The sequence below is a fragment of the Centrocercus urophasianus genome, unplaced genomic scaffold, assembly GCF_019232065.1.
Source record: "Centrocercus urophasianus isolate 14NV4802_14NV808 unplaced genomic scaffold, USGS_Curo_1.0 seq_19, whole genome shotgun sequence".
NCBI lineage: Eukaryota > Metazoa > Chordata > Aves > Galliformes > Phasianidae > Centrocercus > Centrocercus urophasianus.
This window is the reverse complement of record NW_024884744.1, coordinates 7,795,949-7,867,453: the sequence shown is the minus strand read 5'-3', so window position 1 is coordinate 7,867,453 and position 71,505 is coordinate 7,795,949. Positions and strand designations below refer to the sequence as shown.

The 71,505-nt window shown below is 47.2% G+C and overlaps 1 protein-coding gene across 6 annotated transcripts; it reads right to left on the bottom strand.

Annotated features, from left to right (window-relative positions):
- Positions 1-28,837: 28,837 nt before the first annotated feature.
- SENP5 (SUMO specific peptidase 5) lies at positions 28,838-54,852 on the bottom strand. Of its 6 annotated transcripts, XM_042820414.1 has the most exons (12): positions 47,043-47,624; positions 46,334-46,482; positions 45,756-45,929; positions 41,373-42,948; positions 38,248-38,353; positions 37,948-38,095; positions 37,279-37,326; positions 35,369-35,446; positions 32,748-32,885; positions 31,147-31,230; positions 29,736-29,786; positions 28,838-29,649 (listed from the first exon to the last, which is right to left on the bottom strand). In XM_042820414.1, exons 4-12 carry the CDS (start codon positions 42,328-42,330, stop codon positions 29,539-29,541), a joined length of 1,722 nt encoding a protein of 573 aa, XP_042676348.1. In that variant the 5' UTR covers positions 42,331-42,948; positions 45,756-45,929; positions 46,334-46,482; positions 47,043-47,624; the 3' UTR covers positions 28,838-29,538. The 6 variants fall into 6 exon arrangements, with proteins under 6 accessions (XP_042676348.1, XP_042676346.1, XP_042676347.1 ...); XM_042820412.1 differs by lacking the exons at positions 46,334-46,482; positions 47,043-47,624 and adding an exon at positions 47,911-47,969; XM_042820413.1 differs by lacking the exon at positions 47,043-47,624 and having other exon boundaries at positions 46,334-46,961.
- Positions 54,853-71,505: the final 16,653 nt, after the last annotated feature.

The following is a 71,505-nucleotide window of genomic DNA, read 5'->3' as shown; positions in this document are numbered from 1 at the left end:
CAGGAGCTGGGGGTCCTCACGGGTGAAGGCACTGAGGACACAGGTTAACATGGACCCACATGCCAGGTGGGGGGAGGGCCAGGCCAGAGCAATGCTGTGGGCACAGCCCTTCCCAAGCATCCATCCCTACGCCCAAGCACACACAGAGCCCTGACCCCATCCTCCTGCTGCTTACCAGCACTTGTGGTGTGTCTGCTACTGACATCCATCACCTTCAGCCTCCCCAGGAGATCTGCAGGGAAGGAACACTCGTTCTCGAGTTGAATGTTTATTGACAGGGCTGCAGTGCACAGCTGGAAGCTAAGCATCCAAAACTGGAAGTCTCTGCTCAAGAATCTCCATGCAGGCAGCTGAGCAGCACTGAGACTGAAAGCTGCTAGCACAAAAAGCTCAGACCCCATATTGCTCCTCCATTTCACACTACCACTGGGGAAAGCTAACCTGCCCAGCCCTGAGCCTTAAAAAGGCACAGCTGGGGCTGGGTGGGGAGACACAGATGTGGGCTGCAGGGCCCATCACGTGGGGCTGCCTGTTAGAAAGTGAGTTTTGCACTGAGTGGGAGCAGTTTGCTCCATCCTGATTCAGCAAAAAGCTCCACCTGTGGGAGCACTTTGGGGGTTCGTTATGAAGATGCTCTCCTCTCCTTGCTCATTTAAAAAAATAAACCAATCAGCAAAGGAAACCCATGGAGTTTTGCTTTCCGGACCCAATTTGGGACCTCTGGGCACCGCCCTGTGTCCTCTGTGGGCAGCCCCTGCTGCAACTCGCAGAGCACGGGCAAGGGAAGTGACCCAGGCAGCAACCTCAGGGAGCGAGGGAAGGGGTCCAGGGAGGGCTTTCTGCAGCACAATCCAAGAATTAAAAAAGACTTTATATATTAAGGCTAGAACACTTGAGTGAAATATTAAAGCCCACTGACTGAAGAGGCTGCGGATGTTACACTGGGAAGTTTGCCCTTCCACGATGCTAGGCTCAGAAGGGCTACGGGAGCACCCCGGTGTGCTGGTGGAATGTTGGTGATGTTGACGTGGCATCGCCCAACCCGTCCCCTCCCACTGCTTCCTTTCTGCAAGTGACCCTGAGGGAAGTCGGAGGAATTAGGGATTAACAGAGAAAAATACGTTGCCTAATTAAAAAGCGATATAATCAGGTGTGAGCCCAGGAACTGATGGGTTTTAAATCCTTGCATTGAGCTGCTGGCTGAGGGAAGCAGTTCCTGCTGGGAACTCAACCCCACGGTGCTCCCTGACTGCAGTTCTCTCACCTCCCAGCAGAGCTCCCAGCCCCCAGACTGGCCGTCTTCATTGGGATGAACTGGAAAACCCCAGCCCCCGTCCCCTGTGCTGCAGTGAGGTGTGTGCCACGGGGCCCTGCTCACGCTGCAGTGACATCTCCCGTGGTTTCCAAGTTACCACCATCTGAAATTGTGTTTAGATGAGAATAGCGGCTTTCATTAATGTGTAACATGTCCCCCGTGTGCCTAGAAAGCTCAGAAAGCGGCAGAAAAATTAAAAGTCATAATGTATTTTTTATTCTTATTGATTTTTAAGCCTATCTCATTTTAGGGACCTGGCTCGTAATTTCTGAGCGCTTGTGGGATGGCGTAAAGTTCCCGAGGCCTCATGATAGGATTTTACAAAGGCTTTTCCGCGTGTTTTATTTTTCAGTAACCTTGATAGCTAAACCCAGCCTCGTGGAGAAACGATTTTAATATTCAGGCCGACAAAAATAATTACTTCCCAGCGTCGTGGGGCAAACCATCCGCACTGGGCTGCGCAGAGCTCCCCATCGCCGGGGCAGTGGGGCAACTCTCAGCTCAGCTCTCTGCCCAACCCCGGGGCTTTTCCTTTTCCCAGTGCCCCGTCCCCTGTGGAGCATCCCCAGGTGAGGAGGCCCCAGGATGCCGGGCACCTCCAGCAGCGGTGCTGTCTCGGCCATCTGCGTGGGCTCCACGTGCGGCCGTGCTTTAATCAGGGCTTCGGGATCCTTCCTGTGGCCGCCCGGGGCAGGGGATATTTTAACTCTAAACACATTAGCGTGCGAGATTGAAAGGTAACGCGTCCTCCCCGGGCTGCTGAACAATGGAAAGGAACCTGGCTTTCATTTGCACAAAGCACGCAGTGGGAATTTCCCTAATCAAATAAAAAGAAAATGAAAAACTCTCTCTCTCCCTCTCTCCGAAAGTTTAATTCTCTTAATTACATTAATTGGAGAAATGCAGGATCCTCCTTTGTGCGTGGTTCTCTGTTGAGGAGAGAAGGCTGCGGGAAGGGGCTTTTTTGGGGCCACCCCACAGCTACCAGTGGCAGTGCAGAGGCCGGATGGAGTCTGGCGGTGAGGTGCAGCAGTGATGCCCCGTGCTCATCTTTGGAGCCAAAGCACTGCACCTGGGGCTGAACCCATGCCTGGACAATGTGACTGGATGTTCCTACCCCACCGTCTGCTTCAGGTTCCTATCAGGTGTCAGAAGGGAGAAGCAAGAGAAATTCGGGGGTACTTCATGGCTGGGGGTGGCACAAAATTTGGTAAAAGGGATTTGGAAGTCGTACCTATGCTGAACTGAATCTCAATAGCATCCAGCTCACCCTACTGCTCCACTTTGGCTAAGAAAACAACTAATAAAGGAGAAATGCTGATTGCTCTGCACTTGGGAAAGTTGCCTTGCTTGGGAGATTGCAGTCCGTGCTCTGGACAAGATCGCTGGGCAACCAAAGTGTCAGCGCTGGGGAAGCAGAGCAACTCCATCCCCATTCTCATTGTCACCCCCAACCCCATCCCCATCTCCATCCCCACCCGCTGCCCTGCCAGCTCTGTGGCGCTCAGCCAGGAGCCCTCTCCCCAGCCAGGAAAGGTGATGCTCTCTCTACATTTAATATGTAATGGGAAAAATCTGTGTTCGATGTGTACTCTCTAAAAAAAAAAAGGAAAAACATAGAAGAAAATGGACACAGCCAGACCATTTGGCTGAATGCTTTCATTTGGTTAAAAAAAAAAAAAAGAAAGAAAAGGAAAGAGTCACCTTTGCAGGGAGCTCACATCTGGAAAATTCCAGCCCTAATGACATAAGTTACGAAGAATTGAAAATTGGGATCAGAGAGGAACTGAGCACGGAACCCCAGTATCCTGCACAGCATTTGGGTGGAGGTCACAGCTGGGGCTCCTACGGCTTGGGGGCTCTGAATGATGGGTCTAGGGGGCAGGAGAGGGCCAGGGCTTCTTCAAGGCATCCCCTGCTTTGGGAACAGTTGCTAAAAGGAGTCGCGGATTGCATGCAGCATCCTTCACCCCAAGCACCTCCTTTTCTGCTGTCCTGGTTCAGGTAGGGCTGAAGACATGGCTCAGCCTGGGGCTGCATGCAGAGCCGAGCGCACGGATCTCTCTTTGTTTCACTCTGGTTGTGCTCAGCTGGGGCAGCTTTGTGCCAGAAGCCTCCTAAGTGAGTTTACTCCTGGCTTGCAGCAGGCCGGCTGGTGCCAAGAAACGCACAGGTGCAAATTAAATCAATATACCTGGCTCTTGGTGGCGGGGAGGGTCTCGGTGGAAGGGTTTGCACTGCACTCACTGGGTCCGCTTTCATCTAGCTGGGGCCATGCAGCTTCCGCTCCTCCACCAGCACAGCTGTGGCTGCCCCTAATTAGGGCTGGTGGGACTCAGGGCAACGTGGGGTACCCAGCTCTTGGATGGGGTTTTGGGCTTAGGGTGCCCCAACCTGCCTAGGGAGATGCCAAGCAGGAACCAGAGCGCAGACTGGAAGAAAGGAGCCCAGCCTCATCTCTCTCTGATTTGTTTTGTTGCTCTGCACTGTTTACGGGTGCCCAGGCATAGACCTGGTGGCATCAGGATGTGCCCAAAGCATCCTAGTGTCATCTCGGAGCAGACAGAGAAGAGGGCAGCACCAGAAATCCACCCCCACCCCTCCCCACTGGGATGGAAAGCAGGGAGGGATCAGCGGTGTTATTTTACTTAATTTACGACTAAATGCCCCCAGAAGAGTTTAGCCCTTATTACAGAGCTATAATGGCCTATTAAGGGAGCAGCATTCCCTGGAAAGCAGCCCGGTGTCAGTGACTCCTTATGGAGATAAGAGCCCAATAGTCACACGCTGAGCAGTCGGGGCAAGGATGCAGGGATGCTGCCTGCCCACCCCCAAGTGCTCCCAGAGATGGAAGCTCTGTGATGGGGGAGGAATCCCCCACACTCATAAATCCCCAGATCCTCACTACACACTTCGTAATGGCAGCAAGTGGGAAGTGCTGTCAGAAAACCCTCATTTTCTTTTGTGGCAAGTCACATCCAGAACGTGAAGAGAGGAACGACAACAGTAATATTGCTCAATTGCTGCTTAAAAATCCCATTTTGGGTATGGTTGCAGGCTCTTGCACTGCTTGGTCCTTGGAGCAGGGCAGTGCCCTCGAGCCCGGCTGCCTCCCACCGCTGAGATCAATTAATTAATTTCGTATGGTGCTTTCAGAAGAGGGATCCCCCTCCCACCCTCAGCGCATCATTCCTGAGTGCGATCGGCCCTTGGCTCCTGAGTTTGTTATTGAACAGGGAACGTTTTCTCAGCAAAAAGTAAGGCTGAGCGATAAGGGCTGTGCAGGAACTGATAGAGACTTTGCAGATCGAATATGATGTTGTTTATTTGACTATGATGTATATTTAAAGGTCTCAGTTACAACTGGCCCCGGGCAATCTCTAATGAGCTGCAGCTGCCTGGACTCTCATTAGCTTTAATGACATCTTCTCAGTACATTTTTCTTGGGGTAAGACCTTGTCCTTTCTATGGTTGCACACACACTAAAACCAAGAGACATCTCACCCTAAAAGGGCAGCCAACTCAAAACAGTGGAGCAATGATAAATGATGCAAGTGCCCAGAAGAGACAAACCTTTCCTGGAAGAGTCATTGTTTATTTAAGGCAAACGAAATGTAATTTACTTTGGCACGCCTTCGAATTAGTCTGGGAGGTATTTGCGTGGAGGCTCAAGAAATAGGTAACAAAGTCGCCGTGTGTGTTAGGCAAAGATCAATTTGCAATTTCCCTGATTTTCTGCCATTCGTCTCATTCAATGGGCAATCACCCGTGCTCTGCTGGCCTCCGGGCACAGAGGGCACAGGGGGATCTCCGTGGGGAGAGCCAGGATCAGAATGGAGCCCGGAGGCAGGAGCGGCAGCGCGCCCTTGGGGCCGTGCCCCACTGTGCCCAGCGCCCGCCGGGGCCGTGAGGGGCGGATATCCTCTGGTGACGGCCCCTCCTGAAGCAGAGCCCTTATCCTGCCTCCATCTCTACTCTGAGCATCAGGGGAGCAGTCATTAATCATCCGCCCCGTCCCTCCATGGGTGCACAATGGACTTCTTTATCCCGCGCTTCAGCAGCGCTGACATGTACAATAACAGTCAGCCCTGACGTATCTGTACTGCACCAAAGAGCCTCACTCAAAAGGTTCCTTTGCAACATCGCGGGTCAGAGTTAAAATGTATTGGTTTATTGTGAGGCAGAGCGGTGCAGATCATATCGGAGATGCGTGCTGGTTCCTAGGGAGCGGCGTGGCGTCGCCAAAGCATCTTTTGGGCTGCGGGGCAGGAAGGTGATGCCAGCTTAGAGGGGTGGGTTTCCATTGTGACCGCTTTCTCATGGACTCCTTCCAGTGGGGAACTTTGGCTCTTTCTCCCCTTCCAAAAGAAGAGCTGCTGGCAGTGTGCAATGGGCGCCGAGGCACCATCTGAAGGGCACGACAGAAATTGGGTTGAACTCTATCTCCCAGCTGGCGGCTTCCCCCCCCCAGTCCTGCAGCCACACGCAGCCACGGCTTCACCTCTCCCAGCTGCACAGCCCTCCAGCATGAGGGGGCTTTGTGCAGGAGCAGTCGCAGGTGTGCACCAAATGGGAGAGGGAGAGCCCAGGGCAGCATCCCCTGGTGGGAGTGGGGATGGGGGCACCGCATAGCGCATGGGTTTAAAGCTGGGTTAGGAATTTTTAGGCCCTCCTTAAATTCCTGGGCTCCCAAAGGCCACTGAGCCAGCAGAGGTATTTCTGGACAAGTTGCAGGAGCTACCAAATAACTGGGGAATGCTAAAAAAATAAAGCAAGGCAGGGGGTGGGGGAAATAAAAACAGGAAACAGGTGGGCTTTGCTTTTCCTTTTTTTTTTTCCCCCTCATTTCACTGCTTTTTGCAGGGAAAGCTGGCTCCCCAAAGCTCAGATTGAACAGTTCTCAGGGAAATAAAACACAGCTCATTAATGACAGAGCGCTTTGTAGCACACCGCTGTGCCCATGTGCACACTCCTGGCTCTCTGCAAGTTACGTGTCCCCAGGTGGAGGGCAGAAGGGAGCTGGGGCAGAGCCCACCAGCACCATCCTGGAGCTGTGAGCCCCTTCCCTTTGTCCTGTTCCCACCGGTGGGGCCATGTGTGTCCATGTGCCCCTTCTCCAGGTTGTGGGCCCCAGTTCTTTCCTTGGTTCCAAGGTCGTTCACTCTGAAACAGGGCAGAAAGCAGAATTTCATTCCCTAGTTATGTCTTCCAGAGCCACGCTGCTTGCTTTTGCATTTGGATCTGTTTTCCGTGCTGTCCTGAGAGAAGGGAGCAAAGCAATTTTCTATTTACTCCAAAATTCCAAGCGAGCAATTTTGAGGATCTGGAGACTGTCAGGGAGAGGTTACTGCTCTGTGTTCGCGGGGAGGAGGAGAGCAGAAGTGATGGGCGCTGTGCACGGCGCGGGAGCGCCGACGGCTGAGCTGTGCGCTGCCTCCAGAAAGCCTTCCCTGAGCACCCAGACTGGTAACTATTACGGGATGTGTGAGTAATTCCTAGATAATTTTTTAAGCATTTGGACAAAAAACAATGCATAATGAAAACATTACGCTATTGTCGTGATGCTGACACTGTTGGCCAGATCCTCAGCTGCTGTGAATCACGGTCTCTCCTTTGACTGGAGCAGAATTATGCCTCATTTATCCCAGCTGGGGATGAAGCGCAGCGGCCCCGCTTGTATCACCATCACCCAGCGGCTCAGAGCCCTGCCGTGAGCGGCTCCTGTGGGCATGGTGGTGGTAGGAGGCCAACGGTTGGACAAGACCATCATTAAGGTTGGTCTTTTTCAATCTCAATGATCCTACCATCCTACGACCCATGGGGCCAGGCAGCACCTGGTTGACACAGAGGGGTAAACAGCCGGGTGGCTCTTAGTGCTCATTGACTAATTCCTACATACATGTTCTTAAGAACATGGAATAATTCATTGTAATTACTGTTGGCTGAGTTCTGTTTGAAGAAGGCAGTGCCATTTGAAAGGATTTTTGAAAAGCATTGAATAGGGAGGCAATTATTATTATTTTTTTAAATATGTTTAAGGATTATGAAAGTAATTACTGCCCTCAAGCCAGGATGTCTAATTATGTTAAACTGTGGCTTAAGACGGTGCAACTTCCAGCCTCGTCCTCGAGTGGTGCACACATGGCAGGGACAGGGCAGCCCAGCATCCCTTCGATGGAGAAATGATGGCAAAAAGGGAGAAATGGGAAAATCAGGAGGGCAATGGACACAAGGGACCACTGGGTGCCCACTGGGTATCCCCATCCCCGCAGCCATGGGCACGAGCACGCCTGCAGGGAGCAGCTGCTTGGGGAAAAGGGCACACCGACCCCTCAGGGGCCTCTTCCTGCCCTGGTTCTCGCTGTTTTCCTATGGGAGCCCTTCACAAGCAGCGAGAGAGAAGTATGCGTTTATTTTTCGAGCTCGCCTTTTGACTCCGACTCCCCTCTGTTCTTCTGCCAACGTGCGAGAAACAAGTTCAGGTTTTAAAAGGCAACCTGAAATGTGCGTGCACGCACAGAGCTGCTTTATTTTTACAATGCTGTGATTTATGGGCCAGCTTGGGGCGGGGAGGGGGGGTGTGCTTGTGAGTTGGGATCCTTTGAAGGCTGTCCATCGCGGGACAGAGCCACAGCCTCCATGACGGGGTGGGGGCTGTGGGTGTGCTGGAATGGGACAGGAGGAGGAGAGGAGGAGCATCTCCCTGTGCCGGGGGGGTGAGAGGCAGAGCTGCGTGTTGGAGGTGTGCGAGGAGATGTTTAGACACAATGTGGGGCGGAGATGGATGGCAGCCAGGCAGCTGTGCCATGCTCCTATAAGAGATCAGGCTCCATCCTCAGCCCCCTCCCAGCATCAGGGGCTGCAGTGCAGATGTTGGGTTGCTGCACCCCGCGTCCCCTTCTCCCCCAGGCAGGTGGGACTCCTCCTGCACATCTCCACCCAACCTCACCCCAACCAACCCAACCTTCCAACGTTGACACCACACTCCAGCCAAGCTGGAGAGGGCAGGAGCGAGTACAGCAGACTGTTTTTCCAAGCATTTTTAAGCACTTCCAATTGTTTATCGTTATTGTTGCTAGCACAACTCTCATCACTTCTCAGCCCGGCTTCCCGCCGTCTTTGGGCGATTCTCCCATCAGCAGGAGGCCCAGGGGGCTGCTTGGCTTTGTCCCCCAAGGCACACATGGAAGCAGTTCTTGGTGGTTTGGGTCTTTTGTACACTGCGGATTACAACAGGTCTCTCCTGTAAGAAGTCTGGAAAAGGAAGAGCACTAATTGTTATTAACTCTGCCAAAGCCAATAATATCCTCGGGTAATTATCGGTTTACCTAATTTTCCCGCGAGCCTACTGTGTAAACACTCCACTGTGAAGAGGGCATTACTCCCTCCCCGTTCCACCTCGCCGCAGCGCCGGCAGCGCGCTCTGGCTGCTCAGTGCCCATTGCCGTCGGGGCGCCTCCTGGCAGGGGCAATGCCAGCCGTGACCACGAGATCCGCCTGCAGCTCAGCCCTGCCCGCTGCCCCACGCTCCGTGCCCCGTGCTCCACGCTCCGCACGTTGGTCCCGTTGTCTCCAGGACCAACAACGAGTGCTGGCGGTGGAGCCGCGTGGCGCGCAGTCAGGGAGCCCGGCCGCGCTCCTTTCATCGCCGCTCGTTTGTTTGGATTAGAGTCGGCTCTCTCCTGGATCCTTTGTTCACTGTTTGTTATTCCACATGCGCCCGGTGCCGCGCGTTCATCTTTATTAGCTCTAATTGCTTCCCCATTCTAATGGGATCTCGCTATTCACGCACAATTGAAAGGAAATGTATTCATTAAAATAATTCTCTTCTAACTGTTGTTCAGTGTCAGTGCTGTCGGTGTGGCTGCCTCAGCCCCCCGCTCCGTTAGGCCCTTGTTAGGACAGACCGAGCAGCGCTTCATTAAGGTTTTGGGGTTAACATGAACAGCAGGCTGTGGGCTGGGCTGGGTGCAGGTGAGGGCTGTGGCACGGGGGGACTCTTCAGCATCATCGCTGAGGGCAGGGATGGGAAGCTGTCCGTTCTAGAGCTTGCAGAGCACTTTTACTGTTGATGGGTGGTACAGGAGCACCTCCTTCCTATGAGCAGTGCCGATGTCTGGGAGCTGCTCCTGCAGCCGGGGTCCTGCTGGGTCACTGCATGGTGCCAGCACCATGGGGCAGCTTTGTGGTGCAGCAGCTGCACCCCCGGGCTACCCCATGCACACCTCACACATCTCCCAGAGCTGACTCTGGTCTGGGAGCTTCGTTTAAAATGCAAATGACTCAGCTTTGCCTAACAGCGATGGCACTAATGGGATGTGAGTTTGTGCCCACTAATAGCATCCTGCCATACTTCTGAAGAAAGTGTCTGCTTTGTCTCTGCATTTGTCTGTGACAGAAGAACATTACCCAGGCCCGGACTTCTATTCTATTAATACATTTGCTTAATTACGCTGTACAGAGAGTGCCAGGCTGGCAGACAGACTGCAGAACCTCTGCTATCACTGGAAGTGCTCCAGTGAAGAAGACAGCGGTGACATCACAGGCAGTGACATCACCCCATGACATGCTCCCTGTGCTCTGCAGCCCCTCTGACCCTGCCCGGCACTGGCACAGTGCAGATGGGGGCCGCCCCCAGCAAAGGGCGCACGCTCAGACAGCGCGACCCTATGGCACGGCCCTGGCATTCCGCTGCCGAGCGCTCCTCCTGCCCCCACCACGAGTTCTCTGTCTTTCTGCATTTCAGCAGCGCCTATCAGGCCCTGCAGACAGCGCGTCGGGTGGACAGGAACCATCTGCCTCCAGGTCAAGTGGCCGTGACAGCCGTCCGCTGGCCGCCAAGGCTTTGCCACCGTCTTCCCAGAGCCTCCGGCTGATTGCGGGTATCGCTCCCCGCTCCGTCGCTTTTTATTCATCCTTGGGATGTACTTGAGAGCTGTCAGCTCCTGGAGGCCTGCGTGAAACCTGCACTCGGGATCGATGTGCAGTGGGAGCCCTGAGCCGGGCTGGAGTGTTTCTCCCAGCAGAGGCACCTTGCTTGCACATGTGAATGGGGAGCCCAGGGGTACCCAGCAGCAGGGGATGGCTGCAGGCTCTGTGAATTCGTTGTGGGACGCCTTATTCTCTGCCCCAGCTGAGGGGGACGGAGGGCAGGAGAAGCAGGAGGGGATCATTCATGCTTTAAAGAGAGTGAAATGAGATTATTCATTTTCGCCCTGTTCTGCACATAAAGCTAGCACTTCCTTTGAGGCAGCCCTCGAGGCCTTCCAACACCCTGACTTCATCGAATTGGAGAAGACTTGAAAACTGAAGCCATTCCACGAGGGCTGGGCTCCTGAAGCTTATAACTGCCAGAGAGGTGGGAGCAGGGTTGGGGGGAGGGGAACCGGGTTGCTCTGCACCCCACAGTCCTCCCTGCTCCTGCTGCCCATGGAGCATGGCCTCTGTCCTGAGCACAGCACAAAGGCAGCGCCGAGCCTCCTTCCTGCAGTGCCTCTGGGAATGGTGCTGGATCAGTCTTGGTGTGTATTTTTTATTTTAGCTGCTAACACATCTCCCTTCTAAGCCTCACTCCAGCTGAAAAGCTGCGTAGGTTTCTGCCTGTCTTGCTTTACTACACTTTACTAGTTGCCTTTTCTCTTCCCTCCCTTGTCTAGCACCTCTGTTCCCTCCCAGGTTTCCCCCACTGCGTTGCCTTCATTGATCAACACCATCAGCAGTGCTGCCATACCTGCACGTGGGGCTGCAAACAGCTCTGGGGCTGCTGAGCAGGCTCAAGTTTGGTCTCCTGAAATCCATACAGCGATTGAGGGCTGGAGCAGGAAGAGCTTCCAGAAGCCCCGTTACCCAATTACCAATTCTGTTCTCTCCATTGAGCTTGACAATAACATTTGTGGGGAATTTAAGAGAGAGCAATGCTCTTCCCTGCTCACAGGAGGAATGAAAGCCTCACTGCCATTGGCTTCCAGATGTCATTTTATATTTTCTATAAAAGTTTGCAGAGACCTCGGCTGGCCCTGGAGACACTATCTGAGGAGCAAGCAGGCAATGCCACTTGCACTTGCATGAGCTGGTGTGGGGCTGCAGCCAAAGTGATGCCTCTGCCATGTGCTGGGCTGCATGGGGAGGGCAGCTTTCTGGGAGCAGCTTTTTGGGAGCAGATCAGGCTGTGGGGAGCAGTCTGAAGAGGAAGAACTCCCCGAGCCTTCAGTTCTGCTCATGGGTTTTATGCACTTCTCTCCTTGCATCCCACACTCCCAGCATGGCACACCAGGTAGGAGCGGAGCAGGGAGCAGGATGGGCCCTTCTCGCCTTTTGTTTTGTATCTTCAGGAACACAAGTTGCCATAGGAACCACAGCCCGGGCTCCTCATTAGCAGCCCTGGGTCTGGATGTCAGATGAAAGGAGCTGTTCCCTCTCCAACCCCGGTGTCCTCCTGCCCGGCTGGAGGCAGACAAAGCCGTGCCCGGGGTGGCGGCGTATCCCCGGCTGCCCCAGGGACACGGATGGGTGTTACAGTGTGAGCCGAGCTGTAGCAATGTGCCCGCCTTCACATTGCCTGCCTTCAGCAGCGCCTTTGAAAGCACAAAATGCATCCACTGTTGGCAGCACTGCAGAGCGCAGTGCCCACCCGCCTTCTGACCGTCTCTCCAAGGAGGAGCTATTTAAAGCATTGCATCGAACCACTCCGTCTGCCCGGAGAGGCACTTTGAGCACTTCCCATAGTTCCAGGTCTTGCTGCAGGCAGGGAAGGGCTCCTTGTAGGGCACTGGTAAGGGGATGACCCGCACACAGCTGCACATCCAGAATGACATCAGCATATCCACCATTACCTGGCGATGTAATGGCATCAGCTAATCCCCAGTGTCAAGTAATCTGCTGCCACTGGGATGACATGAAGAGAAGCAGAGCTGGACCCATCCCTGCTCATTTGCCCAGCCCTAATCCCAGAGAAGCAGGCTAATAAGGCACGGAGCTCAGTACCTGCTCGCCTTTATTAAATTCCCTGCATCACTCCTACGTTATATCCATCCTTGCCAACTGGATCTGTCCTGCTTCAGAGACAGCAAGAGAGGACACATTTCCAACAAACCCCAGGCTAAAACCTATTTATTTGCTTGCAATATCTGATGAATTTTTATGAATAGTGAAAACGTTTAAAGCAGAAGGAGAACCCAGGGCTGATGCAGCATCGCTCACACCGGCCGTGCTGGGACCAGCTGGCCCCCAGCCCCTCACCCTGCCTGCTCCATCCTGCTTTGTCTCCCACACCCACAGATCCTCCAGGAGCAGGAGCCCTGTGGTACAGAGCTGTTCTGTTCACAACAGAACTCCTCCTTGCTGAGCTGGGGATCCACTGACACAGGAGCACAGCCCCACACAGACCATAAATAAACAGCGACAAGTGTGCGCGCTCCTTTCTTTTGCATGCCTGAAAGCTAGAAATAACGTCTGATGCTCAGAAGAAAGGAAATATTTAGTTAGGAGAAGGGGAGTGCTGTAAGAAGGCAAGGCAAACACTATATATTTATTTTTTATGGTGTAAATGGAAAGCCCAAGCGTTTGGCTTCGCTGCATTATTTCACAGCATATCTCTGGCAGAACTCGAGAGCTCCGCTCGCATCCAGCCCTGCAATTACTGCACCGTGCTGCCAAAATGACATCCTAAGAAGAGGCAGAAAGCTTCGCCCCGTGCATGGGAGGGCCACTTTGAGGTGTCAGCAGGGTTTGCAGCTCGGGTCGGAGCACACTAATAAAGCGGTTGAATCTCCATATGGTATTTTGGCACTGAAATGTCAGCTGCTTTTCAGACACTGTACTTTAATCATTTCAGACAGACCCCTTTTAAATGGTTTGTTTAGTTTGCTTGGAGAATAATATTTGTTATTTGGTTTTCAGAATGACTAATAAATGAACTGTCTTTGCTCGGGGAGAATAATGCCACTTAAGCAAAACCTAGTGCCGCCGTTCAGAGCTATTTAATAAGAAATACCTGTCAGTGTCAGAATATATTTACTCTGCATTAGCTTTGAAGAATTGCAGAATTAGTTTTCCCCTTGCTAAGTTTACTTTATGTAAAATGTAACACATGAACTGTGAATATGTGGACAGCAAACAGACTATATGGATGCATTCATCCTCCTCCGGAAAATGCTGACAGCAGTGAGAGGAACACCTCCGAACAGCAGCGCTGACACCATCAAACACAGGACGTGACAGCTGCCAGGGATCCTCCGCCTGGTTCAGAGGCAAAATCAAACCCAAGGAAACACGCTGTACTCTATTTATCCTCTTGTTTAATCCAGGGGGGAAAGCATCAGCATAATTAGACGCTTTTAACCTTTCGGTTTGAACTCGTGATGGAAGAGAGCGGCGCTGCGCAGGAGCTGAGCCTCACCCTGTGCCTCCATCACAGCCTCACCCCGTGCCTCCATCACTTGCAGAGGGGCTGTGCTGTTGCCATTATCCGTGCAGCTCCGTGTGCATCCCCAACTGGCACAGGCACTGCAGCCATTGGAGAGGCCGGTGGTCGGCTGTGCTAAGAAGTTATTTACTTCCCAGCTGTCTCAGTGGCATCTTGACCATCTGGAAAGAATATGGAAATGAGACTTTTAGCGACTTGGAGTCTCTCTGCTGATAAATTAACCAGGCAGCTCCAGAAGTAGGCACAGCTGATAAAAGCTGGCATTTCTGAGCACGTAGCAGCGTGTACGCACAGATGCAGGTGTGAGCGGATGCAATTCCCCACCTCACCCATGTGTCTGGGTGCCCAGCTCACACTGCTGTGGATTTCCAGGCAAAGACAGCCCAGCATCCAGCCACAAAATTGATGTGCAGCAGAATGAGGGCCACACGGGACTGGGTTATGAAGGGGCCAAGTCCAGCCCTATGGGGAGAGCAGGGCTGGGAGCAGCCCCCACCTCATCCCATCCCAGGCAGGGTTCAAGCTGCCCCCAGCACTGTGCGTTCACTCCTAGGCAGTGGCAGCAAGCAGGAGAGCAACGCGGCAGGGAAACAGAGCATGCAGCCTGGCACAGGCACAGGGACCTCTCAGCTCCCCTGCCAGCCTCTTACCAGTCCAAAGATGCTGCTGGGCTGAAGTAGGGCTGGCTTCCTTCAGCATGACTCACAGAGATTGCTGCCTGCCTGCCTGCCACCAGAGTTCCCAAGAACCAGGGACAGCGGGACAGGAATTGCAGCTGTCTGCCCAGCACTGCAGTTTGAGCCAGGTCTTACCAAAGCCCATCAGGCTGGATGCAGTTTGCTGAGATCAGAGCATGGAGCCCCAAATTCAGCATGGAGAAGAGGAAGTCAGCAAAAGGAATACCCCAGGAGATCAGTGTGTAACAGTGCCAGCGCTCCCCCGCTGCCTCCCTGCGACCCCATGGTTTGACTGACACCCAGCAATTCTGTTATAACCCAAACTTTGTATACAGAAAGCACCAGAGATCTAGAAAAAGTAACAGCCTACCTTGCCAGTTTTCACTCTGGGAGCTAAGTTCCAAAATGATTTGAGCCCCACGCAGTCCTGCTTCTTCCAATGGGTTCATTGCCAGCCAGCTCTCCTCCCCAGCACAGCACAGAACCTTCTTGCCATCACACACAGCCTTTCAACTGGGAATTATGGACACCGTGGAGCTGGAGGTTGGATCTGGTGGAGCCCGCCAACACGGGCAGGGGGCTCTTGTGGTGCATTCCTGCTGTGCCCCAGCAGACACGTGAGGTCAGTTAAGGCTCAGCAAAGGCTGAAGGCCCCTTCACACTGGTGTCAGTGATTTCTGGGTGCCAAGAGAAAGCAGAAGAGCAGCAGCCAAGCACCCGTCTCCTGAGACCATGGTGCAGCCTGGTGAAATTTTAATGCTTTTCTTCCAATTTTGTTTTGCCTCTACCCATAGGAATGCGTTGAGCTCAGATGTGCCCAGATGGCTCAGGGAAACCCGTGGGACCAGAAAGTGGGATTTACTGGCTGCAATATCATGTAAACATTTGTATACCTTCAAACCCATCATTGTTTTCTTTTAATTGACTGAAAAAAGCAAAGCGTGAAAGCATAAAACCTGGGAAATCATCACAGGGTCTCGAGTGCCCATGGTGCCAGCAGTGCTTAATGCAGATGCAGACAGGAGCCAAAGCTCCCTGCTTGTGCTCATGCTAACGCACACAGCAGCCGAACAAGACGTTTGGCTCTCTCCACACTCTCAGCCCTGCAGCAGGAAGCCGCTCTGTGCTCCATGCTGTACCCCACTGCTGACCTGGGGCTGCCTCTCTGCCTCCCAGCACTCGAGTGCTTCCAGCAGCAGGGATGGCTGAGGTGAGACCGTCTCCTTTCCTCCCAGGATCACAGGCAGCAGCACTCACTCGCTGAGGAACGTGGCCCTTTTTTTAGTTTTAACTCCCAAAGCACTTGGAGACTCTGCAAAGGCGGGAATTAACCTGGGTTTCTAGACAGAGAGCAAAGCAGTCGATGCTTTAAAGCGGCATTTTAGAGGCAGAGATGATCTTCAAAATGTTCTGACTTCCAGTTTTAAGAGAAACATTTCTCCTTTGAAATTAGCTTAATGAAAGGATCACAAAATTAATTAAAACTCAAAATGAAACGCAACGCTTCGCATCAGGTCGAATGAAACATTTTAGCGCACTTTAAAAGGAAATCAGAGATGGTTTTCATTTCCATTAAAGAAACCCTGCTCTCTTTCCCCCAGCTCTGGAAAGCATTTGGATTACACTGATCTGGGAAAAAAGAAGCCCAGCCCTCCTCCTCCTTCTCCTCCTCCTCCTCCATTTCTGCCCATCGCAGCTCATGGAGGGGAATGGCTCTGCCTCCCAGCCCCAAAATGTCTCCCTCTTCCCCCACAGAACAATAAAGGCATTCTGGCAGCGCATAGCGGTGTTTATTTTGGTTTGGGTTGTGTTGCTTCACTGACTCCCTTGGCTGCTGGGGCCGGACAGTGGCACTGTTTGTGATGGAACACACCACAGCTCTTTGCCGTGCCAGAGCCGCCCAGGAGCACTTTGCACCCATGGCTTCAGAGGGCTGCAAGTGGCGCCCAGCGCCCGGCCTGCCCTGTGCCCCACAGCCCGGCCTGCAGATGGTTTGCATCACCTCGTTCTTCCCATTGCACTGCACAAAGCAGTGCCTGAAGATCTGCCTTTCTCTTTGGCTGAAATGTGACTCTAATTAGATGATAACAAGGCTCTGACTTTCCCTAATTGTAATCCTATCCGTGCGAGGGGACGTTATTAAAATGATTAAAATTACTGATAAAGGGGAGGAAGGACGTTGGGTCAGAAAACGCAGTATTTGGCCCACGGTGCAGAACAACGCAGCTCCAGATCTGTCCCTGGGGACACCTGAGGATGGGCCTGACCCACACCGGGCAGAGGACACCAGTGGTTTCCCACAGCTTGTGGTGATTGCAGGCTGTGCATCTCACAGGGAGACATCTCCCCACAGAGCCCCCAGGGCTGGGGTTGCTTCAAAACGGGGGGCGAGCTAAAGCAGCACAGGGAATTCACCCCATGCTTGGGTGGCTGCAGGCAGGCTCATGGGGCACACAGGACACAATACCTCCACAGTTGGAGTCTTCACGACAAAGACCTAAAGGAAAGGTGGTTTGGGTGGCAAGAAGTGGATCCAGCCTCCAGGTAGAACAAATGAAGCACAGCTTCATCAGACCTGAGGTTGCTAAGCTGATTGCTGGGCCCAGCTTTTTGCACATCTGCATGTGCTAATGTATGAGTCCCAGTGCAAACATTACCGCTTCACGTGACATGGCTTTTAGACACTCTTTCTGGAAGGTTTTAGTTCCATGAAAGATGGGAAGCAGCATCTGGGGATGAGCAATCAGGCTCTCATCTGCTCAGGTGAAACCAAAGGGAACTGTGCCCCCGTTCATAGGAGGAGCAAGTATTTTATAAGCCAGGCACCTTTCTGTGGGCACAAGCCAGAAACAGAGCAAGTCCTGAAGGCCTCAAGTTTCCACAATGTAATGCTGAAGAGGGCAAGCCTTCATCTTTAGTGCTTCAGAAATCTTGTGAGGCATTGCAGCAGCTATGCTGCATCTCTGGCACAGGAGTAAGCAATGCCCCACAGCCCTGCCGCCAACCCGGCCATCAGGCAGCAACAAGTGAGGACCTACCTGGCAGTTTCTGAGCACCGAGCCCATCACTGCTCCCAGTATTCCCCATGGCATCACTCCTGCTGGACCCCGTGCCTGTGGGACACTGTGGTCTGGAAACCTCAGGCATCTCCCCTACTGTTTCCCAAAACAGCTCCATGGCTCCTCTAATTTCCTACAGCTGCTGCACACCAGCACAGCAGCACCTGCAGTGTCACCAACCCACCCTGAGAGACAGTAGGGATGTCCCTGGCACAGCCCCATGCCACAGCCCAAGGGATGGGGAAAAGGCTCATGTTGTGATGCTGAAAGATGGCTATGCTGACAGAAAGGGGACAGAGAGACACAGGCGGTGAAACCCTCAGTTTGGGGGCCAGCAGTGAGCATGTGCTGGAAGAAAGACACTTGGGGCAGCTCTCCCCAGCGTCCATTTGCACCCAGGAGCTGAGCACCAGCACACAGAGTAAAGACAGCAGTGCTTCCCAAAAAAGTCCTCTTGAGCTCGCAAACCATTTGCAGAGAACAATTTACAGATCCCATTCACACCTTGTTTCTGTTCACAAGCAGATCATAGCCTCCACAAAATTTCTCCTTGATAGAAATTATGCAGCGAATACTTCAGCACACGCATCCCCAGCAAACTGCCTGCTGCCAGCACTGCTCTCCCTTCACAGTTGGAAATCGGAGCTGCTCTGCTAGGACACTCCCTGACACGGAGGCACCACCAGGCACTGCTGCTCAGCTTATAAATAAAAGCTCACAACACAATCAGCCTTACCGAGCAAATATTCATGATCATGAATTTGAAAGTCGCTTCCTATGAATAAGCCGGCACCGTTTGCATTAAAACATGCTGCTTCAGCATCGCTGCTGCCAGTGTACATGTTTGCTGGAGCAGCCACAGAAAAGAAACCCAAAGAGGTCATGGAGGGAAAGCGAGCAAACGTATGGAGAAATTCAGCTGCGGGGGTGGTGGTGGCTCAAGGCAGCGGTGCTGCAGAAACACAGGCGATGCCTCCATCACCCCCAGGGGCAGCAGCATGCAGGCTCCCTGCACAGCACTCACTGTGACACCAATTATTGCCATACCCCCAACTTGCACGTTTTGAAGGTTTTAATTTCTCCTTACAAAAAAAATTTGTCGAAGATTTCATTATTACTTTTTTTTTCCTAGCACAATTCACGGTGGGAACCCAAGGAGGAGTTTTTAAGTCTCCACCTTTGTGTTTTAATAAAAAATATTTTGGAGAGGGTTTTTTTTTTTTGTTGTTGTTTTTTTTTAATGCTGGAAATATCTTCATTACATACAGGAGGAACTAAAGGGCACGTTAATATAATTCACAGACGACACTAAATTGGGATATATTGTACATGGCAGTGCGGACTGCAAAATAATACAAAGGGCCCCAGAGAGATTGGAAACCTGGGTAGAAAATAAATGAGATTCAATTTGGAAAAATGCCGCCGATGCCTCTGGGGAAAATAATTTGAAACACAAGGAAACCTGGGAAGCGGGAACGGCTAACGGGGAGTTTGAAACAATAACAGAGAGAAAATGGGTCTGCAAAGCATTACGGGCCCCTCGAACGCCCGCTGCAGCCCGCGGAGGTTCCTGCTGCGGCAGCCAGGCCCCGAGGTGCCTCCTGTCCTGCTGGTGGCACACGGATGGCCCCAGGATGGCTCTGCGACCCACACAGCGCCGGGCTGCACCTGCATGGTGGGGCAGAGGGTCGGGGAAGGGCATCACTCTGAGAGCACCAAGAGCACGGCTGCACACAGCACTGGCAGAAAGCTGCACCGCAGGCGGGATTCCTGACCCAAGAAGGAGCGGACAGAACTGAAGGCCAAATGCAAACGCTGTGCAAGGCACATAATCACAGAATCACAGAATTGTAGGGGTTGGAAGGGACCTCCAAAGATCATCGAGTCCAACCCCCCTGCCAAAGCAGGTTCCCTACAGCAGGTCGCAGAGGTAGGCATCCAGGCAGGTCTTGAACATCTCCAGAGAAGGAGACTCCACCACCTCCCTGAGGCAGCCCTGAAGCGCTCGGGCACTCTGTGAGATGGACCCCCCCATCTCTCAGGATCACATTTTTGAGAAAACAACACGGGGAGGATGAAGCATGAGCTTTGCCAAGGGAATGGGAGGCTGCCCAGCCTCCAGTTTACAAAGCAGGAAGGCAAAAGCGCTGCTGTCAGGACGAAACAGCGTGTTAGGAGCCAGAGGGAGGCACGGGCAGCCCCTCTGAACTACGCAGGGCTGTGGGCAGGACCTGGCCCCAGGCAGCATCCCACAGCCACAGCACACCTCGTGCTCCTCTGCTACAAGAAGCCATCAAAGCCCATATGTATATATATATCAGATTATAAACTCTACCCAGCAATTTTTCTCCTTTTCATTAGCATTATTCACACCACAAGATCCTAAACCAACAAAAATCAATTTTGGAAGAAAGGAGGAGGAGCAGCCCGAGGATTCCTGCTTCCCACTGCTGCTCCTGCACTTCCAAACGGCATGCTCTTTGTTCAGCAGCCTGAGCATCGCACATGTATTTCAAAAGGCAGCAGTGCAAACACTTGTTACAGCACCCGTCGTTGATTCATGACCTCAGCTCATCAGGCAGCAGCGTTTGTGACACTCTGAAGTCATTTTTTTTCCACCTTTGAAACAGGAATAAAATTCTTTTAACACTTTGTTGAACGAGCTTTGAGAAGCACGGCTTCAGAGACACCTCACCAAAGGCAATGTTTTTGTTTAGCTAAGGTTGGAATTATATAAGAGTACCCAACGACCCAAAAAGCTCTAATGGAAGAGTTACCGTTCCCTCAAAGCGCTCCCAATTAAATGCAATTGTTCTCTTCCCCCAGATGAGAGCTGCGGCACCGGGGCGGCAGTGAGGGCGGTTGGATGGGGCTCCCCAGGGCCCTGCAAGACATTCATCTCAGATCAGAGGGAACTTGTTTACTCTTTTCCAGGACTATTGATTTTTAGACACATCTCTCCAGCAGCTTATATCTAGTGCTCACAAGAGGGGTCCTCAGGAATTAAAGATACGGACATGAGACTCGCTCTTGAAGTCCCTGGGAAACACCAGAGGTTTGAAAAGGCATTTTCCTGCACTCGAGGACTGCCACAACACGCTGACTTTCTAATCAGCATCGAGCTTCAGCCAGCAAATATTTAAGGCAGAAGCAAAGAGACCTCAGGAATTGTGCTATGCACAGCACAACAGCAACGGCTCGCAGGCTTCTCTCGGGTCACCACCAACCAGATAGTTCTTCTACAGAACAAAAGGCTAATGAGCTGATTCCAACCCAACATCCGCATGTCATTTTTTTTAATATAACTTGCTTCTAACTATGAGTGCGACAGAACGCACTGAAGCAAGAACCTAGGTGTAATCTATTACCTACACAAACTGAGATATGCTGCCTTCACTCAGCCTTCACGGTGTCAGGGATGCGGGCTTTTTAATGGGCTGCATAATCAGAAAGCAAGCAAGCATCCTTAACTTTCACATACAGCTTGCAGTCAGCGCCTCTGGACTGGAACAAAGGAAGAACGTATATACTTTAACGGAAGCATCTGCACACTTTGTAATGCAGAAAGCTCATCTCCTTACACCACCACTCCCCATGTACCAAACCAGTAAATGCACACCTTTGGTCTCCCATGAGATCTTTTGGAAACCCCCTTCACAGCTCCGGAGTCCCCGGACAGCCGACAAAGCGTGCCCTGCTGAGAGCAGGACCCGTCACACTCATCACCTCCTCCTCAATCACTTGGAAATGCAGAACACGCTTTGACAAGCTTCATCTCCGTATTTAGACAGATTCAAAAGTATTCTCTGTTTTTTAATTGCATGCCAATCTTCATCCAACTGCCACTCAACAAAATTCAGGTTAAAGAACATCTCAATGCTGCATTCACTTTTTTGAAAGTGAAAGAGCGGAGGTTTTGAATTAAAAAATGGAGCTATGTAATTGTTTAAATGAGCATTCCTTTCCCGTATCATCCTCCCCAGTACGAAGCAGTGCCATATTTAATGCAAGCAGCTATATTTGGTTACAAATCATATTTTAGCAATTATACTACACAGCAAGAATGAACAACTCTGTAGTTTTTAATAAAATACACATGAGAAACAGGATCTTCAATTTACATTTATTTTTATCTTGCTCATTCATGAGAAGTCATGTTCCAAACCTACTTTGTCTCATCTTTCCATCAGAGCAGAGCAGAGCAATATCTGAGCATCAGTATCTCAGGCTGAGAAGCAGCCGGTAAGGCCGGGTGGAAGGAATGGAGCTGGCATCCCCGCCCTGCAGAGGCCATGCTGTCTTCCCTTGTGATGTGTTCTACGGGCAGACCAAGTATTCCTGGTACTAAAATGGGCCCCTGAAGCCAAAATTCCTCTCCTTGCTTTAAAGCCTACCAAAAGCTCCAATTAATTCCCGCTGGCAACAGATAGGCATCTTGAATCCACTGTGCTTCAGCCCTTAATTGACTGATGTATCATTAAGGCAAGGAGGAGGGAGAGAAAGGAGCAGGGAAGGGCTGAAGAATGCAGAACGCCAGGACTACCTGGGAAACAGGCAGCCAACCCAGCAGCCCTGAGCCCAGCTCTCCTGCTGCCCTCGGTTGGCCAAGTGTTGGAAAGGGTCCCCATGCCAACACCTGCCTGAGCACAGCAGGGCTTCCCCTCTCTGCAGCCACCCCACAGCGAGTTCTCTCAGGCTTTGTAGTGAAGAATAACTCAGGAGAACACTAACCTATGTGTTTGGGACCACAGAGCAGAGCTGGCTATGGACAGCAAGGCCAGAGCATGCTGCATCGTCCCAGTGTGCTGCTGAAATCTCCCAAGCCAAAGCCTTCCCCAGACCCAGAACTCCCACAGCTGGGGGGAGGATGCTGCAGACCTCTGTCAACCTGAGAAATCCCACTGGTGAAGGAGATGGGATAAAAAGGATCCAAGGGCAAAGCCGTTGCAGTTCACTTTCTGTCCACTGCGTGGATTAGCATAATTAATGAAGTATTTGGAAACTTTTAGACTAGGAAGCAATGCCACCTAGTGAAGAGGAGCAGGACGGCACGTGCCAGGCAGGGGACATCCCGGAGGGCCACTGACGGTGGGGTGAGGAGTACAGCCAGGTCCCACTGCTGTCCTGGGCTCTGGTGCCAGCACAAACCCTGGCATCCCATCCCAACCCAACACAAGCCATCCAATCTCAACACATCCATGCTCCTACTCTCGTCAGCTGCAGAAACACACATTCAAAGACATTTTTGCTGATAAATAATTTAAAGAAAAATGCGTTTTCTGTAGGCCTTGAATTTAAATTTTCCTTCAGCAGGATCTTTTAAAGCTAGAAACTCTACTGCTCAAAAATGACAGATGGCTTTAAAATTAGAGATCAGATTATACAGGAATTTATAAAGGTATTATAGAGAAAAAGCAGCCCTGAACATTACTAAATTTAGGCTAAAGCCCAAGCAGACACTGGCAATTAAATCAGAACTCCAAAAAATTCATGGCCCGGGGGCTGTCACAGCGTTCAGCAGCGGCCGACAGCCACAGCGCAGCCTCAAGGAGGGCAACTGCTTCCCATTCCTGCTCAGAACCATTTTCCATTAAAAGATCCAAACCGTGAGCAAGTCAGACTCTCCACACAAGATATTTGATGCAGCAGTTTTTGGGGCATTTTTCCCCCCTTTTTCCCCCCTAAACGAATTCCTGGTTTTGTTTAGTTATTTGCAAAACCATGTCAAGTTGCGAGCGTGTGACCACAAATCAGACAGAAGTAGCTACTGATGTGGTTTCTCTCCCCTCTACCACCAGCATTTGCCATGGTAATACAGAGCTATAAAAATAACAGTCATGATCTATAGCAAGGCAGCAGTTTGATCAGACTAAAGACTTCTGGTATGCAAGACTTCTCTACCAAAAAATGTTTCGGTCAATTTGTAAAATTGATGGGACTCCAGAGTAATCGTGCCGGAGCCAAACACTTACATGTTTGATACAGAAGGATTTTCAGCGGATTTGATGGAGGGTGGATGGAAGGGCGGCGTTCGGTTTAACGCACACATTCCTTCTGCGAGTGCGGTGCAGATTTTGCTGGGAAACGTGCGAGAGCACAACCGACGTGGCAGGGGAAACGCGGCCGGGGACACGGCGCTGGGCCGGGGAGCTGGGACGGCGCGTGCGTGACATCTGGCGGCCGCACAGCAGCCGGGGCGAGCAGAGGGCTCAGCCCGCAGCCGGGCACCTCCGGGCTGCAGGAAAAGGCGGCAGCCCCGCCAGGAGCCTCAGCAGGATCCGTGCGCTCTGATGTCAAACGATCTGCTAAAGTAATCAAACGGCGGCTCGGGGAGCTGACGGGGTGCGCTCCCTGCTTTCTAAATAGCGGCGATCCTCTCCAAGTCCGTCCCTCTAGAAATGGAGGCATCCTGTCTAGGGACAACGGGGCGTCTCAAAGAATGCTAGGTGGCCATAAATCCAAGGCGTTGCGTTTCATTAGCCCAGAGCTTTTAAAAAACTTTTTAGCTACATTTAGGCTCTAAAGTGGGAAAAAAACATTCATCTGAAGTGAGATCCAGCAGAGGACAAAACCCCAAACTCTGCCAAAAACGAAGCCCTGAAGCCTGCTCCCTGCCCCTTCATAGCAGCATTTAAAGATTGCCTTCTTATTCTAATTGCGTGAGAAGCAGCAGCATTTGAGCATGCAAAACTGAAAGCAGATCTACAAAGTCAGGGCTCCCGAACAAGACAGGAATATGCTCATTGGAGGTACGCTTTGAAACTTCCCTGCAGCCCAGACTTCTTTGTTTCACAACAAACAAAACAGAAAAGCCAAGGAAGCCAGCAGCTGAAAGGTGAGCTGGAATCAGCACCGTCTGTACGAGCCTGCAGGCAGTGCTGGCAGCGGAGCAGGAGCACGCCTGTCTGCTTCTCAATAGGCTGGAGCTGTCAGAGATGCTGAGGATAAATCGTCAAGCCGCAACCGTCCTGAACAAACGTGATGCTCAGCTGAATGCTGTGCTGGGAGCTTCCTCTTTAGCTGCAGTTGCTGCCTGCATTCTGTTGACCTAAAATGCATGGACTTGAAGCAAGACAACACCCCTGTGTGCGGAGCATGGCAGTGAGCCCTGCAGAAGGCATCTCTTCCCCAGGTTTCTCTCTTGCTAATCCCAAAGGTTTCCATTAACAAGGCAGCTCCTTGTCTGTATCAAGCTCATATACCATAAACATGACCTGACCTACATTATCCAGTTAAACACATCTTATTTAAAGCTCAGTTTCCCTCCTGCCCTTCGCTCCGTGACACGTTTAACACAATGCAGTGCAGGTCCTCGATCCCCTTTCCTCCCAGCCTCTCCCCAAAGCTGCCTGGAAGGAAGCATTAGGTAAGGTTTGGAGCCTCAGCAAAGCACTGTTAGGGAGATGAGTGACCAGCAAAGAGGAAGTCAAACACAACAACTAAGAACCCCTCAGAACGTCAGGCAGGAGCTGCTTCGCACACATTCCGCTTTCTTGCGTGCAGAGAAAACAAATCAGTTTATTTGAAGATATTTTACTCAGCTTGCAACAGATTCAGTTCTATGGTTTGTCACATTACATGCTCTGAAAACTAAATTCAATCCCCAAATCCTTCTAGTTGGTTACTTGTAAAATCCATTAGGTTCAGGCTCAAGCAAACCAGACCCATCTCTTTCCCTCCAGATGCCTATTACACATAAATAGTAGTTATTGTTCCTGGCAAGGTTCTAGCACCTCGTATGATTTTGTACCTTAATGGCCTGATTTCTTAGCACTTTCCAATGAAATAATATATTTAACAAGGATCCATGTTTCCTCCTCCATGATAGGATTTTTAAATTATGAATGCAATAAAGACAATGATGTTGCCAGTCTCCTGATTAATAGCTTAAAGAGTCATTCACCTAGCTTTCATTCCTCCCATTATCACAAATTCACAAGCTGTACGGCTTTGCAAAGTTCAGCAGAGACAAGATTTAACTCTGGTTACACAGCTACATCAACAAGCACTATCAGAAGAACATTAGTTTGGTATGATCTAGTGAAGCAATTTAAGTCCTACCTGTTCTGTTGACAGATCTGTGTTTTTTTAAATGCCACCTTAGTACAAAGTGTCTAACGCAAGATTTCCGCCCTTATTTATGCAATGTGTGACACCTCCAATCTTGTATGCTGTCACGGCTCAAACCACAGTGAGCTCTATCCTGGCAATGCTACGGAACAGAGAGCATCATTAGTGTACAGTTCAGAGGTATTGAACTCATCAGCTGGGGAGGCTTCTCCTAATAACACGGGCTCCAGAACAAGCTGCTACAAACATTCCCTCTGCCATCACATCAGTTGCTTTTAAAATTAAAATGAAACCAAACTGCTGAAAGAAAATAGGGTTTATGGTAAAACTTCGTTTTATTACTTCACAGGAACATGAGCTTCGTTTGATGCAAGAACACACCCACAAAACACTGTTACTGCTCAGTGGAGTTAAATCTACGCCACTTCCCAGGGTTTGAATCTTGGCGTTCACTTGAACAAACGTCACAGCAGATAATGCCAATCAAAACTCTGAGAAAGTAAGGACAGGTGAAACACCACCACACCGCAGAAGCTACCAGCCATCAGCTCCTCACATCAGCCTGGCTCAGCAACCGAAACTCACAGGTATCACCTGCACACCCAGCTCAGAGCAGCGCGATGGCACCACGGAACCAAGGTCCATCCTCACCTCCACTCGGGGCTCAGCAGTGGGTGCTCCTATGCCCTGCAGAACCACTTCTGTTGTTTTTCTTTTTACTTAGATCAGCTGCACAGTCATTCTGAACTACAGATTAAAGCAAACAAAATGGAAACTAATCATTTATTTCCAATTGTGCTGAAGGTTTATCACAACTCCGCTAGCTTGAATTTGTCACACGTGAGTCGGAGGCTTTACCAGTTCTGGGCCTATTTGTATAATTCAGCATGGCGAGACAATCTCTTCAGAACAAGTCATGAAATTTAAGCATCAGCCAAACCTGTTCAGAGTGATTTATGAAATTCTGAATATCACATTAATGGAATTGCTAACAGCCATAACTACAGCCACATAAATGTGCCTCTCATAATAAAAACACTCTACGTAGTCCCAAATGTTTAAGAAATGGTAAAACGACTACAGATTATGGAGTCCATCTCCTTTAAGGCATCAAAGACATTCCCAAGGAGGAGTTAATTAGTCCAGTTTCACAAGATACAACATTACAGAGTCTGAGATTCTGACGGCCTGTGATTAATTTCCACCCTGCACCAACAGACTTTGCTTACATTAGCTCTGTTTTCAATTTCCCCTTCTTTTTTTCAGAGGCCTCTCACTGCTGTACTCACAGTTGGAGACTTGAGTTCAGCTTCTCTGTACTGCCCCATAACCAACTGGAACACTTGTCAGCAAACCTCTAGATGACAAGGAAGCACACAAGAAGTACTTTCCAACATGCATCTTTCCCCACCCTGTTCCCCAGCTCACCAGGCAGCGACTCAGTCGTGAGCCCCCTCCCCTCCCACGATCTGGTGTACATATGCACTTGCTTCAAAGCATCGACGTTGCTGTTATACACAAAGTTCACACAAATACTCTCCTTTTATTGATGCCACCGATAAACAGACCAGGATTCAAGACTCCTGCCAGCCTCTCATACAGAAAAGACAGATTCCTCCCCATCGCTTGTGGGCACCAAAGGGTTGGAAAAGGAAGCTGCGTTTCAGTTCCTGCACAAACACAGCATCTTCCTTCAAAAGTAAGCATCTCCTCTGCTGGTATACCACCACATCTTCCAAGCTTCCTTAGCAACATCTTAAGTTCTGGATATAAATTCAACTTGCTTCTACAGTTTCCTTTCTGTATTTCATTCCCTTCGCAGGGAGTCTTGCCTGAGGACATGGCTTCACTTGCATGCATCCAAAGCTGGCACTGCTTTCGTGAGAACTCCTCCGTCCTCTGAGTTAAGAGTGGCAGTCTGGCTGGGTTAATTCTAACCCACATCAGCTGAACTGGTCTCACCACACGGCAGGATCAGCATTCATGCCGTTGACACAATAGCAGTGTGCAGAGATGAGAATGGCGGCACTAGCTAAAATGCTCTGGCCTAGCCCCTGAGAAACTGCATCCCCAAGCTGCAGTTTTCATGGAAGTCACCCTCCACTGCTCACAGTCACTCACCCCAAGGTGCTGCTGTTCGTGTCAGCAATACTTTTGGGAAAGACAAAGGAAAGCCATGTGCTGTGGGGTCCTCTGCACCATATGACCAGCAAATCTATGCTCGGTCACTCTGGGTCTTAAGGTTCTTTTTGATTCACTAAGTTCCCTATTTAAATTATCTAGCCAAGTGCTTCAGGCCCTCCTTATCTTGCTTAATTAAGCCAGCCCTTGCCAGCTGCCAACAAGGCGAAGTGGGAACACACCAGGCTAGTGCAGAACCTCCTCCTTTAGCACAGCTCAGCATGCGCACGCTTCCATCTCCTAGCCTGACTGCACTTGGCACTCCCTCTTTTCCCCCAGCTCCCTCTGATAATCCAGGAGGGATTTACACCTGGCTCGACTCAAGCCTGAGTTAATTTGCAAGACAGCAAAGTCAGAGTGGTTTTCTTCTGTCACAAGTCAGAGCCATGGACAGACACAGAGTCAAAGCAAAGCTGTGCAACAGATGATGTGTAGTACTGAGAACTGTTTTCCTCTGGGCTCACTCTCCTAACTGGCAGAAAAATACAGCAAAGACTTCTGCTGCTGTAGCAGTCCCATACAACAGTCTCTTCAAACAGAACTGGTTTCCTTGATCAAAAAACACATCACAGTTTAGAGATCAAGGCAGAAAAACTGAAGTCTCAAGATCTACCACTCTCATTTATCCCTGCTCAGTACAATACTGCAAAGTTTAGTGCTGGATTTACAGCCTCCTGCCCCTCTGGAGCAGAACCATGATTTTTTTGTGTGTTTGTACAGCACCCACCACAAGTGCTGTTATTCCCAACCAGTCCCATCAGTGCTGCTGAATGTAAACAAAACTAGGGATGCTTGGAGACAATCAAATAGCAGATGCAGCAGAAACAAGTTAATTTATATTTGAATGAAGGCAAAAGCCAATGGGAGGTTAAAGACAACAAGCTAGAAGGGAATTCATTTAAAGACAGAGCTGAAGGGAGAGATGCAGAAATGGTACATTTCATTTCATTTCATATTGTGGAAAAACGATTTAAACAGTTACAGCCAAGGATTTTATCTTAGTATCTGAACCGTGACTCTTCAGAGCCAGGTTTACAATTCTCCTCCTTAATACGCACACCATGGAGACTTCTGCAGAGCAGAGGAACGCGCCATCAATCTGCAGTCAATCTCACATCTTCCAGCTTTTTATTACACAGACAAATGGTGAAACCTCCTTTCTGTGCAAAGGCTGCTTTTTATCTAAGGGACAGGCTGACCAACGACAGCCAGGTAAGTGTTAGCAGAACAAACTTGAGTAGCAACTTCAGCTATTGCAAAAAGGGGGCTCCACAAATGAACTCTGTGGGTGAATTTAGCCACCCTAACAAGTAGCAATTCTGTACTATTCAGCCACACCAGGGACAACAGAATAATCAAACAGGTTCTAGCTGTTCTCTTTATGGCATTGAGTTGTGTGTGGGGGTTTTTGATACATTCAAAGCATTATTGCATTAGAAAACATATCATGCATCTTTTTGTTTCCAGACAAATTCACCTGTATTTGTCATTTCTAGCTACATCTCAAAGGTGCACCAAATCTACAGCTTTATGATTTTAGTTGCATGCTTTGCCTATATGCATGCTGAAATAATAAATATTAAATACAGGAAAGAACAAAAGAGAACCAAACTGACATTAGGAATATTTTACGGCAACTCTGTTATATTCTGCCAGTTACAGAGCTTGTCAGAAAATTGAGGTAACAACAGTGGCCACACCACTCAGCTGAGAATTGCTCAAAATTCACGGGAAGTTTTCAGAAATTCAAGTAAACAAACACCAGCTGCAACTTGTCAGAAATGCCAGAGAAATTAGGTTGGCTGCATTTTATTAGTCTATTAGCTGGCGTTCACACAGCTCCTTGTAAATCCTTTTTCTCACTCGGGGCATATCTTCCTGGGAGAACTGAAAAGGCTGGTCTAAGGCGAGGCACTTGCAGTACTGAAGAAAAGGAAAAGGCTCCATTGAAACAGGACATTTACAACACAGACAATATAAGCCACTGATTGCTCGTAAAAAGCTCTTACCTGGAGCACAAAAACCCCACAGTCACTGTCATTTTTCTGTTGTGGAATGCACTAGAAGGAAAACAAACAAGAAGAGACACATTACAACTTTACCCATTCTTTCTTTCTGTAAGTCCTACTTCAAATCTAAAGCAGATTCTGCACAACTATTAGGTATCCTGTTCCCAGACACAACTGTTCTGCAGCACCAGAAACTGCAGTTGCAATTACATATTCCCATCCCAACTTTCACAAGGTGACTCTCAACACCTAGCTAGAACAGCACCTTGCATTCAGAAAAATATATACTATTGGCCTGAAAACAAATTACAAATCTTTCTTTCAAGTTTATTTTCTTTTAGTGACCTAAGCAGAACAGCTCCTCAATTAGTTAAAATAAATGTTTGTGCAGCACTATCAGCTTTACACAGCACCAAGCTGTATAAGCACTCAGGTCTAGAGGAAGATTATTCTCAGCACCTATGCAACAAGCAGTGGCTTTTTTCTTCCAGCCACACCACAGATTCTGAAGGAACACGAAAAGTGACAAGTGGTCAGGCAGCAGCACTGACCAAGCATCCTCAAATGGTGACTTTCAACCTTACTTACTTCTCCATACTTTGATACACTGCATCTGTTGCATTTGAAAATTATTATTTCTCATCTCCCAAATCCCCTACCTAACACAATATAGGGAGATGAACTCTGACTGCACAGTGTGCATAAGCATGGAAGGGAATCATTCTACCATTGTAGTGTCATCTAAAAATAATCCTGTGCAATGAGGGAGTTGCTGGGAGTGCCTGGAGTGCAATGACCTGGTTTTCGGTTTTGGTTTGGTTTTTTTTTTTTTGTTTGTTTGTTTTTTTAATCTTTGGAGCCATTTTGGGATGGCTACACAAGTCTCCTATTCCTTCATTTACACTACAGACAAGTTATTGCCTTTTATTGCTGCCAGACTTTGTTTACTTGTGATCAAATGTAATGTGCTGCAAACAGCCCCAGAGACTCAAGCTGCCTATCCATCCCAAATACAAAATGCAGGCAGCAGCAGCAGCACTCATCTGTCTCCTCCCAGCACAGTTCTGAAGAGTCCTTTTGGAAGAAGTTAGAAAGCAGAGTCCCCAGCTCACCCTGTCCATGAGCTTGTGCCAACTTGGGCATCAGATACAGCTTTTGCTGCTTGGATATTTAACTGACCAGAGATCAGGCTCAGGTCACCAAGTTACATGCAGAAAGTATTAAAGACCTGGAGGGGGGTGGGTGAATGACAGAGCTTTAATTCCCACGTGTAACCACCTGTAGCTCCTACTGCTTTCCTCATAGTCAGCATGAAACAGTTCACTGCTTAGAAAAAATATACAGGTTTAGAAGCAATCTCCTAAAATCTGCCAGAAAGTCATCCTGCAGGACGCAGGAGGCTGCCATTTACCTTTGTCACAGCAGTTTGCCAACCCTGAAGGAACTCGGGGCGATTCTTCTCTTTTGCTTCAGTCAGCAAATACTTTCGAATGTTCTTTAAAAGGAAAGATGAGAAAACAAAAACAGTATTATTCACCAGCAAAGGAACAGGAGAGAGCCATTGCCATCTTTGCTGACATCTCTTTGACGAGGACAAGTTTCAGGTAAGCATTAAGTATTAGGAGCTGAGCTCAGATCTACAGGTAGAGACCAAATCCTTCCACACCACCTGGGCTCCTTTTGGTCTATCAAGAGAGCCTCTAAAGCTCCTCAGCCCCCCTGCATACTGCGGCCCTTGTACACAATGTCACAGTGCTCTCAGCCATATGACACACCGCACAGCTCCAGCACCTGGGCTCTCACTCAGCTGACACGGTGGCATTCAGGATGATAGCCTTTTCCTGCCTGAATTCCAATGAAAAACACTGAGTACTGCAGCTAATCAACAAAACTCGAGGGAGCATTTTAGTGACATACAGGAAAAAATAACCCAACACAAGAGAAGGAAGCAAGATAAATGAGCCTCTGGTCTTGGGTTAAGTAAATCCTACTTCTCTGTAAACAGGCTGGTGGTTTATAGCACAATTTAAACACACTTCAGCACACTAACATACAACTTAATGGGTAGACCACAGGAGATTTTTGAGCATTGGCCTCCTACCCCCCAAGAAAGGGCAAAACCAGAAATACCTTACGTTCATGAGACAATTAAGAGGCATTGCAAGCTGCAGGAGAGACTGTGGGGCTGCAGAGGGACCCCTAGTTTATGCAGCAGGTTCAAAAGCCAGAGAGCACGAGGTCTCTTGCTCCCAGAACAAACACTGGCTTCACCTTCAGCAAACGCCAGAAGGAAGCCACTATCTTCATTCAGAAGTGCTGGCTGGGAACCCTCCTGGGTACAGTAATTACTGCTCTGCTGTAAGCCAACAGCTACGCACAGTTTAAAGTAGAGGACTGCTACATCAAACAAGCAATTAAGTTGACAAAATTAGCTTTTGTAAGAGGTCACTGCAATTTGCTAGTCCCAACAAAAACTTCCTGGCTGTTCTTCACAAGAAGGACTGATATTTTCACTCCAGTGTTCAGGTAACAATTTCAGAAGGCAGCTGGTTTACAATCGGAGGGGCTCACTCCATACTTGTGCAGAGGAAAAAAGCAACGTGCTACTAATAGCAGAGTAACAAATAAACCCCACTGGGCAGCACTACAGCACCTTCAGCCCTGTTCTCTCACCTTGGCAACCTCCCCACAAAGCACTGCAATTTGTCAGCTCCTGAAGCCACGTCCTGTAGCAGTTTAAAGACCTGCTCTCACTCTCAGACTATCTTCTTACCTACAGCTGTGGCTCTGAGCCCCTGCTCTTTGTGAAAGTGACAAGGCAGAGCAAGAAGAGGTGTGCCGAGGCACACCCAGACTATTTAGGGAACGTGCAATCTGACCTCGGCTTCCTGGTGTGGGTTCACCCCGGGACCCTCCAGGTCAACAGCAGACATGCTGCTTTTTAAAGCTTAAGGACAAACAGGACGAGGGGTTATTTCTTTAAAGAACCAGTTCAAAGCTTGTCACTCTTACCTCTACACAAAACTTAAAATGAATGCCTTGGGAATCATAAAACGAAATGATTCGGTTGGGGATGTTCACAGTAATGAGGGACCAGTGGACTTCCAGGTGAATAGGGATCAACAAGAGAGTCTTTCTGAACAAGTCCACCTGGCAAGAACAATAGTCATTAGAGGATTAGAGGAACAATACACAGAAAACCATAAGACTAAACCAGTGCCCCCTCCAAAAACCCCTCATTGAAGTGGTCTTTTACACCCCCACTCTTCCAACACATTCCTTACATGCCTCTCACACGCAGCTTACAAGCAGGCACAAAAGTACATCTACAGCACTGACAGCAGCTAAGGAGCATCACGCAGCACCACAGCTAGTCACCACAGCCTCTGTGGCAAAAGCCTGCCCACACTGTGCTTCAGCACCCGCACCCAAGGGGTCTCCTGCATAACGATGGGAACTGAGACTCAATGTGAGTTAACTATGATTCTTCAGGAGTGCTACTCCTGCAGTATGACCACTGCTAACTTCCACCCGAGCCACGTCACAGGCAGGTGATGCACGGAGCAGCCATGGCAAAGCCTCCAGAGCCAGCAGGCAGTGGAGCCCAACTCCCCCTGCTGTAAGATGGAAGGCAGCCGGGCTGCACGGTGCTCCAGCCAGCAGGGAAGGGGGAATGCAATGCAGATGCACGCTTCCTTCCTTGAGCTTTGTGCTGCAGCAGATGCACTGTGGCCACAGAGGCAGGCAGACAAGGGAGAAAGTCTCCAAGTACAGAAGAAGTTGATGAGATGCAACAGGCCGGCAGCCTGTGTGGCAGATGAGCCTTACGCTTTGGGAAGAGTCAAGCCAGGCCTTTCGTGATCTTCACTCCTCTCCAAAGGACTGTCTAATTGCTGGGGTTTTGGTGGTACAGTCCAGAAAATGAGAAGAAAGAGAATGCTGAACAAAATGAACTCATCCTGTGGGAAGATTTCTATACTGCTTTTTTCTTTAAAAAAAAAAAAAAGTACTGTGCAATTTGAACAGTCCATAATTGCTGCACTGCTGGTACAAGGCAGGTCGTTTGTCGGAAGGAAAAGTGTTTTTTGAATATCAGCAGGAAGCTGAAGGCACAGAAAGGTCTGAGCACTCACAGCAGCTATCAGCCTCGCCTTGCTCACAACACCATTTTGACTGTCACGAGCATCTCCAATCCCTCCCCCTCCTGCAAAAACTGCTACCCAAGTGGATTAAGCACACTCGGCACGCAGCGATCCATCATTCTCACAGAGAAGCAAGGAGATGTCAGCCAGCAGCAAGGCCAGCCCGCAAAGGAGAGCAGGAGTAAGATAAATGAACTGCCCCTCCTGCGATGCACAGCAGCAGCAGCAGAGCCTGGCGAACCCAAGGGCCCTCATGTGGGATTGCTACAGGTGTGCAGACCTGAAGAAGAGTAGGAAAAGGCAGCCACAAGCTGGAAGAGTCTGTAATTAAGAGATGATGTACAGCAAAGATGGTGGGGATCTGGATTCATGGCAGTAGGACAGCGCAGAGCCCTGGAGCTGACAAGAGCAGGACAGGGCTGAGCAGCAAACCCTCTGGGCTTCAGCCATGTGGGCTCTGAACAGCACATTTATAACACTGAGCACAATGCTACGGTGTGCTTAAAAAATAGAAATGAGCTGCCCTTAATTGCCTATTGCAGAATGAAGCAGTCTACATGAATCCTCCAAATGGAAACTCTTTAGCTCTTGTCCTCGCTTTAGAATTCTTCAGAAATCAAAGTGAAAATCTGTTTCCTCCTCAGCTGCAACATGAACACAGGTTGCACTTTCAGAACCTACTTTCTGAGTTTTTGCAAAACTTGGACTGCCAGAGAAAACTTTTTTAAAATCCTGTAATATCAAGCACCGATATTCTGGGTCTCTTTAAAGAGATTTTAATAAATTATATGAATAGATTTTATATTCGGATAATGAGCTCATCTCTTGCATTTCACAGATGTGTGCTATTTAAGAGCTCCTGCAGAACGATCATACATCCAAGCGTGGCCCTTGATTAGTCTTGCCTCATCTACCACATTAGAAAGGACAAATGTTCACTGGAAACAGAACGCTGTTCTTTGCACTTGCTACCCCAGGAAATATCACAGCCCACGATGCAACGCGGGTTCTGGAAAGCAAGGTGAATTCTGTCCTTGTCATGAAAACAACAGTGTAGCTTATTAACTGCTGGACTCTTAATTTCTGCTCTAGCACTGGCCCGTGTTCCTCGGGAGCAGCAGTTTGATTTCATCAAACAATCCCAGTTTGAGATAAAGGGAAGCAGCAGCATTAAGTCTGCTCTCCCACAGATTAGTGTACCTGGCACAGCCATGAGCAGTAAGAGAAGTTTCTTGCAGCTAAATGAAGAGCTTGCACGAACACACCCAGAGATAACCTACCGCCACTGGCAAAGCCACTCAAAGCACATTTTTGCAACATAAGCGAGGTAACCTGAATAACATCACCCTACTGCTCTTGCTAACCACAGCTCACTTTGTACAGCTCCTTTGCAAACCTGCCCTCTGCAGATAAACCGCTGCAGCCAGTTTCAAGTTAGTGACTCGACTCAGCCCCAAAGAACCACAGCATGGAAACACAGATTAAAAGTACCTTTTTAGTCCACCGCTTTACCCCGTTATATCCTTTGGTTACAAGCTGTCTATGAAAAAAACTGTTGAAGAAATGAACCTAAAAGAGAGAGAGAGAGAAGTGAGCACCAAAATCCTCATGCACAGTCATTCCTCTGCCTCCAGGATAATTTATACAGAACAACTCATAACAAGGCATTATTTAATGCAGGTTTTTGTAACAGAACCCCAGAAGGGACAGAGACTTTGCCAAGCCTAAACTATTGCTGTTCTTCAGCAAACAACAAAAAGCAAGCCCTTTTTCCACATAATACATGGTGCGAGTCAATGCTGCATTTGTAGTGACTCTCTGGTATCTCCAGGCATATCATGTTTAGATTTTTGGAGGGGATGGGTCCGGGAGAAAAACACCAGGATATGGTTTTTGCTATTCTTTAAAGGGATTAAGGAAGAGATCATAGGATTAGCAAAGCAGGGATGGGGCAAGAGGGAGTAACTTTGGCTTCTGGCTGATGGAAGCTCAGAGACACAAAAAATGAATCAAAATAAATTTCATCAAAACAGTTACAAGATGCAATCCAACAAGAGTCATTTGTATTCAACTACTATGACCAGCTCCGGACTTCAGACACAAACAATATTCTGTTATTTAAAAGCATTTCTAAGTTATACCACATCTGTTTTCTGAGTAACTGAAAACCTGCATTTATGGGGGAAAAAATGCAGACTTATGTTAAAAACAATTATTTAGCTCCAGGTTAACACTATTATCCCTTGTGCTTAGCTTCTTGCAATTACAGGAACAGAATAATACCAGTGCAAACCTGCAACATCTGTTTTTAATAATTCTGCTAGTGTAGAGGTGGTAGATGGCTCGAGTTATTACTTAAAGTTAGAAAATTCAGCATCTGAAAACACAGGCTAACAGCCATTAGCTATGCCAGCAGACTTCAAAACCACATTCTGAGGTACCAGCACAAAGTCTCCCATGAGGATTTCAATTATGCACTATGAAGAAAAAGCAGACACAAGCAAACAGATACAATCTCCAACACCACAACCCTAGCACATGCTCAGGAAGTACAGAGAATACTAATGAAGAATCACCATCATCACCAATCAAAGCAACAGCGCTCTTTCTTCTGAGCGTGAAGATTTTAAGAGTGAGGTTCTGCAGAGCTCATCTAAAAATGGCTTTGTTTGGTTCTTCCTTTGTGGTCTCACCTGAAATTGTTCAGCTCTACAGTAAACAGATGGCTTTTCATAATTGCCACTGCTATAAATTTTGTCACGGGTTGTTTTCTTGATTTTTTTTCAGTTTTATAAGTGCCACGCCGCAATGAAAGAGGCAAACACTGTGCTGAGGATGCACAAAGCAGAGTGCTGCAGTCACTGCTGCGTCCATTCCCACTCAGCAGGCACAGAGCTGAAGCTCTCTGAGCAGCTGCAGGGTGAATGAGCACAAGCAGCACGTGAGCGTGGTTCAGATGCTGCCATTCATGGTCTGCCATCTCAGCAGGAATCCGCCTCCAGTGGAAACTTCAGCTAAAATACTGGACTGGTGAGCAAGGGCATGGATGAAGCACTTCAGAAGCAGACAGGATGGGGACAGAAAGCTCTGGGAGAGAAGGGACTGTGGGATGGGAGAAAATAGGGCAGCCAACTTCCACAGGTAGGTCAGTAAATCAGGCTAGTATGGAAACCACCTGCAGAGCTAATGCAACAGATTCTTGAAACAAATAACAGGACCGAGGACCATATTTCAGTGCAGGAAAGGAGGAAAATTTGAGCAACAGACAGCAATAAATTGTAATCGAACCACGCAGAACATCACTGAGCAAAACCTTACAGCTGAATCTGAAATATTCAGTGCTACACCCCTCTGCCTCAATCCCTCATTATGTACACTCATATGAAAACAGAGACTCCCACCTTTTCAGGGACTGCATCCATGATGAGTTCACCATACATGTTAATTATCTGCAAAAGTTAGCAAATATTTTAATAAGTACAGAATAATTTTATAAGGCTCAAATCCACAACTTCCCCAAAAACCAAGACCTTTCACACAGCAGCAACAAGGAGGTGAGCAATTACAGAAACATTTTGCTGTAGTCTGAAGGACAAGCACTCTGGAACTAATAGCAACCTGCCCTGAGAGAGGCTGTGTAACTGGCTGCTTGAAGCCTGCTCCAATCTGAAATGCAGTTTAATTCAATTTAAGTGTACCAGTGCATGCCCTCGGCTCTGCAGCCTTCCTGGATCCTGGCTGGGGGCCAAGGCCTGCTGCTTCACTCTGCTGCTCTTGTATTCTGCTTTTCTGGCACTGAGCTCGTGAGGAGACACTCAAACATTTACGGGTAGCTGCTATTTTCTCAAAACAGTAAAACACCACTTCTTCCAAAGGAAGCAGCTCAGTCGGGACTCCTCCTTTCTTCCACTACTGTTCCACCTGCCTTTGTAAAAGCCACTCAACGTACGTACATCTCAACTACAGGCAGGCTATCTATAATGCAGCAGGAAGTGAGCAGCTGTTAGATACTCTGACATAAAGAGAGCTAAAAACGGGAAGGAACCACACACACACCAAGCATCTCTGACCTGGTCATTCAGCCAGTTCTGGCCCTCCAGTGTAGCTAAATCGTCCATATCTAGCATGTGCTTATTATAGAAGACTCGGAAATTGCAAGTGGAGGTTTTTGGATGTTTTTCCCGATACTTCATGATTTCCCTGGTGATAAAAGGTTTTCTAAAACAAGATCGAAGAAGCAGAAAAAAGTCAGTTGATGTCAAGGTCACACCACAAGAAGTTCTAATGCTTTAGGTGTTAAGATGGAGCACACGGTAGCAATGCGAGCAATGTGTCCTTTAGAAAGTCCACAACGTGATACTGCTACACACCTATGGGAGAAATCTTCATTAAAGACTTCTTTTAATCTTCCCATGACATCTTTTTCACAGAGTGGAACTAAACTGCCATATTTCTTCATAACTTCATCTAGGAATCCTTTAAACATACCAGAAAAACGTAAGTGCAAACATGTAAGAAACCCTCTGAGTTCACGAGCCCAACAAAACAGTCATTTCTTCCAAGCGTGAGCAGCAGTCATTCTGCACCCAACACGCAGCACCACACACGGCATTCATATACTAAAAAACCCCTAATCCTAAATTGGCAACATTAAATAAAAGAGGGGGTGTGGGGAGTAGGACAAAAATGAAGAGGCAGAAATCTGATCGTTCAGCCTTACAGGAAGAGATCAGACCCCATTCTCACCACATACATGCATATCTACATCAAACTAATTATATCAGCACCATGAGGAAAATCCAGCCCACTGTCTGTTTCGATTAGCATCCTAAGTAATTTTACCACAACATGAAAGGCTATCATTTACATGCAACAGTTTTCACTGAAAAGCCAATATCTTCTCCTTATGGTATGCAGAACATGCCCTGATAAGCAGTGTCTGCAGTCTGTTCAGCTCCTCCACTGCCACCACTGCCACTGGAAAGAATGCCAGTCTCTCAGCAAGGTTAACTCATTTACCCTATATCCCAGGGATGGCATTTAAGGCCACGGACAGCCATGTCAGCTTGCCCTTGTCTTGGAAAGCACCAGACAACTACAGCAGTAGAAGTAAAAGATATTAACAGGAAATTAATGGAGGGGTGAACAGTGGAGGAATAAACTAGGAAGTAAACATATTTTTTTCCTCAGAGCCCAGACTAGAATAGTGGAGGCACAAATCTCACCCAAGCATCCAAAAGTACTCTGAGAGCGAAAGAAAATAGAAAACACAATTTCAACACTTAGCAGGACCAAGACCAAATTCTCCAGCTTTCTGCAGATGAATTTTCAAATGCAGCAGAAAACGTGTGCTATGTACAGAAGGAAAGCTGGATCTGAGAACACAGCCCAGGGCCACTGCACTAACCCTAACTGCAGTGCTCGTCTCAGGCCTGGGTGCGATGGGAGAGGGCATCACTGCACTGCAGTACGCACCCAGTTCTCTGCTTAATGAGGCATCTAACAGCTAGCAACATTGTTTGGAACCTTTCAAAGATCAGGAGGGAAAAAGCAAGATGAGAAAAATCCAACAGGATGAAGTGCCTGGAGAAGAGCACTAAGCAAAGAACAAGAAGGAAAGGAGGGAGAACAAGAACAAAACCCAGATACAAGAGGAGCAGTGAGGATGCAGCAAGAAATACACCTGGCTGTGCAATAGAAGGAGGGGAGGCTTATGGAGGGAGACCTGCAGCAAGGATGCATCCTTCCTGAGGAGATGTCCTTCCTGGCAACTCTGCCACATGCTCACCTACAACTTCTATCCCTTGTATCTTAGATCTGATTTAAGATCACACAACCACAACAGACAGGAGTTAGAGCCCTGCTCCTATCAGAAAGCAGTGAATAAAGTTGCTCATTAGCATCCACAGCCAGCTGTTACACAGTCATTCAAAACTCAAGAGCATCCTGACACATCTCCTTCATGCATCTATCCTAAAACTCTTGCCAGGTCAGCAGTATCTTTCAAGGGTGCAGGAAATTGGTAACGAAGCTCCTAAGGAGGCAAGAACTCAGTGTGAATGTACATGTAAAGCACACCTGGCATCAGCCCTCAGACAAGAGCCCTGAGCCACGTGGAAAACACAAAGCAGTCCCGCCTACTTTTATTGAGAAGCTGGGCAAGAGCTCCCTTAAAATTGTCAAGTGTGAAAAACTTGAGTCCATTTACTGGCTTTTCTTTTTCTGAAGCTGTTCAGGACAGGTACATGATGGCCTACCAGACTCCAAAGCTTTAACTATTGCCCCAATCTTGGTCCTTGGCTGTTAGAAAAGGACTACATCCCTTTTTTTCTGCTGGACAAGCTTTAAAACTCCATTGCAGAAGTGCTCTGCTCATTGTGGTACAGTAGTTTCTCTCAATTTCAGTGCCTGGTTCCTGCTGGATTACATCAAGTCAGTCACAGAGAAACACATCCCACATTAACTTGCAGATATGAAAAGCTAAGTCATCTTTTGAGGTCCAACTTGTCCTACACATTTTGCTTTAGGGATTCAATTGCAAGTTTCCAGGAGGCAAGAGAGAATCTAGATGAGGCTAAAAAGCAGGACAGAAAAGACAGCACATCAAACTATCCCTCTAACACTATCTGACACCAGCTTCAGCTTTATGGGAACTCATGAGGGCAATTCCTCCAAAGGAAGACTTCAGTTACCAGAACTGGACATCTTATCATTGGCACCAGGTAGCATAACATACCAACTCAGTACTCTTATTATGGGTGTAGTATGCTGGTATATATAAATGAGACACTGATCACTATTTTTAGTATGGTCCACATTAGATGCTATCAGATACTGCATGCTCAGCACTGACTAAAAAAAAAACCCCTAAACCTTTTTGCTAAACCTGCACTCCTGAAAGAGTAGTTCTACCTTTTTAAAATAACACTGTAGAAGAAGATTGAAGAAGATTCATTAAACCTACTTCATATATGAGCATGGAGAAAACCTCCATGAGTCTAAAACCTGTGATAACGAAATTACGTGATTTAGTTCCAGTACATGACAGAGCAAAAGATGAGTGAATGAGACTGGAAAGAAGTATCAGAACCCTGAGTTAGTCCAAGTTGGGAGGAATAATTTACAACCATTAAAAAATTGGAAATTTTAACCTTATATCATTGGGTTTAAGAACCGTGTGAAAAAAGACTTTTAAAACGTCTACCAACATTTTTTCACAAAGATTCCAATCAAATAACATTGCATTCTCTACAATCAGAGGCACTATTCAACCACCCCTTGAAACAGCTTGCCAGCTGAGCATTAGTTTGGCCTTCATTCACACAGCTCTCCTCTCTAACGCCTCATTCCATTAAGCGTTACGCTCAGCACCTCTTACAACTCAAAATAAGAATCCATTTTAACAAAGGAATTAAAACAACATTAAACTCCATGATACATCCAGCAGTTTTCAGGAACTCTCGGAAGCAAGCCCTAAGATGTGTAAAAGATATACCACAAAGCCACGCTGCCAACTGCTCGTCAGCCACCCGGGAAGCTTTCTGACCATTCTTTTTGCCTCCCTTCCGAGTTCCTGATTTCAGTTCTGTGCTTTCTGGTGAAGGCTCCTCAAGAGGACTCTTACAGTAAGGGTGATCGAGTAGCTTTGCACTAAAAATGTCCAGGTTCAAGGAGCCCTCCACCTCCATTTGGTTAGAGCTGTCCTCACTTTGTGCCAGCTCCATGGATAAAGGTCCATTTGCAAAATCATCATTGACATCAGAACCCTGCAAGGAGGATTGTAACAGTACCATTCCATCCACACCCATAACCTCATACGGTTCTGCATCATCTTGACCCGAAACCCCAGTATCTTTTGCTATCATACAGATCAGGACATCAGAGCTGCAATCCTCTGCCGGAGCCTCGCCGATCTCCACCTCATGCCCAGCCTCTGCCTGCAGAGAAGCTCCAGCTCTCAGTTCTGGTGGGACGGTGCCAGCGCTGCCTTCCTGCCCCCCAGCTCCTGGCTCCTCGGAAAGCAGCTCAGCACGCAGCACCGCATCCTGCACATGGTCACCCTCAGATGCGGGCACTTCGTTCTCCTCACCCGAAGACTTGGGTGTGTTATTGTTCATATCTGATAAGCTGTACTGATTCCAAAGACAGTTACTTTCAGATTTCCAGCAGGAAAACCAACTACACAATCCACTTTCCAAATCCCGCCGGAGCGTCTCTCGATGGTCCCTTGTCACTTTCTGCACCCACCTTGGCTTGATTTTTCTGAATTTGCAGGTTTTGCCTCTTGCTCGAAGTTCTGAGGATTTTATAATTCTATACCGAAACTTAACCATAGAAAGTTTCTTATGCATCATAAATAAAGATCTCTTTTTTACATTATTATGGCTAAATTTGGACCTCTTTACAGTTGTCAAGGGGCCACAAGTTCCATTCCACTCCTTTTGCAACAGCATTTCCTTTTATAGTTGTTTAAAACTACCAGGACTGTGTTGCCCACACCATTATTGCTCTCCTTCCCACCATATACAAAACCACCTTTCTTTACAGGTAACGCAGCACCACGCTGTGTACCACATGAGACACGGTGACCGTTGCCAGAGATGCTATTAAGAGGAGCGCCAGTTTCTAATTCTTTGTCCAAGGGATCTTCACTCTGAAAGGATTCATTGTTGAGTTTTCTTACTGCTTCTCCAGATGGGCTTTCAGCTTCGAGACTGGGACAGGAACTTTTTGCCCTCCGTATTTTTGTAAGGAAAGCTCTACGGTTCAACAGTAGGTTTTTGATAAGTTTCTGCATTTAGCTGCACATCAGGAGCCCACCTGCTCTGGAGCTCAAGTGCCCTCCTTCTGCACTGCAGACTTCTGAACAATTTGTTGAGATTTAAGCTCGCAGAGCTGAGCGCTGTCTTTTCCTCTTAGCTAGGCAGAATTGCTTTTGGAAGCAGCATTTCCCAAGCTCCCCAAATCCAGCGGTCCATCTTCCAGACAGGGCCAGCAACTGACTTCTTTTCAAACGCAAATCCCTTCTATGTTTTTTCGTATTTCTGCTTCCTCATGATCTCGCAAATCAGCTGAAAGAATAAAGGAAATGATTTCAGAGTTATCTGTATTGTGACGTAACAGCAGAACACCCAGGCACACATTCCCCAGGCAATATATGTAAAATTCCACCTACCCTCCAAACACAATCCCCCAGGACATGCTCTCAAACACCAAAAGAAAAAAAGAAAGGGGGAGGGAGGAGGAAAGGCAAAGTTGCTATGGCTTGGTGTGTAAACAGGCTCATCTCATTTACCTCCCCCTGAGGCACAGCCACAAACAGGCAATCCCCATGCAGCCCGCACTCCATATACCTAACTTCTGACTCTCTGGCCTTAGGTTAAATCTTGTTCAATACCCATGCTGCAGAGCAAGGGTGGTTAACTAACTTGCTTCTAAAGGCTTCTTCAGAACAGGACTCTGAAGCCCAAGTTAGCCAACAAGTGAGCGCACATACCTGATTCCACCACGGCTGTACAAAGAGAACACTTATTCCTGGGCAATAAATGTTAGCAGCACTCCAAAGGAGCTTCACATGCTCACACAAATCTTTCCCTTAAGGGACCAGCAATGTACTGCCACAGAAGAAATTCTGATGTTCTGACTCTATAAAGCATGACACAGCTTACTTACTCTGTGAAGTGGTTCCTCTGTATTTACATTAACAGCTCACTCCATGAAGCGAAGCCATCAGCTGCTATAATCAGTGTTTATCTTTGCATTAACAAAGCAAAGACAAAGCAGAACGCCAGTTAATCACCTTAAACTACCTTTTCCCTCTAAAACCTGCACCTCAAAGCGAGCACTAGGATATAACTCAGACTGCACAAGAGTGTAAAGCCTGCATGGCAATATCCATCCATCCTGGTGGCACAGCTCACAGTTATGGAGTCATTAGCTCAAAGGCAGAAGTACCCAGTGCACAAGGGGAAGGCATCAGCCAGGCGGGATGGTTCATGCAAATTGTTCTAGCCTAACCAAGCACACACTGTATTTCTGAATGCTTTGTATTTGTCTCAAGTTCAGAATGGACTCTGTCCCCCTCTCTCCTAACCAGCTGATACTGACTTACAGACTAACATCACAAGTTTTTCACGGTCACATCCAACTCAAGAACAACAAGCCTGCATCATCTAGCTGAAAAAGTATTATCAACTGACTCTAAAGGCAAACAAAAATGCTAGGCACCTACAGAACCAGGAATTTAAAGTCAAACTTGAGAAGCTCTTCTATATTTTTGACTGCTAATCTCATGTGCAAACAAGAGGAGGCAATTTTTGACTTCGTCTTTTGGAGGTGACAGGGAACAGAAACACTGAGAGGATAAAGAACATCACTGAGCACTCGGGTAAGGTATTCCCACCACACAAACCAGCCAACACAGAATGGAACTGGGCTACTTCCACCACCAGAGATGCACAAAACCATACAGCTTTACAGTATAAATGCTGAGCAGGGCCTGGATCTTTTGTAACCCTCTGCTGATCATGGCACAACTTAGTTACCATAAGAAGTGTGGTCACAGCATCTCTTCAAGCCAATTTGCTCATACTTGCTCCTCTAACATTTACGTACTACAGCATTATCTCCAGCTTATGCTTGCTCTTACACTGCAGCCTCTACTTGTCTGTCTGTTGATGTATGCTACCTCCAAAACATTCCTCGAGCGGCCCCAGTGAGCAGCAGCCAAACCACACTGCTGCTAGGACAGCGTCTTCCAGCCACGCTTCCACCCAGCAAAACAAACAACCCAGCAAACTGCTGTGTTCTCAGCAGAGCCATGTGCACATGGGGATTCTGCCGGGCTGCTGGTCTCCAGCACTGCAGGAAGAGCACAGCACATCAAGTGTCAGTGTCACCACTTCTCAGCAACACATGTATTCACCCAGTAACAGGGCCTCATACCCACATGCCCTTGACCAGCCCTGACCAGTCCTCGTTTCTATCCTCTCTCATAGCAGAGCCCAACATGGTGCATCTCCTGCCTCAGACACCGAGCAGGCAGAGCAGCTGCCGCTGTTCTGAACAGCTGGAAGTTGCACAGGAGCTGGAATGTCCACAGCTATACCCACTAATGGTCACAGTGGGAAAAACACAGAGATAGAGGATAGCAAAGGAAGGTCCTGACAACAAAAAGAACCTGAGGCAAACTGGAATTGAGAGCAAGAGAAGAGCCACAGTTTCAAAGCAATCAATTGCAAAAGCAATTGACAAGAGCTCATTTGTACACAGGTGTCATAAAATCCAGCTGCCTAAGCTGCAGCAAGGGGAGACATTAGTAAAGCTGCTCTGCCCACTTGTTCTTCTGCTTTACATTATAAATTAGATCATTAAGACATTACCACTTGGATGACTAAAACTACTTCACGTTTATCCATGGCACGCACACCAACTGTTCTGCACTAAAAGTTTTTCTGTGTGAAAGTTTCTGCTTAAAAGGAAGAAAAAAGGTTTCACAAAACCATTTAATCCAAGCAAACCTTTGCTGCCCTCCCTTCTCCCTTTCCAAATACAATCAGTTTTAAGTCTGGATCTGTTCTGAGCAAAGGCCTCCAAGAAAGCAGTTAATGCCAGGCTGAGGAGCTGAAACAGTTTCCCTTTCTGATAGCTGCATTACTTGAAGTGACAAAAGATAATCCATATGCAAATATTTCATTAGAAGATGCTGCTTGAAGAACTTACTTTCCCTCAGTTCTACTGGAGTATTACTGGTTTTACCTGGCTACATAAATCAGCAAGGCAAAGGTGTGGCTTAAGCATGTGCTGCTAGGAAAGGAACTGAAATGAACAATGCAGAAACAAAGCAAGCCAAAGTTTAAGGACCTGAAGAAAAACTCACTTCTCAGCCTAATACATCAGCACAGATGGAAAACTGTAGAAGTCAGGATGCTTTCACCGCTAGGAATCACTGGGCTTGTACGAGCCATACACTTTCTACACATGAATGCTGCCAGGAGTCGTGCCAGCAAGATCTTAGGAAAAGCCTCAGTTGAATACCTTCCACAGATCACACCTGAAAGAAATTTACCATCATTAGTCCTCACCATTCCAGCTGTGTTTGACATGCCACCTGCCAACAATCCAATATTAAAAGGCACAATCTCTTTTGCACTGGACAGACAGCCCTGAACATTTCAACTTTGTACCAACAGTGGACTCTGGTTACCAATTTGCTTTGGACAAAAGGATTCTCTGGGAGCTGCTCACCACTTCCATTTCCAAAACAGAGAATTATCCCAAGAGCTCTTGTAACTCACCAACATGTCAACATGACATAAAACCAGCCTAAAACTGAGCGCCTGCACAGATCGGAATGGAAGGCCCCTGACCCTGCAGTCAGCACAGTGCAGGTACACATGCGACTTCATAAGAGCAACTGACAGCACTCTGCTTGCAATTCCTGTAGTTGGAGCTTACCTGAAAGCATACATGATTGCAGTTTCAAGTGAAATCATATATTGGAAAAAATGTAATGTATTCACTTCTTTCATCAGTTTTAAACCTGCCATGGTTCTACTCCTACTTCACCTTTGGCAGTCCCACGTATTTTTACCAGCTTTAGAGATCTAAAACACACAAACAGAAAAGGCAACACCGCTGACAATACACTGCCAAAGGCTTCTGATACCCAAAGCACCTGAACATGGGCACCTTCTATCCCACTCCCTGAGCACACCCAGTGCTGCCAGGACTCCACAGCAGCACGGCTACCTCCCACCCCACCACTGCTGTGCTGGGCCCAGCTGGGTAGTCAGCACCTCCAGACAGACACAGTTACAGCTGCTTGCTAACTCCTAGCGTCCCAGACTGCACAGGTTTTGGTGTTGCTATTAAAAACGTAGACGACACTTGTATTGAAGAGCATCGGTAAGGTAACCAACGCAAACAGCCTCAGGTGTGTTGCTTTCCATGGACACCAGCAATACACACATCACCTACTCCCGTGGGAGGCAGCAGCTCCTGCGCACAGGCAATGAGCCCAGCCGTCCCCATCAGGCCTCAGCCAGCAGGCAGGGCACAGGGCTGGGATGGGCCCTGCACACTGACACCAGAGTCCAAAATCAGAAAGGGAAAGAGGAAGTCGGGCTGGTGACTGTCTCGAAACCACGGCATGGCCATAACTAACCTGATAAGGTCAGGAGGTCTGAAACAACCCAGCTGCCATACGCAGAAGTAACGCAGAAGGCCCAAGCACTGGGAACTGCCTCCACTCTCTTTTCTGACCCACTCAGCACATTTCTGGGAGCCGTTCACCAAACAAACACCCAGCTCTGTCCCGAGGTGAAACAAACTGCGGGGAAATACATTCTGACAACACATTAACACCAGGCCCTGCAGAAACTGCCAAAGTCCACACTGACACGGGTTATCACAGCACACACCAGCAACTTCAGGCTCTCGGCTGGGCCTCTTCCCTGCTCCTGCTGTCAGGAACCAGCCCCGATCTCACCCAGCAGGCTGCACGTCTGTTCAATTCATCGCTGGCACTTTTTTAATGACTTGCCTATGGCAACAGCCTCCTTTAGGCAAAACTAGATCAGTGCATCAGATTAAACAGCGCGAATGAGAAATGCTACCAAAAGTTAGAGTGATGGAAGTGATGAAAAAGCCGAGATTAAGAAGACCGAGCTGCTTGAGTGCCGTGGGCACGAGGACATAAGCGCCCTTCAGCTTCCAGTGCTCAGACTGACTTTACGAAGCGCCCCTCGCGCTGCGCCCGGCCTCCAAACACCCTGCAAGCAGAAGCGGCTCGAGGCCCGCCGCTCAGGGCACAAACACGGCTCTCCCCGCACGGCAGCACAGGCAGGGAGAGCCGGACGGGACGGGACGGGGCCGAGCGGAGATCGCAGCCCCGGGGGCGGCAGGAGGGCCGAGAGCCGCGGGGCGGAACAAACGAACGCGCGGCGATCGAGAAACCCCGCCGCCCCGCCGCCCCCAGCCCGCAGCGGGCGGAACGCGAGGGGCAGCGCCCGGACGGCCGCCCTCCGCCTCACCTCGGCCGCTCCCGGCCTCCTCCGCCGCCGCCGCCGCCACACGCTGGGCCCGGGTGCGCCGCGCCGGCGCTGCCGCGTCAGAACTGCGACGGGGCGGGGGGCGCGAGCGGAACCGGCAGCGCGCCTGCGCCGGGCCGAGCGGGGCCGCACGGGGCTCGGGCTGTGTGCCGCCGGCCGGCCTGCCGCCACGTCCTGCACGCCCTCTGCTGAGGGACGGAACGGGCTGTGCCTGCGGCCGAGCCTTGGGAGCGGGGGAGGGGTTGGGGGATCGCGCTTCCCTTCGTTGCGGGGAATTCCTCCGAATAAAAAAACAGGGCGGCGAAGCAGAAAGGTTGGGAAGCGGCCGCGATGGTTTTGCTCTAGCTTGGCACCAGGGGAAGCGCTCGGTGATCGCGCCGTTGTGAAGCGCCGTGACAAGAAAATAAGAAAAGACGATGCAGTAACGCAGAGCTGTCAGTGCCGCACAGAGCCGCTGGCTTTCATTTGTTTGTTGGAGAAACGTCCAGGCCAGCGCTCTCGTTAAACACGTGCTTTCGTAAGCAGCCATGAGCTGTTCTGCACGCCCAGAGGGGCCGAGCGCTCCCAGGGCAGCAGGACGAGTCCTGCACGCAGTGGATGGGGCGCGTGGCGCAGGGCTCGGGCTGCGACAGCAGAGCGCGGTAACTGGAAGGCGGGCTCCTCCCTGTGCCATTGCAGCGCTCTCTGCTCTTAGCAGAGCCTGGCCCAGGCGGTCGTCGCTGCTGTCTGCTCCGGGCACTTGGGACGCATAAATGGGAGCCCGAGTTCATGAGATCCTCTTAAAAAATCACGATTTGACTTTTGAAATGTGGGTTTTTACAAGCCTTTGGCTTTGCCTGTGAGGATCGGCCTTATTGCACATTTATGCTTCCTCTGTCCGGAGGGCTGGTAGCAGGGCCTTAACAACTGCAAGCTGAAATTTGCGGGTGAATAAGATGCCTGTAAGCACGGAGGCTTTATGGAATGCACGAAAGACATGAGACGTGTAAAATTTAATAAATAAGTAAAAGCCAGACTTGGCAATGCAAGCAGAAAGGACTGAATACCAACTGCATGGCTGTAACATTTTTGTGGCCAAACTTGCAGCCTCAGTGTTTTAATGATGGGAGACTTTACTGCATTTAACGGAAGCCTGGATTTGATTCTTGCAGAATAAAAGGGCTTTTGAACACTCTGTAAATGCAGCTTCCTGACTTCATTGATCATCGACACAAACACCAGAACTAAATCGTGAGCTGAAGCAACAGCCCTGCTAATTCGGGCAGCGGTGCGCTCGATGGGAAGCAGTTGCTGGAAGAGGACATGCAGCTTGAGCTGAACCAGTTGGCTGCTCCATGTCTCGTGCAGCCAAGCACCAGTACAGCCAAGGCAAATCTTCATATGACTATGTTTTATTTGGAGGCTGCTCACAGTCGGTCTGAATTCACCAAAGAACGCAAACAGCCACATCAGGAAACTCAGCAAAAGATTATTAAACTGGTGGGGCTTAAGAAGGAATTGTTTTTTTTCTTTGTTGACACTGCCTACTTTTCTCTGTCTGAATAGAAATAAAATTAAGGACTACTCCAAAGCACATTCCATAGCTTCGAGTTGTGATGGAAAGCCTGCACTGGCAGAAACATCCATACATCTCAGCACATACTTGCCACTAAAGACATTGGAAGGATTGTTTTAAATTGCAATGAAGCAAAAAAGCTTTTAAAAAGATACACCAAGTGAACTCTAAGCTGAATGCAGCTGTGGACAACGGAGTGTTGGCTACTCTTTGGGCCATACTCAGCAAGGCTGAAGTTTCATGAGGTTGATCTGAGAACAGGACAACATAAGGGGGGTGAAGGAAGTAATATTGCACCAGAAATACCCCCGAGTGCTCTGTGAGGAAGCATTCTCCCAGCACAACACAGTCCAGCCCTGCCCAGCTGAGGCAGAGAACCTGGAGTGGTCAGAGCAGTTCTGCCCTGTGCTGCCCTGCTCAGCTGTCCTGTGTGCCAAGGATGAGTGCACAGCAGCTCTTGATAAAAGAAAGATCGTATCTCAGAGGTGAATCCTAAAATTTAAGTGCTGACTTGTATCTTCAGTTAACAAAAGCACTGCTTACAATTTCAATTCAACAGACTTGATACAGATTAAGCCTTATATCACTACAATCATGTACTGCACTGGCTTACTGTATTACAAAGCAGTTCTGAAACAGCAAGAGGGCTTCAGCTGTGATCCTATGTTGTTGTTCAATAGCTGCAAACCTCACTGAAGAGGTTGTGAAATTTCCAGCTGCTCATCTCACTGCATCCTGGTTAGCTCAAGGGCTCACCATGTAACAAACACATGCAGCAAACTGTGCATTGGTTCTCCAGTAACCTTGTTTAAAAACAAAAAGTGAAAACAAAACAAACACTTTTCAGAGCAGGCTCGTCATAGCTGGCATAAATCTCAGAGAGTGCTCTGTGTCCTGCACAATTCATTCTAGGGAACTTCAGGCAGAGGTGTGGGTTGGGATGGGGATCTCTATTTCCATCACTGCAGAGTGAGTTTTCCAGCTCTATGATCACAACCCAATTATACAAATATGGTCAACTTTTAATGTACAAAACCACTCCTGCTTGCACATTTACTCAATTAAATTGTAAATATCCATACTTCCAGAGTTGTAACACTGATAAGGGTTTCACTGTCCTTCCCTCCAAAATCCTTTTCCAGATTGCAGAGCAGAAAAGATTTCTGTTCCCAGTCCACTTAGCATGCAAGTCAGAATAGCCTGAGCCTCTTCTGCCAGTGGCTGAAGTGAAGATGCTCAGCACTGTGCTGAGGGATGTCAAGCCACAGCCTGGGAGCTCAGCTGTGCCACTGATGGCTGCCCTCAAACAGGTGGGAGCAGCTGAGATGCAAACATTTCTTGCTGCTCACAGAGGGAATGAGTTCCCACACCTGGTGCTTCTCAGATCTCGCTCTGCAGGACACAGACAGGGCTGCTTCCATGCCCTGCAGGTATGTTTTGAAAGCAAGCCGATTGAAGTCAAAAGGCCCCATACTGAACTGTAAAAGGGACTGCAGTGAAAGGAAGGTGCCCTTAACAGTGTTTAGCTTTGGATGTGAATACTTCTGAATATGTATCTTGCTGTATGTCTGTACTGCACAGACCAGAGCTCACTGTGTCCGTGTACAAACTCTATTTAAACCTGCTATTCCAGGTACCATGGGCAGTGTTGTCATGGCACCAGGCAAAGCCCACTTGTGAAACAGAAAACAGGCAGGTGTCTACACTGCTCTGCAGCTCACCAGGGCTGCTGCTCAGCCAGCTAATTAAAAGCTGGTTCCATGTACACTTCCACATGTTTAGTTAGGCAAGGGAACCAGCTGGGGAAATTTCTTGCCTCCAGTCACTCTTTTTCACTCCTGTTTCTCTGCTCTCCTCCGCCTTCCCTCAGGGTATGCCAATACTACTGACTGTGAAGCTCACTAGCAAATGAATGCTTGATCTACATGGAAACAAAAAAAAAAAGAAAGAAAGAAAGAAAGGGGGGAAAAAAGCAGCAATACTCAAAAAGTTTTCCTCTGGAGCTGCACAGGGGCCACTGGGGCAGGAGGAGATAGAAACGGTCAAGGCTGGAGGGGTAAGGCAGGAATCCAACCACCCTTTAAAATGCAGAAATTACATCAGTGCAAATTGTTTTACAGAAAGAATAAATGTGCTCTCTTCCAGCCACCTGTCAATATTCTTCACTGAAACATGTTGGTTGTGTTCTTTCTAACAGTGACACACGGAGGGCAGGATCTGGAAGCTGATGCACAGCATCTTACTAGTACATTCTGTCTTTTGCTTAGCAGCCAAACGTGGGACTTCCTTTTGATGCCGTGTTGCCTTTCACTTACATCGGACTGTGAGCAGTTGTCTCATCGGGAACAAAAGAGTGAAATGGAATAAGGAATAAACAAGGAGCAAGACAAAGCTGTCACTGCATTTGTTAAGAGCTGAAAGAAGAAGAGGCAAAAACCTCCTGCAGCAGAGACTCGATAATCACCTTCCCAAATGGGACTGTTATTGTAATTGCCAAACTCTTTGTATAGCAGCATATAGCGACAGTCATTGCAGCGCTGAAATTGCCCATGAAGAACATGCAGTGTAGAAAAGAAATAAGGATCTTTCCATCAGTGAAAATCTTCATTATCGGGAGAGGCTGGAGAAACTGAGATCATCTTCAAAGAGAAAGGAAAATGCTATAGAGGCATTTCTACATATTTTCAGGTCAGCGGAAGGGAATGGTGTTTATACATTTTTTCTTAGCCTGAAAGAATTTTAAACAACTAGGAGAGAATAAGATGAAATAGGGAGTTCAAATGGAAATCTGCAAGGATATCAGTCTTTCCCAGTGTACCAGCAAGACATTGACGCAATGTCATCTGGAGCCAGTCTGTTCTAACTGAGGCTTTTGAAACATAATGAACTTTGCCATTTCAAATTAGTACTGACAAACAAAATAGCTGACTTATCTCTACTCAGAAATTACTCTAAGGAAAGAAAATGCAGGCAATTTAGTAGGAGACTTGGTGCTTACAGAAAGTATTTGAGATGACGAATTTGTTATTGAGACATTATTCTGTTTTCTGAGTTGGAGTCACAAGTGAAAGGGGAAATACTTCAGCCCAAAGTAAGGGCTGCTCCAGTTTGGGAACCTTTGTGTCACAGGGACGGGCATGGTTTGATCTGGGAATTTCAAAAGATACAGCAGAAGAGCAGTACTTGGTATCCTCCCTGCTTCACAGACATCAGTTCATATGTATCCTTCAACTGTTTTCAAATCCAGGCAGACAGCATTCTGACCACATGGAGGGATGGAAAAGTGTTCAGGAACAACCTCTTATCCCTTCCAGTCCCTGGAGAAGTTACAGAAAAAGCCACATCTCGCTGCAAAGGAGCTAAATCTCTTAACAGAAAAGCCTTCTGTATAACGAGTACCTTCAAAAAAACGTAAATTCTCACACACTGCTAATGTCAAATGAGAAATTCCTGTGCAGGGCTGAGCCCCAGGTGAGTAACCAACCTTATTAGCTTGAAGCATCAGCTGCTGGCATTTGAAAGGTATCCATTGTGGCTGGCCCATTATTAATGACTGTAAACACTTGAACTTCAAACTGATAAATGTTAAAAGTTTAAGTGCACAGATTGTTGCTAATGCATTGAAACGGAAAACTGCGTTCTTTAAAGGACTCCATTGTATCTTTGAACATACATAGAAACACAAAAACTTGACCAAAACAAAACCTGTGCAGTATTTCTGGAGTTACACTTACATCAAGAAACATCAGAGATCCTACTGAAATTTGTTGTGGGACTGACCAAAACTGGCAATGTAGGAAGGACACATCCAGTACAAGCTTGCTGCCCAGACTTCTGAAGTGAACTGTAAAGTACATACCCCGCCAGTGGCAAGGTATCCTACCTAGTTTAAAGAGGAATCTGTAGCTGGAGAAGTAGTTATTTCTCCATTCACTAGATGGACCCAGGCAGCTCCAAGAAGTTGAGAGAAATTAGTAAGTGAAGAACAGTTTTTTCCTTGACTAACATATCGTAAAAGACAATGAAGAGACCCCTAATGCAACAGCTCCCAGAGGGGAATGTGATAAGAGACTGCAGGTGGAGACCTCTGGATCCAGAAGGATGATGTCTAACCCTCACACTGAGCACAGCTGCTGGCCGAGCCCAGCCGAGCCTTGTAACCAGACAAGCCCCTTCCAAGAGCACAGGTTCATTTCTCTCCTGCACAGTAAATATTTTCTTGCCTTAAGAAAACACTATGTGTATTGTTCCAGACAAAATCTTGACTCATTCTTATTTGACCTAGTTGGGATTTTGAGTTGTTTCTGACATTTCTGCACTGCAGTACTGCCAGTCCATACCTGGAATAATGTTACAAAGATCAGGGCTCAAAAAGGGTAACCATAAACATTCCTGGGGCTTCCACTGATAGTGATCTAACTTTAGCACTCGCTGCTCATCTCTGGACAGGTCAGAAAGATGTTCATTTAGCTAAGCAGTTACCTAAAACTAGTAATTTATTTAAAAGTGACTCACATTTCTCGGACACTTTGTTGTGACCCGTCACATAATGCAATCCAGAATCTTTTAAAATGTTTTAATTTGGTCAAGATTGTCTTAAGAAGAGGCAAACACCGATCACAGCTAGTTGATGTTAAATTGGAATGAAGTTGGATTAACAAATAAGAAGACAAAATCCAAATACCCCAGTGACCTGGGGACTGAATATCTGCTTGCTAAAGATTTTTGAAGTTACTGTAGTTCTGGCAGGTGAATAATTATCCATCTGCTGTTCCAGAAAACTTAATTAGTATAAGTAAACCAAATAAATAAGAAAATGAAAGACTTGAGTATCTTAACAAAAGACGAGATGGCTGCTCATCGTGTAGTTCAGATATGTGCACAGCCATAATGTTCTCAATAATATGCTGGAGAAAGTTCTCACTGCAGTCTAACAAAATCTGCTGTATGGGATTTGCAGGTAGATTGCAATTAATATCACTTACAGGAGGTTTTATTTCCCTCTGAAACGCCGAGGAGAAAAGCTGTAGGAGCAGCCTTTGGATTGACTGCAGGGCTCTTTGTCCAGCACGTAGTTTGTGAACAGATTCTGGCGACTGTCTGAGACTCACCACTGAAAGTCTTCACTGGAGGCCATGATCACTGGGAAGCTGCAATCAGATCCTCAGGCTTCTATACCAGTTCCTTGGCATCCTGATTGAGGACGTCTTGGCATCCTGATTGAGGAGGTGCAGGAAACAGCAGGAATTATGGCATACCTTTGCACAGGGGAAGCACGGAGAAAAATAATGTTCTCTATGTGCCACTGCTAGAAATTGTAACTCCCAACTTTTGTAATTCAGCTGGTCTTTGAGCATTGGTTGAACTGTTCTGCAGCATTCATGAAATGAACAAAAAGCATTTGAATGCATTTTTAACAACACACTGCCAAACTTCCTCCTAGGAAGAGGAAGGAATCTCAATGCCAAAGTTCCTATTAGGAAGAGGAAGGAACCTCAGAGTCTGGGACTGGGACATCCTCGTTTGGCAACATCCTGTGACGTAGTTCCCATTTTGTAAAATTGGAATAATAATTCCCTACCCAAGGTCAGGATCCTGTAAAAATAAAAATGTTCTGGGCCCTCAACTAGAAAAGACATGACAATATACAGCTATCAGCAGAGCTTGCAGTGTTATTTGGTTCATCTCCTTGTCTCAGAGTGGGATCAGTAACACCTACAAGATTCCTGACCACCTAACAGTGGAGATTCCCCAGACTGCATTGGCAGACTACTTCAGGAGCTACTTAGCCTTTCTATTGGAAAGATTTTACCAATGTATAAATCTCCCCTGCTTTAACTTTAGCGTAGTTCAATCAGATTGGAGAACAACTTATTCCCACCCTCCCCGAAGCCACCTTTTACCTAGTGGAAGACCTCTACCATTCTTTGGCCTTTTCTATTCAGTCTAAACAACCTAAGCTTATTTTGGAACTCCTGTTTTCTAAAGCTTTTTATTGTTTTCCTCTGACTGCTACCAACCAGCCCCTTTTGAATTACAAAGATCAGTTTGTCATGATGATTTTGACTTCTAACCCCATCCAAACACAAATTTACATGTTCCCTCCTCACTCTGTTGCTATCTCTAGATTTAATGTGGATATCCTCTTCCTGCAGCTCACCTGCTCAAACAAACCTTGTAGTCACACATTCTTTGTAGTTGCTTGGGATTCTTCAAGAGTAACCCTTTTATCCTGACTCAGAAGTTCAACAATTTACTCCCATCAATTTGACAAGGCAAGCATTTCAGATGAGAGATGTCACGCTATACCTTCTTCCTTTTCCTCCTGCCTATCCTTCCTGGACAGCCGATACATCTAAACTAGCATTAACCAGATGATGCCTTTAAAACACATGTTCAAGTCTCTAGTAAAACTTATCCTCTTTCCTCTGAAGCTGAGTGAGTTGCAGAGCCTCTGAAAGGATAAGGCCTTGACTGATGGAGTTTTTCAAACTATGCATCACTTTGATTCCTTTCCCAATATGCAAATCAGTCTAAAATTCTCTATCCTGGATTTCGTTACTCATAAAAAGACATGAAAGTGCAATTATCCCTTACTCATCAACAACTACCCACCAACCCTCGCTCTTAGCTCGCCTATTCTAGCTGCTTAAAAAAATGGTTTTGAAATTTCCATTTCCAGATTGCCCTGGCAGGTATGACTGTGACTTTGCAAACAGCTACAGCTGTGTGTGCTAATTGCTTTCCTCTAAATTATTTATGAGACACTTTTGACTGATGGGAATTCTCACAACAGCATGCGATAACCATTGGCAGTGGGCTCCTGAACTGGTGGGAACTCCATCACCTGCCGAGGTGCACAAAAGCCAGCTGTTAGCAGGCACCGAGTCCCTGACAGCATGTGTGCTGAACTGCAGGGTCAAGCTCTACCTGCTTTCATCTCCTTTCCCAGGAACTGCTCAATGGGAAATTTATGTGTAAGCATTACATCTGCAGATAACACACCCTTTACTTTTGGGATTAGATCAGAGAATACCGGAGGTTGGCTCATTTAGATGAAGCAGAATATAGCGTGTCAGTGACCTGTGGAAGACAATCCATTGCACTAAAAAGGACTTTTCAAGCGCTGGTCCCAGATGTGGTAGGGGTCTGTAAAATGCAATTAGGAAAGCTAGAAATCAATAGACATATTAATATGTCTATCAATAGAGTCTCATAAATTCACCACATATGGAGCAGGAGCTTTACAAGACATTTTTCACAAGATACATAAAATAAAAAGGAAAAGCAAACACTACTATAAAGAAGAGTACAAAATGTGTATCATGAGCCAACACTTACCACTGTTTTTTCCCGGAGTGTTTATCACTGCTGTCCAGCAAAAATGCTTCAAAAAGCTATGGCTGAAGGTAACTGCAAGCCTTGTCATTTAGATAAAAAGCCTGGTGTTCCAAGGAGCAGCAAATTATATCTGTATTTTTCTTTTCCTCTACACATAAGAATAACTGACAGGGAGATACAGTCTGGAATCAGGTTGGCTAGAAGAACTTCATGTCTTGAGTTGCGGGAGCATGACAAGGAGCAGCCAGAAGAATGAGGCAAAGCAGCCTGTTACTGCTCACTATTGCTGTTTTTATTGCCTTCCCAGGGGGACATAAAGGTTGCTGTGTGAGCAACCAATGTGACATCTTCATGAGTTTCACAGCTGTGTTTAAAAACTACATTTAAACAGGATTCCCAGCCAAACTGACGGTGAAACTGTGGAGGACCTTTTCCTAAGCAGCATTTTACCGCACCCTTCCCACAAACTCAGCAAAGATAGAAAGAGCAGCAAATACAAAACCCAAATTACTGTGGGAGGATGATAGGTTATAATCCAGCTGCACATAGGTCAGGAGAAGGGAGACAGAGCAGAAGGGGAGGTTGTTGTAAGAGCGCTCAGGAGCTTCATTTCTTGACTCCCTTTCTCCTGTGCAGTAGAAATGACTCTTTGGCCCTGTCCCACCCAGAGGTTGGCACTTGGGAGTTGGAGAAATGTCCCAGCTTCCAAGCCTGCTCCCCAGAAGATGTGGGCCACGTGGACTCCTTGCACGTACAATGAAGCAGCAGATTGCAAGTAAGGAAACGAGTTCTCTGCAGAAGAGGAGGAAGGGGGGAGGAAGCTGATGTTCCCAGCCACTTATCACAGATGCAAAAGGAGACAGGACAGAAGGTATTTGTCTGGATCTGACACAGACTAACAGCATGGCACAGGTAAGGCTGGAAGTCATTCATGCCTCATTTCTCCCACCTGTAAATTATTCCTCCCCCTTCATCCCCACAGGCACATCATTATGATTGCTCAATTAATTAACAGTTTAAAAGAGCTCTGAGACATTCAGATGGAAAAGAAGGATTTTTTTTTTTTAATTTCTGCTTCTCTAAAACTGCATGCATAAACACTGAGATTTATAAGTCCTTTGCTGCAGATGAAGAATTGCTTTCACTTTACTGATGGGAGAGTTAAACCATGGAAACCTTAATGCACACATTTCTGTGAAACAGCCTCAAGTTCCTTGACCCATTTTTGTGTCCCCAGCTCCATGCTAACACAGTTCAGCATCCAGAGGGCTGAGCGCTCCAGACCCTCAGTGGTGCCAGCCACCCACCAGGTCAGACTGTACAGGGCTCCATCCAACCTGGCCTTGAAGACTTCCAGGGATGGGATCCCCAAGCCCTTCTCCACAGGGCTGCTGTCACATGGCTCTTCTAGCACAGCAAGTTGCAAAGTAATGTATCACAGGAGTGAGAGTTTCTCTGACCAGAAGACCGTATAAAAAATAGAAGGCTGAAAGGAAATCTGCCCATTCTGCTCTATTATTATTTTTCATAGAAGACCCAAGTTCCTGTCAAAAACAAGAGAATAGACAATTTCCAGCCAGCTTTTATGGCACAATCTTTTGAAATACCCAGCCATCTGTCTCAGCAGGAGTGCCTGGTGTTCAGCGCTTTGGAAAAACGAGGCCCTTCTTTAGAACACTGTGCTTTTGAAACCATGGAACCACATCTTCCATGAAAAGCACTGCTTTTTGTGTCTGCTGTGTCTGTCCTCAGTGCAGCGAAACCTGTTGGCAAAACAGGTAGAGATGGGTTTGAAGTGCAAAACTGGAAAATTACTCTGAGTGAGCCTTAAATCCAACGATAAGTGGGGCGGATTAAGTAAACCATTAACTGTACTTTCATTTAATGTTGCTTACAAAAAGCACTGCAAACACATTTTAGCAAATCTCCAAATGAGAATTGCTTACAAAAATAAACTCCTTTTTGCTTAGAAACATTTGTTTCCTCCGTTTCTCTGACTCTTCCAGTACTTTCTCTTCCTTCTCTCACTACTGCTGAGACTTTGTCTCAGGTTAAGAAGTAACAAAGCAATGGCACGAACTGTTCCTGACTCACAAACATTATTAATCGTGGGATCCCAGTCTGGCATGAAAAATCAGCTTCCAAATAGGCCTCTCCGTGGGTTAATAAAATCAGCTATACAGACAGAGAAACTCTGCAGCAGGTGAATCATCTCGCACACAGGGACCAAGCAAACAGAGACAGCGTGATGCACAGCACTACATTAAAACAGAAATATGGTCCCACTGAAAACACCTACATCTGGAACCTGCAGTGATTCCCCTTCAGAGAACGAACATTTTACTGCCATGTTCTGAACACAGCCCAGCGAAGCGCTAGCCTGGACATCTGCCCTCTCCTGCTGCTGCTGTGTTAGAAGAACACGTTACTGGTCTCCTTTTTAGCAAATACAGACAGAGCTCCTTGTGGCTCTGTAATAGAAACAAAACCTTGTTACGTTCAATGGAGCAAGAACTGACAAATCAATGAGATACATAAGAACTCTCTTTATTTCTTAAGTGAGCCAAGAGGCTTTGAAGCTCGATTAATACCTCCAAATGAAGGGCCACACAACCCCTTCTGCTACAGCAGAAACCTCAGTGAAATCCTGGCTCTGTGAAAGTTAACAGCAAAATTCCCACCAGTTTCATTGTGAATGAGACTTCAGGCCGTAAGTCTATTCTGTAGAGGGTTTTCTACCAAATGTTAGAAAATGACTTTTTCCAACAGAAAAGTAAAAAGTCAATTGTTTCACTGTATTATTTTTTTTTGTAAGCTGCAACCAAACATTTCATTTTCAATTGGGGTCAACCCTAGTTTAAAATTTTCAGTTCCCACACGTCCTCATGAAGTAATTGAGCTGTATCCCTGACGTGCTCTGATGCTAAACTCAACTGACACACACTAGCTCAATAATGCTGGGCAGTATGTACTGAACTTTCCATACCCACACAAGAAAAAAAAATCAGCATATCAATGTTCTTCTCCTCATCCTCTCCCAAGTTTCGGGCACTGGAATAGCTCCCCTGAGAAGTTCCAGAGCACCAAGCTTGCCAGAGTTCAAGAAGTGTTTGGATGATGCTTTCAGACATATGGTCTGCTTTTTGGGTAGTCCTGTATGGAGCCAGGAGTTGGGCTCAGTGGCCCTTGTGAGTCCCTTCCAACTCAGGATATTTTATGATTCTTTGAAAATATTGGAATTTTTCAAACAAAAATTTAACAGTACTGCAATTTGTGTCGACAATGGCTACCACCTGGCTTGGCCCTACCAAAGTTAAGTTACTCTGAAATAATAAAACATAATTCAGAACAGAATTTGGCCTGAAGATCTCCATGTCCCAAAGAGCCCCAAAAACCTCCTCCTTGGCTCTGCTCATTCCTTTTGAGGAAGAACCCAGCGGAAGGAAGGCAGCCAGTGTGACTGCCAGTTCTGCACAATCCATGAAACTCCTGGGAGTCATGACCCCAGTTCTCTCGCTCTTGGATTTCTAACAGAGGACTCTATTGAAAATGATCCTCCCCAGGGCCCCAGGATGTTCACCGTTAACCTTACTGAGTCATGAAAGAATATCCAGCCCGTAATACAGCAAATGCAGCAAGCTTCCATATGCTACAGCACAGCAATCTCAGAAGTTACTGAAACATTTTAAGGTATCGGCCAAGATCTTGTTCAGCAAAACTTAAACCCCAGAAACTGAACAAAACTTCAGCACTTGCTTAAGTTTAAGCACAAGTTGAAATGCATGTCTGAATGGCCTTAGGAATTAAGCAAATGCTTAGATGAATCCAGCACCAAATATGAATTACTTCAGAAGACAGAGAAGCAAGCAGTGCAATTTAATCATTTTTATCTCCTTACCAAGAATGCACAAGTTCTTAGAGCTAATATTACAGCATCTTCTACTGTTGCCAGAAGCCAAATGACCTATTCTTTAACAGTCAAGCTCTCCTCATTTTCAAACTGCAGATTAGTCCATTTACGCTGACGAGTGGCAGGGAATGACAATTTCATAATACACAGATTGAGTGCAGTTCCACTCACATGTTACATTACCTTGCCCTTATTTCCACTGTACTTTCACTCGCAATTGACTGTCACGGTAATAAGGTGGTGCTGCTTCTAATCTCAAATTGTATACTTCCTGAGATGCTGGCAATTCATTAGGTACTGCCATAAAGTGGCTAGCTGGATCTGACCTTGAATCTCAATGCACAAAAAAATCAACCCACGGTGATATTCATATTAACAGCCTCCATTAAAGCCACACTGTGAACTGGGCACTTCCATAAAATGCTGAATAAAACGAACCTTCAGCAATATCACCGAAAAGGGCAGCCAGCACCTCCCAGCAGACTGTCAGCACTGTCCACAAATGATCCCATAGGCATGAAGGCTGATTGTGAAAATGCTCTGCACATGACTAGTCCTTGCTTCTGCGAATACTCTCACAGGCTTCAGCACTTTCAGGGTCAGGTCCCACAGCTGTACTGCTGACAGACAGTGCAGCAAGTGCCAAACATGCTGATTCCAGTGCGCCCTCCTTGCAAAATATCACTGAAGCTGTAATATAATCTCTGAAAATGTCATTTTGGGAAATGAATGCTTTACAGCAGGAGATTGTGATTCCTCAAAAACTGAAGGAAGTCCTTAATTCGCTGTGATTCAAGGAGAAGTGCATAGGAGAAAGTGGAAAGGAATTAATAAATTGTGCCACCAAAGAGGCTTGTTGCTAATTACAGTACAATCACCACAGCGAGATATACAAAAGAGCTAGCTGGGAGAACATGCCAACTTAGCCTGCCCAACTCCGGGGACTGCCTGCTAACAAAATGCAGGGTTTCTACTTCTAGGTCACTGATTTCAATCTGGCATCCAAGGAGAAAATGACTGAAAGTCAAATGCCAGCTGACAGTGGTGTGAAAGCAGTAGGGTGGATCTCGGCCCACTTCCTAGCAGACTGGAGAACACAACCCAACTATTTGTGATTAGTGAAGACATAAAGCTAAAGCTTCAGGCTGCGATTCAATGATACAGCAAATCCAGCTGTGGGGCTCTTAGGACAAGCTGATGCGATGCACACAGTTCTGCTGATTCCAGCTTCTCTGAAACCTTTTGACAAGTGAACTGTGCACAAACAGGTGCTACTGCAGATCAGATACTGTCAGGCCTCTGACAGCTGGAAGAAAACTCCAGGTTGCATACCAGGTTGCAGCCAACCAATTCAACATAGCTATGTGCCCACAGTTCACCCATATCCCAACTGCCTAGTGTCAGGGGTCACCAAGCCTCGGCCTCCAAGCTCTATCCTTCAGTGACAGCAGATGCAGGCTGCGCTGGAACCGGCACATCAGAACTGCACTTTTATTGCAGTTTATTGTTGCTGGTCATTCTCTGGACTGGAGACAAAGAGATGCTGTGTGCACCTCCGTCTGTCCTGGGAAAGGGTGGAGGGTACCAGATGTTTAGCAAGTCACTCAGGACACATAAAGCCACACAGGCATTAAATGGCATAAATAGTGAGGCATTAAATGGCAGCATCCCTGCTGGCTGGCACCACATCCCTGCTCATCAGCACTGCATTCATTTAAATACTTTAAAGAGAGCAGGGAAACAGGAGATTAGAGAGATGTGCTGCTGCCTTTGATAAGCCTGAAAATAAGGAGCAATGGTTGTGTTAATCCTGCAGCAGTAATAGAGAAATGAGGCGATTAACTGCGGTTGCAGGAGTAGCTCCTCATGCAATCTGTTTTCCCACTGAATTCCTCCATGGAAAGATGGGTCACAGGGCACACCTGCAGAATGCAGCCAGGCGTTGGGATCTGCACTGTACCCACGGCCTGTGCTCCAACAGATGGTTGGCGAAAGGATTTTGTGTCCTTTTGTTTTATTTAGTTTTGTGTTGTGTGTTTTTTGTTTTGGTTTGGTTTGCTTTTTTTGCTGAGCACACAGGAGCAGAGCAAGCCCTCCTGCCAACAGCGTAGTGAATGCAGAGCATTCAGCAACAAAGGGGTGACCTTGATTACTGTCTAATGAGTAGAAACCAGTTGCTTTTCAGCACATAATGAGGCAGAAAAGTTCTGCCATGGTCTGCCAGATTTCTTGATGCTGCCCTGAGGAAGGCTGTCAAAGATGCTGTATGCACAGTCTCTGCTTCAGGCATCAGTTGATCCTTGGTCCTTCCACACACAATGGTAATGCTACAGTGCAAGATGATCTTAGAGAAGTCTATGTATTCCTTTTTACATAACACGCTGCCCTTTAATTGGCAGCACAAGTGTTAGGGCAGCACCACTGATTTGTACTTAGAGATTTGCTTCAGATTCTTCATTTTCTTTCTTAGTTGTGTTAAAAATGACGGTTATATTCTGCAAGCAGAATTTGGCCCTCTGCTGAAAGCATTGGAGAAGGAATGAGCAGCCCTGTAAATAAGGAAGGAAAAAATTCTGAATCCACTGATAGCAATAGAAAATATCAACTCAGTAAGTTTTCCCCTTTTAGAATGCTACACCTTTGGGAAAGAAGCCAAAAGAGGCTGAACTGACTGGTGTGAAGTCTCCTAAGATCAGCTGTGGCTTGGAAAGACAATATTATCATAGACGTTCTACAGAGAATGGAGAAATGTGGGCACTGAATGTATCCATCAAGCCCTGGGACAAGGTAACATTGGTAGTACTGGCATTACTCACTGGTAACAGCAAATTAATCAGGTTAAATTAAATCAGGTTGATGATGGAGAGGGAAGAATTGGTACCTCTTCACTACATAACAACAAACAGTATTGCAAGAAGGCTGAAGTCCCTCCAACATCCTTATCTGTGTCAGTAGCACACAGCTGTGTTCCATTGAAACTGCAGAGAAAACAGCCCCATTCAAGGCACAGCATGTGTTAGCAGGGAGAGGAAGGGAACAGAAATCATGAACTGAGGGTACCAGTGCAGGAATAGATTGAAAGAAGGAGCTTCCACGTTAATAAAAAAATCCTGGGCACTTGCAGTGCCAAAATGTTTTTGGAGGTTAGGAGAGATGGAATCTGTGTTTGAAAGGGAGAAAATTCACAGTGTTAAAAAGGAGAATGGGTGTCACAGATATGGAAGCCAAACATACAGAGCCTGCCTGTGCTGGAGAGGGGTTTTGCAAATAGGAAGAAAGATTTTGTGCTCTCTGGAGCCCAGAAAGCTGCAGCCTGCACTTCCATAAGGTGCTCTGTGTTCAGTCTCAGCTCCCTTTCTCCCATTTCAGATTTTACCTGGAGAGGAAAATGTTCAGTTTTTACCATTAAAAACAAAACAAACAAACAAAAACCACTTAATTTTAAAAAGAAGAAGCTTTTTGATAGCTACATAATCAGTTAGATCTTGCCTGTGGTGTTTTGTCTACGTACTAGGTTTCTTTAGGGATCCATTCACATCTGCGTAATCATCTATTTTAACTATATGATGCCATAGGGTATGCAATACTGTACGGACGAGTGCAAAGGCAGGGAGGTGAAGGTGAGACAGAAAACAAAGCTGCCATGTTTCCCTCAGCAGAACTGAGACTGTCACATACAGTCTCATGTCTCATGCACAGGATGAGAGAGGGACACCCGCATGAATATCCCCCTCATAAGTTCCTTCAGTCCTTGTGAGACAGATTCTCTCTCTCTTCTGTTCCAGATCTCAAACCCGGTATCTTTACCAGTCTCTTCCCAATCCTGTCCCTGCTTCAAAGCTGGTCTGCAATCAGGCATATCCCAGTTGTGTGGAGGTGACGCACAGAACCATGTTCGCTCATTCATATCAATCACAGAGGAATCCAAAAGGAAGCTGGGGAGAGATCAGGGGAATTTGGCCTGTCTGCAGTCAGATCTCTGAGCGGCACATGCTGTTTATCATGCTAAGCCAGAGCCATGACTACATCTCTTCCTGACAGATGCATCCTTTCTTTTCTCTTGCTTCTCACTGTCAGCAACAGTTACTCTCCCAGCACCTCTCCAGAGACCAACACAGAGAGCAGCATGGGCAGCAACAGCATACATACATTAACAATTTTCCATTCATCTTACTTAAATGTTCTGGCTCCCATGCAGTTATGCACATTTTTTAATGATGGACTTTTAGGTCTCCTTCTGGAGGTGAATTCCAGCACATGGTGACATGAATGGAGCTGTGGGATACAGTGGCGAAGTTGTCCCACTTGAGGGAAGAGAAGGATCTACCTAAAAGCAGAGCAAGGAACAGGGAGAAGTTTGCAAAAATGAAAATAACTCCAACAGAAAGACAGCGAGATGACAAAGCTAAAACAGCTGCCGAAAAGCTAATCTTTCCAGGGTTTGGTTGTGTCAGCATAGCACATCCTAGTATTATAAGTCAGGTCCATGATATCTGGATTTGTAACTTTAGATGTTATGTTACAGCCTGAGACAGGCTTGGGTGAAAATGAGTTCCCAAGCCTGGAGCTGCATGGGCTCACACTCAGGAGCAGGCTGAGACCATCCAGGTTTTGATTCCTCAGTGCATATGAACTTTGTTGTAAATCTAAGACAAAAGAGGCACAGGGCAGAACTAAGTAGCTTGAAAAAACACATAGTGGGTAACTTAAATCTTTGTAAAGAATGATTTAATGCTACCAATGTGAAAAGATGATCCCGCAAAAGGGTAAAATATATTAAATTGTGCAAACAGCCCTAACTTGCTTCATAAATAAAATACTCTCTGTAATTACCAACAGACAGGATATAGATAAGCGGTTTTCAAGAGGAAAGCCTCTCTATCTCATTAAGCAGTTGCTTCACTCCTGCTTTTTTTCCATGTTCAACTCTTCACCTTTAATCTGCAATACACAGCTATGCAGCACACACCAAGAATGCAAAGCTGACAAGCGCAGGAGGGCCTCCCTTATCAGCTTGGGATAAAAGCAAGAGATCGAAAGGATGGATTGTCTGTGATTTTTCACTGCAGACTGGTAGATACCTTATGCCCATCACAGGCATATCTGAAGGCCTGAAGGTTCATTTTTGTTTTAAGATTTGGAGGAAGACTGGTAGGAAAACAATGGGGGAACTTCCACATGGGAAGGAAAGAAGTGCCACAGTGTTCATACCACCACGCTGTTGCTGCCATGGGCAGGGGCTGAGGATGCAGCTGCTCCTCGCTGTGGGCTGAGCACATGCAGTGCGAGCAGACACAAACCAGCCAGCCCCCACGCCCCACAGGGATGCCAGGAAAGGTGTGAAGTCGGCGGTAATAAACCAGCAGGGGAAGTTTCCTCTTAATCTCAGTGACTGCAAAGAGCCTGTAGAAAGAGGATTTTAGTTTTTCCTGAGGACAGCAGGTAATACCCAAAGATTGCTAAGCCACTGCAGCAGGTTTATGCCTGCAAGAGAAGCACGGGGACTCCTAGGCCCACTCTGTTCCCTGCTGTCTGAATAAAGCTCCTGACTACAGCAAAGACAGCGTGGTCAGAGCCTTTCTTATCCTCTCCTCCCTGCTGTGATCACTGGGAGCTCCCGCTCCACCCCTCTGATGTGTTGGCAGCCTCTGTAATTTGGAGAAGCTGTGATTTATAGCTTGGACAGAGCCTGTACTTAGGGACTACAAAGGTAGGGCTGGCCCGACCAGTAGGGCTGTGTCATTGCTAGCCCTTTGTATTGATCAAATGAGTGATGGAAGCAAAGAATTCAATTGCATTTACTGCCTGTAAGGATGGGCTAAGGGGCAGGGGTGGGAGGAGGCAGGGATTTAATTACCCCTCACACCCAGCACACGAAGACAGAAATGTGGTGATGACACTCAGTACCCTGGTGGGGAGAATCCCTGTCAGCCACCTCCCTCTGCACCTCCTCTCGAGTGAAAAAGGAAACAGAAACAAGAAAGAGGAAATCTTCGGCATGCTTTGTCTTGCTTTAGTCACATACCACATCCTTCTCCTCGCCTGGTCTCTAGGGGAGCGTTACAGCCATGGGAACTGAGGAATGAAGGGAAGTTTACAGCTGCCTGAATCTAAGAGAGAAAAGTGTTTGTGGCACGCAGCATGTTGCAGCTCCTGCTATAAATTCACGGGCAGATTTCCAACAGTAACAGAGAGCTGAATCCAAACATACTACTCAGTGAAAGGCTGGAACACCCTTTAATCAGACTCCTAATTGGTCTTTCCCTCTTTTTCAGCATTTGTCATATAAGAAAACCTGCAGCAGTTCCCAAATGAGCTTTCCAAAGCAACGTTTAGGACATAATCAGGTCTCTTTGAAAAGGGACAGTTTTAAATTCAGTCATAAACATTTGATACTATTGTCTGCCAAATTTAGCAAATGGCTTTAGTGGGGATTCGTATTTATCAAATTGCCACCTTCAAGACAAATACTTATAGGGTTGCCTAGACTTTATTCTGCTAATGAGGGCATGCCCCTCCTTTCCAAAACACTATTTCTTAAAACAGTGGTCCAATTTTTGCACTACAGCCTTGAGTGCCTTGTACTGACTGAGCAGCTGTCACTTAGATTCCTTCTATCAACTCTGAATTCCCTTTCATGTAGGGTCTGTGTTATGTGATGGCAGCTGAGAGCAGTGACCTATGACTATGCTTGACTTCTTATCTCATGACATGTGGACTAACTTACAAATGCAGGTAATTAGTTAAAGATGTTTCATGACAAATTAGACTAATGGAATTGTAATGGTTAAATTAACGTCTTGGGGTCAGTTTTAAGGTCCCTTGTTAGGGGTGATAGTTCAAAATGCAAGCTGTCAGACTCTGGGAAGTATCCTGTTTATTTTAATAAAGTGCTTCTTTTGTATGTGAAAAGCCAAGGACATAACTGCTGCGATAGGGCCTGATCCAAGGGAAACAATCTGGCTGGCAGTTTCTGGATAAGGTGGTCTCCCCAGTCCTGCCCCTAAATTTTCTACTGTAGCAAGAGACACAGTGAAGCAGAGCAGCAAGTACGAAGAAGAATCAAAGCACACAGCTTTGCACTGCTCTGAACACTAATCTCTCACCCTCCCCTTGCACCTTTCAACTGAAAATCTCATCTGACATCTTTCTTCAGGGAGGAAGTTAATTTTGCAAAATCAAACAGTTCAACATAAATTAAACAGATAAATCATGTCCTGTTACCCGCATCCTTCCTCCAGGAGGAGCCTGCGAGGCTCTCCCTATGGGCTCTGCTAACAATAGAGCTGCTTGTTAACGCTCACACAATGCTAAGGACAAATGGGAAAGGAAGAGATGACAAAATGGAAAACATCACTCTGCAATTTTATCAATCCCTGGTGTCCCCATGTCTTGAGTGCTGCATGCAATGCTGGTCACGCCATCTCAGAGAGGTGAGCAGAGTTAAAAGAGGCAGCAAGAATGTCAGAGGTACCAAATGACTTCTGTAACTGAAGAGATGTCATCGGCAAGGATTCAAACATTTATCAAACAGACAGCTAAACTTGGGTGTAATTGAGATATTTAACAAGGAAGAGAACGGAGAAAGGAAACAGAATAATTACTCTTTGATCTTTGTAACAGTCAATGAAATTATCAGAGTGCCTAAAAAAGGAAAGGCTATTTGCCCAATGGGTAGCTGAATGTGGAGGCCACTGATGGGCAAGTGGACAAAGTCCAAAGGAACAGATGGGTTCAAAAATTTAGATAAATTCGTGGCAATCCAACTGACAGCCATTAAATACAGCAGTCCAGCTGCAGTCTGGAGCTGTGGAATTGCCTCCATGCAGAGCACCAGAAGGTGGAAATATACACCAGAGCAAGAATTCCTGTCTTTGTGTTCTCTTTTATGCTCTTTTTTTTCCTCCCAGCGTGGCACTCAGCGGCAGGACGTCAGGCTGGGCAGGGCTTTGTTCTGACTCAACAGCATCACTATCATCACCTGATCTTGAGTCTCTCTTCATTGCAAACAGAAAACTAATTAGTCACAGATAAGGCGAAGTCCACTTCCCCTCAGTGGCAGCCCTGACCTCTGATGGCCATCTAAGGGAACATTCTCCAACCCCAGGTTCCAGTGGTGATGGGGGAGCATCGGGTTCATCCATGTACATACATGTGCACACACATGTGACGGTGATACGATGAAGTCCCTAAGCACACAGGACTCATTTTTAACTCAAAGCACACTTTGATCTTTCTTTTTCCAACATAAACACAAGCAGAGTACACAGTTAGACAGACAATTCCTGCTGAAACAAGCTGCTCTACTCCCTGTCTGGGCAGAGAACAAGACAGCAAATGACAGAAGACAGCTGTTAACTCTGCTGCTGAAACCACCGCCTTTGGATGCTGTGGCAAAAAGCACAGTGCAAGGACCTCTACCGAGCAGAGCAACATGGGTTTCTATGTTCAGGTGTCACTCCAGAGTCAGCCCAAGCAGCTCTGGCAGGAACAGTACTTTCCCCTGCTGCTGCCTCCCCAAGCTGGGATCAGTCTACTGAATTTGGGTACCTCACAGGACAGCAGTGTGTAACTGCCTGCATTTCAAAATTTCTGGAGGCTGAGGGAAGAGCTGATAATGGGGTCCCACGGGCAGTGTGCTTTACTAATCCAGAGTACAGGTGAAACAAATCTACTGCAGTTCCACTTGAGAGTGTTGGGCTGGAGCTCTTGCTATGGCAGGTCCTACAGTCAGCTCTGGAGCTCCCAGAATATCAGCCCAAATGCTCTTGTTGTTGCTCCTTTTCTCTGCCAGCCCTGACATCCCCTGTCAGTACCCAGGAGGAACTGGAGATGTTCCTTCCACCTCCCATCACACGCACATGCAGAGTAACAAGGCAGCTTTAAAGGAACAAGAGATTAACATATTAACATCAAAGGAAAATAATTACACTATAATACAGTTATTTTTCTCTCTCAGGACAGAAACTGTACTAATGGGAAATTCAGGTAGTTACTATGGGTACAAGACAGCACTTGCAAGATAACAGGAGGAATAAGCTGTGACAAACAAATGTCCACTTGGTGTTTTGAGTTTCTCTGTCTTTCATTTCCCTAATTCCTGTCATTCATTTTCTTTTCATATATGGATGAGGACGACATAACGGATGAAAATGCAGTGCTTTCCCTTCACAGTCAAAACCAGGATTTAAAATCTCATTAATAGAACATTTTGAATCCATGATATTGCGCATCCTTGTAAATATGCATGTACATTATCTTTTTATATCATGTCGTGTACATGAAATAGTAACAAGTAGTAAACACAAAAATGTAAAATGAGAACCTGGTGTCATTACTGCAGTACAGGTTTTGTTCTTTATGGGAGCTTTCAGTGCTAATAGCTGCAGGGCATTATGCACAAAGCACTCGGCGTTTTGAGAGGACTGATGAAGTTCTGCTGGTTTCTGTTACACAGAGAGGACTACTTGGACCTTGAGCTTAAGACAGAAATAAGGAATAATGATTTAACTTTAACATAAGAAAGAGCAAATATCTCCTATTAGTGGAATAATAACAGCATTTATGTGTTATTTTGGAATTTCTGTAGGTAAGGAAGATATTTCAGCCTCAACTATCCTCATAAGAGACTTACTTGAGCTGCATTTTGCAGCATGATTGTAAAGTTAATGCCTGGCCATTTTTTGTCTCAGCATTATTACACAGAAGTGACAAAAGTATGGACCTATCAAATTAGGTATGAAGTGATACACGTAACCAGTAGATCTAACATAAAAAGAGGATATGACTTCCTAACACCTATTGTTGGTATTACTTTGTGAGAAACAGAACGCGAGGCTATTTGAGTGTTTGTCTTTTTTAGAATTCTTATTTAATACAAGTACTAAATGACAATAAACTCCTATTTTGTTTGCTTTCACTGCTCACATCTGCAGATATTTCCTAAAATAACCTTGATGTTTCCATGTAAGGCAAATCTTATGGAAACCACGGGATCACAGAACCGCTGTTTGGAGGAGACTTCCAGAGATTCCCAGCCTCCCCTTCAGAGAAGAATTACTGCCAGCACCAGGTTGGCTCAACCACGGCTTGGCACAGCCACATCTTTAAAATGCCCACGGATGGAGATCTCACAGACTCTCTGGGTGTTCCAGTGCTACACCACTCTCCTCACGAAGAAAACAAGAAAAACAGTTTATGGAGAGTTGTACTATCTCCTGAAGACTAACTAAGGTCAACCAAAGCGTAGTCTGATGAAAGAGACCCATCCTGACAGTCATGTCTCATTGTCAGCTCTCACAGATACAGCAAAACCCAATTACAGAACAGTATTTAACTGTCCTACTGCTATTTTGTCTCCAAATACCCAGTAACGTGGAATGTTTGAATCTCTCATCAGTGACTACATCCTCACAATCAGAATGATGGTAATATATGATGGAAGGAGAACTGAAGTGAAAAGAAACTGCATATTCAGTTACACAGGACATCCGAAACAAAGCCAGGAACTGAACGCAGATTTCCTATACACTGCTTGACTGTGTTAAACACAAGATCACTTTGTTGTTACTTAGTCTCCCATTTCCACAGCCTAGCACAAATGTAAGTTGTAAAAGGCCGGAACAACCCTCTGTGGGCAGCACCAGTGATGAAAACAAAATTAAAAGGAAGTAGAGAGGTAACAGATTTTCCACGATCTGAAATTTAGATTCTCTCTACAACCTGAGAAAGAGACATGCTTGATAAGCACTACAAGTATGGAGCTCACCTG

Excerpts from the sequence above, each read along its gene's own strand:
- SENP5 (XM_042820416.1), bottom strand. The coding sequence starts at position 42,330 with ATGCTGTTGCAAAAGGAGTGGAATGGAACTTGTGGCCCCTTGACAACT. Across the intron at positions 38,096-38,247 it reads AATGAAGATTTCTCCCATAG|AAAACCTTTTATCACCAGGG; the intron begins GTGTGTAGCAGT and ends ATCTTGTTTTAG. Across the intron at positions 37,327-37,947 it reads AGAACTGGCTGAATGACCAG|ATAATTAACATGTATGGTGA; the intron begins GTCAGAGATGCT and ends TAACTTTTGCAG.